This window comes from Neomonachus schauinslandi, chromosome 3 (genome assembly GCF_002201575.2).
Source record: "Neomonachus schauinslandi chromosome 3, ASM220157v2, whole genome shotgun sequence".
NCBI classification, from domain to species: Eukaryota; Metazoa; Chordata; class Mammalia; order Carnivora; family Phocidae; genus Neomonachus; species Neomonachus schauinslandi.
The window spans coordinates 132,533,243-132,605,331 of NC_058405.1; the positions used below are offsets into that span (position 1 = coordinate 132,533,243).

The 72,089-nt window shown below is 40.9% G+C and overlaps 2 protein-coding genes across 6 annotated transcripts in view; one reads left to right on the forward strand and one right to left on the reverse strand.

The window, feature by feature from the left end:
* Nucleotides 1-3,435: 3,435 nt before the first annotated feature.
* On the forward strand, nt 3,436-40,536 carry GORASP2 (golgi reassembly stacking protein 2). The gene is made up of 10 exons (XM_021703239.1): nt 3,436-3,607; nt 23,892-23,972; nt 25,240-25,443; nt 26,159-26,245; nt 27,410-27,540; nt 30,514-30,646; nt 32,562-32,685; nt 36,333-36,419; nt 37,508-37,618; nt 39,206-40,536. The coding sequence occupies exons 1-10, from the start codon at nt 3,545-3,547 to the stop codon at nt 39,544-39,546; spliced, it is 1,362 nt and encodes a 453-aa protein (XP_021558914.1). The 5' UTR covers nt 3,436-3,544; the 3' UTR covers nt 39,547-40,536.
* Nucleotides 40,537-63,828: 23,292 nt separating this feature from the next.
* The window catches only part of TLK1 (tousled like kinase 1), a 203,894-nt gene continuing 195,633 nt past the window's right edge, over nt 63,829-72,089 (reverse strand). For 4 of the 5 annotated variants that reach the window (XM_044913672.1, XM_044913671.1, XM_021702848.1 and 1 more), the window contains 2 exons: nt 71,659-71,766; nt 63,829-65,592 (listed from right to left, as the gene is read on the reverse strand). In XM_044913672.1, the coding sequence (XP_044769607.1) occupies nt 65,416-65,592; nt 71,659-71,766 (285 nt within the window). In that variant the 3' untranslated portion in view covers nt 63,829-65,415. The remainder of the gene's footprint in view (nt 65,593-71,658; nt 71,767-72,089) is intronic. The other variant, XM_021702849.1, reaches the window with a different exon arrangement.

The following is a 72,089-nucleotide window of genomic DNA, read 5'->3' on the forward strand; positions in this document are numbered from 1 at the left end:
TCCCCGCAGAGCAGGGAGCCCGATGCGGGACTCGATCCCAGCACCCTGGGATCACGACCTGAGCCGAAGGCAGTCGCTCAACCGACTGAGCCACCCAGGCGCCCCTAGCACTTTTCTACTAACAGGACCATTCATTCATTCAATAACTATTTATTGAGCAACTATTCTATGCCAGCCCATTCTTAGTATTAAGTATACAGTGGTAGACACACAGGCAAAGCCTCATGGAGTTTACATTCTAATACACGGATAAACCTACACTGAGTCTCTTGTATTTCCCAGTTCCAAGTCCCCAAAGAGAAAATCTGATTGACCTAGCTAATCATTACCATCTGTTGTTTGTTTTTTTTTTGTGGGGAGGGGCCACAGAGCTTTTCTTAACAGGCTACTTTATAGGTTATTAGTTAGTGTAGGTGCTGGTTTCCAGTAAGTCGGGGGTTCCCCTCTACTCCAGTCAGCTATGACTGGGGTTCCATGGCCCGAAATATGACCCCTCCTGAGGTTTGCTCCTTCAGCAAAACTAACTAGGTCAGGAAGGGGCCATGGGTTACGGAGGCCCTGGTGTCTGACTATGAAGCATGGTTGTTATCCAAATGCAGCAGGAGCCAAACTTTCCCAGGGTAGTCTGGAGGCAAAAGTATTAGGCTGCACTAGTCAATATGATACAGAGATCCTTCCATCACGAACTGTTTCTTTATGGGCTTTCACTTTTCTGCTGCTTGTGATGTTTCAAAATATCAACTTGCCTGCCGCAGATTCCTTCTTCAGTTGAGACTGTCTTGGACAATAATCTCCCATGTATTCCCCTCCATCATGTTATATTTATTTATATTAGCTTTGGCCACATACTTAGGATTTTATTCGTCGCCTTCTGAGCATATTCCCTAACTACAAGAGGGAAAGAACTGGCACCAGGAAAATTGGAGCAATGGTTAGCACGTATTTTTCGTCCCAAATTAGGTGAGGCTTGCACCTCACCCACTACCAATTGCCACTAAAAAATAACACAGACTTTGGGGCATCTGGGTGGCTCAATCGGTTAAGCGTCTGCCTTCGGCTCAGGTCATGATCTCAGGGTCTTGGGATCAAGCCCTGCATTGGGCTCCCTGCTCAGCAGGGAGTCTGCTTCTTCCTCTCCCTCTGCCTGCATCTCTCTCTCTCTCTGTCAAATAAATAAATAGAATCTTTTTTAAAAAAGTAACACAGATTTTGATGAGGCACAAATAGGAGCAGCAGGGGTAACTTATTAACTGATCCTGAAAAAGAAAAGGCTTTGAGGCTATTTCACACATTGAGTTCAAATTAACAAACTTTACTACCATGTTCCCAAGACTCAACCAGGAACTGGGGATCTGAAAATGAAAAAACCTGACTGTCACCCTGAATGAATGGACCATAAATAGTGGAAGACAAGCCTATGACAAAGATGATGTTTCCAGAAATGAAGGAACTAACTATTCTAGGAACTAAGAGTGAGGAGAGGCATTCCTCTGAATTTAGGGATCTATAAGTAAAATTTGAGATGGACCTAACAGGATAGTTAGAATTTTTCTACGTATAAAGGTAAGAAGGAGCACTCCAGATGTATGGATCAGCATGAATAAGGTAAAGAAGGGAAGAAAATAAATGGCCTGTATGGGGAATAGCAGATAGTCACTCATACGACTGAAATAAAATATAGCTCTAAGGAAGGGCCAGAGTTGCTGATGGACTACCAAAGGTCCACATCCTGGGTTCTGCAAACCATGGCTAGTGCCAAACGTCTGGGAAACAAAAATCTGACAATTTCAACAAAAATTGAACATAGCAACAGCTTATGACACCACCATGAAGAAGATTATAATTGTCAAGCAGAACAAGAACATCATCAAATCTAGTTCTTATATGTATTCCTTTACATTAAATTCGTTAATGACTTAGCTGCCAGGCGCCCTGCTAAGTATTAGGAACATAGAGCTGACTCCACTGCAGTCCCTGCCCTTGAGGAACCTAATAACTGCAGATTTCATTTGTGTATTCATGTGTTGATTAGGCCTCCTAAAAACCTGGTATTGGTTTATTGACAGCAAAGAAAGATAAATGACTTTTTATTTTAAAATTTTAAATACTTTTATTGTTACAGAAGCAGTCCATAAGCATTAGAAAATATAGAACCAGCAAAAACAAAAAGTAAAACATTTCTGGCACACCCAGAAATCATCACTGTAACACTTGGTTCATATCCTCTCACATCTTCTTATTTATACATATGTATTTTGCTCACAAAAATGTTTTCATATTGTTCACAGACATACTGTGTCTTGTAACCTGCTTTTTTTCAGTCAATAATTTCCACTTTTCCATGTCAGTAAATGCTTCGAATACTCAGTACATATTCAAATTTTCCCATTTCAGCCAAAAATGTCCTTTACAGCTAATTTCTCCAAATCAGCCTTCCACTCAAGACCTTACATCGCATCTCCTGATTACATCCTTCCTGTCTCTTTTAATCCAGTATAGTCCCTTTCTTATACTTCTGATTTGATGAAAAGACCTGGCCAGCTGTTCTGAAGGACAGTCCACCTCTTTTATTTGCCTGGTTATTTCCTTGTGATGTCATTTTACTGACATTTCCCTCTATCCTCTGTATACAACTGGAAGATCTAACTATAGTAGAAGCGAGTTAAACATTTTGGGCTAGAATACTTCACCAGTGGTAATATGTACTTTACGTTCCTTCACATCAGAATATACATTGTCCGAAAACCTGGTTGACCCACCATTAGTGATGATCAAATTGACTCCTGGACAATGGCCATAATTGAGGATTTTAGAGGGAAAGGGCAAAAGGAGAAACGGAATAGGAAAAGTGTGAATACAACTTGGCTACCTAAAGGAAGTAGGAAACCCAGCAGCAGGAGGTAGGACACTGAGGACATCCAACTGTGCTTCCCACTCTGACATCGCTCCGATTGTGACCAATCCTCTGATCTTGTTCTCATAATTAGGAAGGCAAAAACAGAAACAGAACGTTTTCCTTTATAAAACTGAGATGAGCTGAGCGGATGCGGGATTCAGCCCACAGAGAGGCACCATCAACCTCTTTACAATCTGGGACAAGACCTATGAACATGGAGAACAGAGAGCTGTTTGTACCCACCCTGCTCTTTTCAGTAGCAGCCCTTTCCCTGCCTCTGGCCACCAGGGGGAGCTACGACAAAGCAACGGTTCCTTCGGGCGAGTGGGAAAGCGTCTGGATAAAGCTTGTCCAACTCAGGGATCCGTAGCAAGATGCCGAGACTGGAGGAACTGTATTTCTGCAGTCTCGCGAGCACCAGTAAGCCCCTCCCCGCCCGCGCGTGTTCAGGCCCCTTCCGGTGATTTGCGGCAGGTGGCGCTGTCTGCGGCGTCACAGCGGCCGTGGGTGCCGCGGTGACGCTCTCCCGGCGGGCAGTGCGGCCCGGCTCTCCGGCGGCAGCGAGTGCCACGTCCCAAGTGCTACGCGGAGGAGCGGAGCGCGCGGGGGGCGGGGAGCAGCGCGGATCCACACTAATCGCCCGCCGCCATGGGGTCCTCGCAGAGCGTCGAGATCCCTGGCGGGGGCACGGAAGGCTACCACGTCCTTCGGGTAAGGGCTCCGACGACGGCTCGGGAAAGGCAGGCTGGAGGCGGGGTCCGGCCGCGGGAGGCAGAGGCCCCGACGGGCCCCTTCCCGGGACAGCTAGGCCCGACCCCGAAGAAGAGCGGCGACCGCGGGCGCTGCCTTAACCGAGGCCGGTTCAGGAGGCCGCTCGCATGCCGCCTCCCCAGAGCGCTCCGGACGCGGGGTCCGCTGCCCTGGGAGGACGGGGTGGAGCCTGGGCGGTAGCCGGCCACTTGATCGGGAGGCGGCCCAGCCGGGGGGTGGGGGGCGGAGGGACAGTCTTTTTCTCGTTACGGCCTTCTCTGTCCCTTCTCTCTTAATTCTTAGCTTACAAAGTTAGGAAAGGTTTGGGGGCAAAGTCTGCAGAAAAGGTGATGGTGAAGGTAGCATTTGAGTTTTCTGAGAAAATGAAGCCTGGAGCTCGCAAGCTAGACGCGGGGGATGCGACGGCAAGTGTTAATTCACCTCGGCGCTTTCTGGATGTCCGGAAAAACCAGTTAGGCAAACAAAATGAAATGGCCCAGAAGTAGGTTTGACGGACTTAAATTTACTTGATTTTGTAGGAGTTTTTCCTCTCCCGGGTCGCTCCCGACCTTTCCAACCCTCTTTTTCCACATTTCCTGGTGGGGGGGATCTTCCGTTCTGTTCTAAGGGTGTGGTGGAGATTGAGGTTTAAGGTAAAAGGTAATGGAGAGGAACTTCTAAAAAAAAAAAAAAAATCTAGGTAAACAAAGGAAAGCAGCCTCAATCACCAGGATGGAGAAGCATAGTATCTCAAAAAACATTAGGTAAGCCCTTGCTTATGAGCAACCTAAGTTGTTGCAAAGCATGTGGGTTTTATAGAACTGGAAGTCTTTAAAAGTAGCATTGACGGTTATGTGCTGTGACACCTGCGTGAGTGGTTAACATGATGGATTGTCAGAAAAGTGGCCCCAATCTGTAGCACCATTTCAGGACGTAATAGAGTGTCACTAAATGTTAGCTGCTCACAGGTAAGAACATTTTCACTGAAAGTGAGAAACTGTACTTTCTGGTGCTTACAGTCATTTTCTGCCTTAGATCCCATGTTTTGGGGGAGACAACATTCTTTTTTTTTTTTTTTTTAAGATTTTATTTATTTGACAGAGAGAGACACAGCGAGAGAGGGAACACAAGCAGGGGGAGTGGGAGAGGGAGAAGCAGACTTCCTGCCAGGCAGGGAGCCCGATGCCGGCCGATCCCAGGACCCTGGGATCATGACCTGAGCCGAAGGCAGACTCTTAAGGACTGAGCCACCCAGGTGCCCCTTGAGACAACATTCTTAAAGTGAATTACCCAGATACGGGTGTGATAGCACTGTGATTGATGACCTTTCTGATCTTTAGGATTATCATGTCTTGTTGCCTCTCCACTCTACTAAAAATCTCTTGAAGCCTCACTATTGGTGGGAAAGGATGATTTTCCTAGAAAATAAGCAAAGCATATTTCCTTCAGCTAAGCCAACCCCAAGAGCCACACCGATGGGAGAAATTGAAGGAGAAATGTCAGATCCAAATGTAAAGTGAAAGTTTAGTGGCAGTACTTTTCTATTATCCGGTTTGATTTTGAGTATTCTACCCTGGGGTGTGATATCTGGTATTACCAGCTGATTCTCACAGTGGCTGATTGTGGCCAGGAATCTTTGGGAATTCATGATATTTTATTATTTTTTTTTTAAAGATTTTTTTTTTTTAATTCATGAGAGACAGCGAGAGAGAAAGGCAGAGGGAGAAACAGGCTCCCAAGGAGCAGGGAGCCCGATGCGGGACTCGATCCCAGGACCCTGAGATCATGACCTGAGCCGAAGGCAGACGCTTAACCATCTGAGCCACCCAGGCGCCCGGATTCATGATATTTTAATGATACATGCACTCAGTAAAACAGCATACTTGAGTTTTTAAAAGTCTGTTAGAAAGATGTACACATCAAAAGGATTGCAATTGAATGGCTTCTATTAATGTCTGTGTTCCATGCAAAATAAGTTGAAGTATGTTTTCTTTACATACGTGCATCTTAGTATATCAGCTCTCCTATATATTCAGTAGTGCAGATGTGTTATTAATCTATAAATCTGATTTTCAGAAGCACTAGGGACAACCTTCGTTTCCAGTCTGCATCTGGAGCATAAATGTTGCAAAAGATGAAATCTTACTCAGGTTTTATTAGAGGGCGCTTTAAAATAGTAATGACCATCTGACTTAGGAGAATTTTTTAAATGTTTTAGAGTTCCTAACCCACACTGTCCTGGTTTCCAGCTATCTTTGTTTTTAGAGGGGAAAGTACTATGTTAAATCTGAACATAATAGAAAAATCTTCCTTTCATTTATTATGGCCTAAATATACAGTGATGTATTTCACCGCTGGATTACTGAGCTTGTAAACTAGAATAAATATTGTAAGATAACCTTGGAAGAAAATCACTCATGTTAACACGTTCTAGAATGATTTCATTAGAAGTTTGTTTTCTTTAATAATCGATTCCCTGGTAATAAAAACTTGTTAGTAATAGTAATAAAAACTTGTTAGTAATAAAAACTTGTTTGGGTTTTGAAATAATAATTATAGTGACACCCATGTCCACTGCTGTTTTATTATTATTTCCAAGTCCTTACAATTCACATAGATTGAAATTTACATTTTTTTCTATTTTCCATATCCATTGGTAGATTCTGCTTTTACAGTTTTTTAGGGGACAGCCTTGAAATAGTTTCAGATTCTCTGCTGTGAGCGGTGTACTTTCCTTTTTATGTATTATGCATTTATATATTGATGAACATTTTCAGGTTGTGATCATACTGTATATCCAATTCCCCATTCCTACCCTAGAAGTAACTACTGTAGTTTAAGTATCTTTTCAGAAATGTTTTATGCCTGTAAAAGAATTCTGCCCCCCTTCACTCTTTCTGTTTCCTTTTGTAACTGTTGGAATCATAAGATACATACTGTTACTCCCCTCGGGTCTTCTTCTTTGATAATCATCTTGGCAGTCTTTCCATAACAGCACATAGAGATCTGCCTCTTGGTTTCACTTAGCTCCGCAGTAGTTTGTTGTACCACAGTTTAAACAGCACCTCCTGGTGATGGACATTTAGTTTTTCTAGTCTTTGCTGTCACCAGTACATGTTCACCTTAAATCCTACCTTTGTTTTCACTTAAAATGTACATTTTCCCAAATTATTGAATCTTAATGTTTATTTATACAAACGTTTATCTTCATTTTAGTAGATTATTACATTGTTTTCTGATAACACGTGTTCATTACAGATCTTTTAGATAAGTTAAGAAAGTATAACAAAGAATCTAAATTATAATTCTATCATCTAAAAGTAAATACTTCTGAAGTATTTTCCTGTGCTTAACCGTGCCGCTTAGCCATCTTTCACAAATATTTTGAATGATAAGACATATTCGAGTACAGTGTGGTCTGAAATTATCGTAAGATGTTGGTTACTACCTAAATATCCAATAGCTGAGGAACTGGTAAATAAATCAGGCCCTAACTGCAGATTGAAATGCCATACGTTCATGAAAATGGTATTTCACGGCACTGTGGCCATAGGTCTGCCTCTCTGTGTGGGTGCATGTACAGTCGTGTACATGACTGGAACATAAAGTGGAGAGGTAATAAGCCAGGATATTAAAAAGGATTATTGGTGAATGGTGACATTTTTATATTCCTTCTAAACTTCAGTATATTTTCTAAAATTTCCACAGTGGTCATGAAATATTTGTATATTCACAAAATAATTAAAAGATATTTATAAAAGGTGGACTCTTACTGGAAATTTTTAAATTTGTTCAGAAGCCTTCTTTTATTTGTTTTAATTTATTTGTTTATTTGAGAGAGAAAGAGCATGAGCAGGGGGATCGGCAGAGGGAGAGGGAAAAGCGGACTCCCCACTGAGCAGGGAACCCGATGTGGGGCTCGGTCCCAGGACACTGAGATCATGACCTGATCCAAAGGCATACACTTAACCATCTGAACCACCCAGGTGCCCCCAGAAGCCTTCTTTTAAAAATAGCATTATAGTTCAGATTCCCTTATGCAATAAGTCCAATTCCATGTTCATCATGAGTACCACTTTTATTCCCACTCTCCAATCTTAACATCAGGCAGGAAAAATGTTAGCCAGGGCTTCTTAGTTTTGTTAGAAGTTACTAAAGTTGAAGTATGTTGAATACAGAATTCTTGCCTAGATTCTCTTTTAATGACCGTAAACCATATAAGGCCGTTTTCAAAATTACATTTTTGGAGTTGCCTCATTGATGCCCATTATAAGATTTGTTTCGAAATTTGAATATTCAGATTAATTGCATTCTACACTTAATATTCTTTGAGATGTGGGTTATCTGAGGACATTCTGGAACCAATGTTCACACCACTTTGGGGACATGGAAAATGTCATGTTCACTATTCCTTGTCATTTCCTTCAAGAGAGATTCTGAGATGATGGATGTTTTGAAGGAAAGGCCATTGAGATAAAGTATGTCTCCAGTGTAATAATAGGCCTTTATCTCCAGAGCTGTTTGCTATAGACTGGGCAGCATTAAATACTCATCTTAGAGGAGAAAGTGACAGTAGAATTATTTCCATAGAAAATGGAGGGTGCCTTGGGTAGCTCAGTCGGTTGGGCATTTGCCTTGGGCTCAGGTCATGATTCCAGCGTCCTGGGGTGACTCCCATGTTGGGCTCCCTGCTCAGCAGGGTTTCTGCTTCCCTCTCTCCCTGTGCCCCTCCCCGATTCATGCTCTCGCTCTCAAATAAAATCTTAAAAAAAAAAAGAAAAGAAAATGAAATACCTAGACATAGCTACTATTACATGGATCTGTCCTTTTTTTAATGGTGTCTCACTAATCTACATGAAATCCTGCAGGATTTCAACTTGGTACTTATTTTGAGAAAGGGAATTCCTAACATTTGATAGTCATAATTTTATCCACTAACACAGTGTTTCTTGAACTTTTTAAATTCATGCCCCATTTGAAAAACAAAAACCTCACTACTACCGTCTTCTCTCCTCACTCACTCTGAAAACAGTGGATATAAAAGGAAAACTTGGGTTATTTGGTGTTTTTCAAATATAAAGTTGTAATTGAAAAGCTTTATAAACACCCACCTAAAGATTATGATCTCCCAAAATTGATCTCTCCTACTAAAAGACTATGAATACGGGTGCTTGGCTGGCTCTGTCTACAGCATGTGACTCTCGATGTCAGGGTTGTGAGTTTGAGCCCCATGTTGGGCATTTGGGGCACCTGGCTGGCTCAGTTGGTAGAGCATGTAACTCTTGATTCTGGGTTGTGGGTTTGAGCCCCACATTGGGTGTAGAGATTAGTTAAAGATAAAATCTTAAAGACTATGAAGTTGTTTAATAAACATTGTTTGGAATTCCTTTCAAGTGTAGGAATCCGATTATTTCAGTTCATAAATGCCATAGAATACAGTGAATGTATGTGAACCTTACACACTTTCAGGAATTGTAATTATCATTGAACATAAACTTTTCCTGATATTGATAAACCTTGAACAAATCAGTGTTACACTGTTTATGTACACTTTCATATTTTGTGATGAAGAGTGTTTCAGTGTATGGACTGTCATCCTCAGGATCCTTATTTGGGGAAACCTACTGTTGGTGTATAATTACAGTTTCTGTTCTGGTCAGTAAGTAGTAGAGTGCACAGCACTGGCTGTAGTGTTTTCTGGGTCAGATACTGACAGGGCTTTTTTAAATAATACCGCTGAAATTTTCATAAGAATAGAACTTAGGGAAAAAAAGAATTGACCTTAGAATAGCCATTAGTTTCAGTACATTTTGCTGGCTTTAATACTGTGCTAAAAGGATTATGTTATTTTGATTGATTTCCTTAATACTAATCTGAACTACAAAATATTTATCTGTAAAGGTTTGATACGTATTTCAGTATATAACTGTAGATTGCCTTCAGAGGTGTGATTAAGTAAGATGGTTTTTTTTTTTTTTTCCTCCAAACAGCATGCAGAACCAAAATAGTTACTCTGAGAGACTAGACATTGTCCCTCTTGGCATTGCAAATAAATTTACTGCAGCATGAAGAGAATGATGCTAAGGGTTGTTTTTGTTTTAAGCACCGATGAGAGAACATTCCAGCACATAATCAGCAATAAGGAACCTTGTCACCTGGTAGACGTGAATATATTGAGAGACTTCAGAGTAGACCACCAGAGACCACTCTTGGGAATCACCGGATCCTAGTGTCAGCTCCATTGTTGTGTTTTCTTGGGCAAACCTTTGAACTTCTTTGAGCTCTATTATTTTTATCTGAAAAGTGAGGATAATAGTAGTGTCCCCTCTACCTTTTGTACTAAAAACCATATTAAATATTGTATATGAAATATTTTGAAAAGAATTGAGCACATTATTTTTTTTCTGGCCTGCTGCCACCTTACAGAAGGCCTCGCCCTTAAACTTCTTTATTAAAACAGTGTTGTCACTGGGTATTCTATAAGACTGATGAATCATAGACCCGTACCTCTGAAACCAATAATACATTATATGTTAATTAGAAAAATAAAAAAGTAAAAAAAAATAAAAATAATTTAAAAATTAAGGGCGCCTGGGTGGCTCAGATGGTTAAGCGTCTGCCTTCGGCTCAGGTCATGATCTCAGGGTCCTGGGATCGAGTCCCGCATCGGGCTCCCTGCTCCTTGGGAGCCTGTTTCTCCCTCTGCCTTTCTCTCTCGCTCTGTCTCTCATGAATAAAAAAAAAAAAAAAAAAAAAAAATTTTTAAAAAAAAAAAAAAAAATAATTTAAAAATTAAAATTGGGAAATATGAAAAAAAAATAAAATAAAACAGTGCGGTCTACCTCATTGGTTATCCCAAGGATTAAATGAGATATTCCATAATAAAGCATTTAGCTTAGCATAGGGTCTGGAATATGATAAAGACTCAATAAATGTTAGCAGATGCTTTTATTACTAGCATCTGCATTATTGTATCACCCATTGAGAACCACTATTGTAGTGGCAGTACTGGTTAAAATAGACCTCTGAGCATATTGGGTAGCATTTACATTTACTTGATAATTCAGTAGCTACTTTTTGTCTATGTACTTAACCCTATACTTTACTGCTTAAGTTTTGGGGCACCTGGCTGGCTCAGTTGGAAGAGCATGTGACTCTTGATCTCGGGGCTGTGAGTTCAAGCCCCACATGGGGTGTAGGGATTACTTAAATAAATTTTTAAAAAACCTAAAGCATGAGTTTGGGATCAGATCTGACCCATTAATTTTATTTATGTGCCTGCTAATTTTTAAGGATCCTCATTTTTAAGGAAATTTTGTTTTTTTTAAAAGTTAGGTGGGTTCCAGTGTCCTTTTCATTGCTTAGCATCACAGTGATACTAAACACATTAATTAAAAATTCTTAAAATACTGTTGTTGGGTTTGCTCTACACTGTAGAAGCTATAGGTAGCTTAGCGGCAGTTAGACTTATTTCATGGGGAGTCATTCAGTTTTAGAAACTGTCTTCTCAACCTCCTCACTTTACAGCTAAAGAAAAGGAGCACAGAAGGATTATTGCCTAAGGTCACGCAGCAAGTTTTCTTTCCCTAAGAAACAAATACCTAAGTTGGTATTTGAAGATTATAAAATTTGGTGACAGGTTGTCAGAATTTTTGCTTCTTTTAGAGTAGACTTCAGTTTCTTTCAACATCATTTTCCTGATACACAGACCTTTTCTAAGAAGTTACTGTATGCTGATAGGTTTTAATTTCCTTTTAGTTACCATTAGAATTTTATTTCAAATTGCTTCATATGTTATAAATTACATCATAGGGTCAGTCAGAAAAAACATGCTCTTTGAGTTATTTTGGTAGAACATGTGAGAATGTTTTAGCAAGTAAAACTTTGAACTCTTCTGGTCAAAATAATTTCCACATATTTATGTCAAGAAAACTGGTCCTTTTCAGACATAGAAGAGCTCCCCCGCCCCACTCCAAAAGTGCCTTTTTTATAACTGAAGGATTTAGGGTTTATTTTTATCATATCACATTCCCAAGTCTTTTCCCATCATTTTGATCACCCAGGCATATACGTATAACATGAGGCTTTGTGTGTATAGTTGGAATGAGTCATCATTGATACTTGGATTGAACTTAATTTTTAGTCTTACTTAACATCCCTGCTGTTTTTAAAAATAGTACAAAAGTGAGAGTGTTAACATTAAATTGAGAGTTAGAGGAGATGATGGTGTAGACAAAAAGTCATTCAGAGGAACTTAACTACCTTTTATATGTGAAGGAATTGGTGGTGCAGTAATAAAGAGGAGACAGTTACATATTCCATTGAGCCCATTTTATGGAAACATCTTCATTGTTAGAAAACTTAAGAAAAATAATTCACATACTAGCCAGAAATGTGAGTAAGTGTACCTTTGTGTATCACCTTATAAAATGCCTATTTGATGATATCCTGCGTTCTGAAAGTAGCTTCGCAGTTTCTTTTCTGTGTTACATTAAGGTGGCAGTTCTGTACTCCTCAGCTGGAAGTATATAAATGACCGATGGAGTTGAGAGAACGTCTTCCCCTGACTCCACCCAAACTTTTCTCCCCTTCTACTGTGCTGTCCCTCTGTCCCCAAGCCAAGATTTAAAAGAGAGAGTGGTTCATGTGAAATGACCCAAACCTAGTATAAAGTACTATTGCACTTTTAATCCCAGAAGAAGAGATGGGTGCTTCATTGGAAAGCAACCAGTATAGAACAATTAGGTCTGTACACAAAGAAAAATCCATGCTAAATCTTGTAAAACTTTCCGGTGATCCAGGATCAGAAGGTGAGAGAAAAGCCAAAAGTTCAATTGCATTTATTACCTGGAGGTTGTTTGGACAAAACAGTTAATGGTATCTCTTAGGGCTGTTTTTCAAACTTTATTACAGATCAAAGTAAGAAACTTATTTTCCATTGCAACTGGTGTATCCTACTACATTTCATGCAAAATAATGACTGTTATTAAGTCATGAGTTTTTTATATTTTATCTATTCTGATGTTTTCTTATTTTGATGTTTGTTCTATAATGACCCACTAAATTAATTTCAGAGCCCTGAAACTCCCTGGAGTAGTTGAATGACACCACTTTAAGAAGAATTTATATATAGTTGGTGATTCTAAGTCCAGCTTCTAATCATGGATGCTAATTTCTTTTTTTATGCTAATTTCTTTTTATGTAATGGGGATGGATACCCCTTCACTGTGCAGTTTCTGTCATAGGTTCTCATTTTTTGCTTCTTGAGTAAAAGGTTTTGTCTTGCTTATTGTACCTGTTTTTTCTAGAGTGTTTATGAAGGAAGTATTTCTTTCATGTTGTGATTTTTATATTGGTAAGATAACCTCCAAATTTAAAGTTCAACTCCTGTAAGTGCCAGTAATTGTGTTCATAATTTATTCTACCTGTCCATGTTTTGGTAACATTTATTTTTGTCATTCATTTGTAAGCATAACTACTCTTTAGTACTTTCACCTGCTGTATGATATTTCTTAATTGTTCAAAGTAAACCATGAGGCCTGAGAAGAATTGGAAAAAGTGGAACTTCAGCATGCTTGTTAGAACTCTCAGGGAATGGATTTGTGTAGAGTCAATTTCTTACTTAAAATGGATTATTTACTGCTTTTAGTATCAAGAATGTTATATGCGAGTCTGTAAAATGTATTTCATGCTTCCCATCATCATTGACAGATGCTAAATATATTTTAGCCGCTTCATATCTTAATTGTTGTGATGACATCCATATGCTGTATTATATTTGTATTGGAATACAAATCATGTCCTTAGCACCTAGACTGTTGGTGTCCAGTACGGTAGACTCTAGCCACATATGGCTGTTTAAACTTAGATGTAAATTATTTAAGTTAAATGAAGTTAAAAATTCAGTTCCACGGTCACAAAGCCACATTTCATGTGTGGCTAGTGGCTACTGTATTTGGACAGCACACGTACAGATTTCTATAATTGCAAAAACTTCTAAAAACGGCTTCAAGGCAGAGATTTTTTTTTTAATCTGCATTCCCTACAACAAGACACAATCACAACTTTTTTTTTTTTAAGATTTATTTATGAGAAAGAGAGAGAGTGTGCCCATGGGATGGGATGGGGAGAGGGAGAGAGAGAATCTCAAGCAGATTCCACACAGGGCATGGAGCCTGACACAGGGCTTGATCTCACAACCCTGAGATTATGAACTGAGCCGATTCAAGAGCCAAACCTTAACCAACTGAGCCACCCAGGCACCGCACAATTAAACCTTTTTCATAAGTGCATAGTACATACTCACTATGTAGATTTTGGTAAGTGGCTTAACACTGGTGCTTTTTCTTCCTTTTGGTTTTTGATTTTTGAAATTTTTATTCTCATTTTCTGCCAGCTATAATTTTTTGCTAAAATCAAGTGGCAGTAGCATCTCTTTCAGTTCTTTTGGCTATTCTCAGTCTATTGGTGGCTTGGAAATCAAGTAGCCAAACGATGTAAATGTAAATAGACTATAAAGAGTGGTCCTGAAACTAAGAGCATCCTACTAAAGAATGAATGGATCAACCAGGAGATTAAAGAAGAATTTAAAAAATTCATGGAAACCAATGAAAATGAAAACACAACTGTTCAAAACCTTTGGGTTGCAGCAAAGACAGTCCTAAGAGGGAAGTATATAGCAATACAAGCCTTTCTCAAGAAACAAGAAAGGTTTCAAATACACAACTTAACCTTCTACCTAAAGGAGCTGGAGAAAGAACAACAAATAAAGCCTAAACGCAGCAGGAGAAGAGAATTGATAAAGATTAGAGCAGAAATCAAGGAAATAAAAACCAAAAGAACAGTAGAACAGATCAATGAAACTAGGAGCTGGTTCTTTGAAAGAGTAAGATTGATAAACCCCTGGCCAGACTTACCAAAAAGAAAAGAGAAAGGACCCAAATAAATAAAAATCGTGAATGAAAGAGGAGAGATCACAACCAACACCAAAGAAATACAATTATAAGAGCATATTATGAGAAACTATATGCCAACAAATTAGGCAATCTGGAAGAAATGGATGCATTCCCAGAGATGTATCAACTACCAAAACTGAACCAGGAAGAAATAGAAAACCTGAACAGACCCATAACCAGCAAGGAAATTGAAGCAGTAATCAAAAATCTCACAACAGGGGCGCCTGGGTGGCTCAGATGGTTAAGCGTCTGCCTTCGGCTCAGGTCATGATCTCAGGGTCCTGGGATCGAGTCCCGCATCGGGTTCCCTGCTCAGTGCAGAGCCTGCTTCTCCCTCTCCCTCTGCCACTCCCTCTGCTTGTGCTCTTCTATCTCTCTGTCAAATAAATAAATAAAATCTTTAAAAAAAAAAAATCTCACAACAAACAAGAGCACAGGACCAGATGGCTTCCCAGGGGAGTTCTACCAAATATTTAAAGCAGAACTAATACCTATTCTTCTGAAGCTATTTCAAAAAACAGAAATGGAAGGAAAACTTCCAAACTCTTCCTATGAGGCCAGCATTACCTTGATCCCAAAACCAGACAAAGACCCCACCAAAAAGGAGAATTACAGACCAATATCCCTGATGAACATGGATGCAAAAATTCTCATCAAGATACTAGCCAATTGGATCCAGCAGTACATTAAAATGATTATTCACCACAACCAAGTGGGATTTATTCCTGGGCTGCAGGGGTGGTTCGACATCTGCAAATCAATGTGATACACTACATAAATAAAAGAATGTTGCAGAAAAAGCATTTGACAAAGGACAGCATCCTTTTTTGACTAAAACTCTTCACAGTGTAGGGATAGAGGGAACATACCTAAATATCATAAAAGCCATATGTGAAAAGCCCACATGAATATCATTTTCAGTGGGGAAAAACAGAACTTTTCCCCTAAGGTTAGGAACAAGGCAGGGATGTCCACTCTCACCACTGCTGTTCAACATAGTACTAGAAGTCCTAGCCTCAGCAATCAGACAACAAAAAGAAATAAAAGGCTTCCAAATCAGCAAAGAAGAAGTCAAACTCTCACTCTTTGCAGATGATATACTCTATGTGGAAAACCCAAAGACTCCACCCCAGAATTGCTAGAACTCATACACGAATTCAGCAAGTGGAGGACATAAAAATCAATGCACAGAAATCAGTTGCATTTCTATACACTAACAATGAGACAGAAGAAAGATAAGGAGTCGATCCCATTTACAATTGCACCCAAAACCATGTGATATCTAGGAATAAACCTAACCCAAGAGGCAGAGGATCTGTACTTAGAAAACTATAGAACACTCACGAAAGAAATTGAGGAAGACACAAAGAAATGGAAAAATGTTCCATGCTCATGGATTGGAAGAACAAATATTGTTAAAATGTCTGTGTTACCTAAAGCAATCTACACATTCAGTGCAGTCCCTATCAAAATACCATCAACTTTTTTCAGCTGGAAAAAATAATCCTAAAATTTGTGTGGAACCAGAAAAGATCCTAATAGCCAAAGGAATGTTGAAAAAGAAAAGCAAAGCTGGCGGCATCACAATTCCAGACTTCCAGCTCTATTACAAAGCTGTCATCATCAAGACAGTATGGTACTGGCACAAAAACAGACACATAGATCAATGGAACAGAATAGAGAGCCCAGAAATGTACCCTCAACTCTATGGTCAACTAATCTTTGACAAGGCAGGAAAGAATATCCAATGGAAAAAAGCCCCTTCAACAAATGGTGTTGGGAAAATTGGACAGCCACATGCAGAAGACTGAAACGACCATTTTCTTACACCGTACACAAAAATAGACTTAAAATGGATGAAAGACCTCAATGTGAGACAGGAATCCATCAAAATCCTAGAGGATAACAAAGGCAGCAACCTCTTCGACCTTGGCTGCAACAACATCTTGCTATCAGGTCTCCAAAAGGCCAGGGTAACAAAGGCAAAAATGAACTATTGGGACTTCATCAAGATAAAAAGCTTTTGCACAGCATAGGAAACAGTCAACAAAACCAAAAGACAACTGACAGAATGGGAGAAGACACTCGCAAATACCTTAGCAGATAAAGGGCTAGTATCCAATATCTATAAAGAACTTATCAAACTCAACACCCAGAGAACAAATAATCCAATCAAGAAATGGGCAGAAGACATGAAGAGACATTTCTCCAAAGAAGACATCCAAATGGCCGACAGACACATGAAAAAGTGCTCAACATCACTCATCAGGGAAATGCAAATCAAAACCACAATGAGAGAGGGGCGCCTAGGTGGCTCAGTCATTAAGCATCTGCCTTCGGCTCAGGTCATGATCCCAGGATCCTGGGATCGAGCCCCGCATCGGGCTCCTCCCACTCCACGGGAAGCCTGTTCTCCCTCTCCCACTCCCCCGGCTTGTGTTCCCTCTCTCACTGTGTCTTTCTCTGTCAAAAAACAAAAAACACAATGAGATGCCACCTCACATGGTCAGAATGACTAAAATTAACAAGTCAGGAAATTTCAAGGGAACCCTCTTACACTGTTGGTAGGAATGCAAGCTGGTGCAGCCACTCTGGAAAACAGTATGGAGGTGCCTCCAAAAGTTGAAAATAGAGCTACCCTATACCCAGCAATTACACTACTGGGTATCTACCCCAAAGATAGAAATGTAGTGATCCGAAGGGGTACCTGCACCCCAATGTTTATAGCAGCAATGTCCATAGATAGATGAATGGATAAAGAAGATGGACTATTACTCAGCCATCAAGGAAAAAAGATAAAATCTTGCCATTCAGCAATGTGGATGGAACTAGAGGGTATTATGCTAAGCAAAATAAGTCAATCAGAGAAGGAATTATCATATGATCTCACTGATATGTGGAATCTTAAGAAACAAAACAGGATCATAGGGGAAGAGAGGAAAAAATAAAACAAGACAAAACCAGAGAGGGAGACAAACCATTAAGAGACATTGGGGAGGGTATGTGCTATGGTGAGCGCTGTGAAGCATGCAAGACTGTTGAATCACAGATCTGTACCTCTGAAGCAAATAATACATTATATGTTAAAAAAAAAAAAAAAAAAGAAGGAGGGGGGGGAAGAATGAAGGGGGGGGAAATCAGAGGGGGAGACAAACCATGAGTGACTATGGACCCTGAAAAACAAACAGGGTTCTAGAGGGGAGGGAGGTGGGAGGATGGGTTAGCCTGGTGATGGGTATTAAAGAGAGCACATTCTGCATGGAGCACTGGGTGTTATGTGCAAACAGTGAATCAGGGAACACTACATCAAAAACTAATGATGTATGGTGATTAACATCATAAAAAATATATATAAAAAAAGAGACTCTTAAGCATAGGAAACAAACAGGGTTGCTGGAGGGGAGGGGGGGATGGGGTAACTGGGTGATGGACTGTAAGGAGGGCATGTGATGTAATGAGCACTGGGTATTATATAAGACTGATGAATCACTGGACTTTATATGTGAAACTAATAATACATTATATGTTAATTGAGTTTAAATTTAAAAAAAAAGTGATCCTGAAATACTCTGAAGAAGAATGAGCATTAGAGTAAGTTAATTTGTGGCCTTTGCACTAACTACTCAGAGTTCTTTTAGATTCAGTTGCTGGCTTTCAAACTGTGTTCTTTGTAGGTGAAATATTGGGTATGTTCTTAGGTTGTAATAATTTCATTTCTGCTTTTTGGATAGAGGGAATATATGTTAAAGCTTTTTAAAGTGCATGTAAGTGTACAGCCTGATGAATTTTCATAAACAACATTCTCTTGTAACCAACATCCATCCCTTTCCAGGCACACTGACTACCGACCAACCCCCCAGAGTGTATACTGTCCTGATTTCTAACAGCGTAGATTAATTTGACCTGTTCTTAGCCTTATATAAATGGAATCATATGTACTCATTTGTGTCTGGCCTCTTTTGCCCCAGTACTGCTTATGAAATGTGTATTGTTGTAGGTCTCTCATTTTATTAATATATTTTATGCCATTGAGAGAATATACCAGGATTTATTTATGTATTCTGTTGTTCGTGGGCATTGTGTAGTTTTTAGTTCAGGGCTAGTACAAATAGTGCTGCTGTGAACATTAACTGTGTTGGAGAACATATATGTACCCATGTATTTTTCTTGGGTATACTGAAGAGTGCAGTATTCGGTCAAATATTTCAATATTAACAGATATTGCCAAATAGTTTGCTCATTATAGTCTCACCAGCAGTAATTGAGGTTTCTGATTGTTCTTTATCATCACTAACAGTATTTTCCATCTTTTTCATTTTGGCCATTCTGGTAGGTGTGTAGTGGTATCACATTGTGGTTTTGATTTGCATTTTTTTGATGACTGTTGAAGTTGAGCATATTTTCATATTTATTGGCCACATCAGTATCCTTTTTCCTTAGGATCAACTAAAATCTTTCTACATTTCCCCATTAGATTATGTGTTGGTTTTTTTTTTTTTTTTGGTAGCTTCATTGAGATAAGATTTACCTACCATTAAATTCAACCTTTTAAAGTATATAGTTCAGTTTTTTTAGTATATTCACAGTTACACAATCATCATCAATAGCTAATTCCAGAACCTTTTTATTACCCCCAGAAAGAAACACTGTACCCATTAGCAGCTATTTCCCATTGCTCCTACCCCTAGCCCCTGGCAACCACTAGTCTACTTTCTGTTTCTGTGGATTTGCCTTTTCTGGACATTTCATATAAATGGAATCATACAATCTGTGGTCTTCATGATTTAGCATAATGTTTTCAAGGTTCATTCATGTTGTAACATGAATACTTCATTCCTTTGTATTGCCAAATAATATTTCATTCTTTGAGTGTACCACATTTTGTTTATTCATTCATCAGTTAAGGGACATTTGGGTTGTTTCTACTTTCTGGCTCCTATGAATAACGCAACTGTGAAATTTGTGTACAGGTTTTTATGTGAACATGCTTTCATTTCTCTTGTTTATATATCTAGGAGTAGAATTGCTGGGTCATACGATAACTCGTTAACATTTGAGGATCTGCCAAACTGTTTTCACAGTGACTGCACCATTTTACATTCCCACCATTAATGTATGAGGGTTTGTTTCCAACCCTTGTTGTTGTCTTTATTTTAGCCAGCCTTGTGGATGTGAAGTCCTATCTCATTGTGGTTTTACTGTCTCTTTCTTAATGATTTGTAGTAGTTCTAAATCTGTTCTGAATACAGTTCCTTTGTTGGATGTGTATTTTATCTTTTCAGTGTCTTAATTGTGTCTTTTGATGAGAAGTTTGTAATTTTAGTATAGTTTAGTTTATAATTTTTTTTAGTTTATGGTTAGTGCTTTTTGTATCCAGTTTAAGAAGTCTTTTCATATTTGAAAATCTCAAAGATAGTCTCTTATGTATTTCTCTAAAGGCTTTGTCATTTTACCTTTATGGTTTTATTTTTTTTATTGTTCTTTTTTGTTTTATTATTTGATCTTCAAATCTGTTCATCTGGAATTGATTTTTAAGAGACACATTTTAAAAGATGGTTTCTCTCCTCTTACTAGTTAACATTTTATGTCTTTTTTTTCCTTTTTTTTTTAAAGGGATGAAAGACAATACATGGTTAGAAGAATAATGTGGGTCCAGGAATTCGTTGGTTATAAAGATTTGCCCTCAGGTGGTGATTACGGAGTTAGGAAGAGGATTTTAAGATTTGTAGGACTCCTGGGGTGCCTGCCTGGTTCAGTCAAAAGAGTATGCGACTCTTGATCTTGGGATCCTGAGTTCCAGCCCCATGTTGGTGTAGAGATTACTTAAATAAATAAACTTTAAAAAAAAAAAGATTTCTTCCAAGCATCAAACATGCCAGGTACACCATAAAAAAAAAAAAAAAAAAGATTTGTAACACTCCTATCATATGTCAGAGTCTTATTAGCTCAGTGTTTTATAATGTCAGCTCAGCGTTTCATGATCTCATTCAATCTCTGTGGTATTCTTGTAAAGTAGATGACATTATCCTTTACTTGAAAATGAAAAATCTGAGGCCCAGAAAGATAAATATACTTTCCCACGCTCACACAGCTAATAAGTAGGTAAAATCATGCCTCAAAACCAGAGTTTGAGGCTCTAGAATTCTATTATCTTTTCATTGTGTATTTTTTCAAAATCTTGTAAAATCTTAACTATTAAACTTTCCAATTTAACCTGTTCATCTTAAATTGCTGTAATATTTGGCCCAATAATAAATGCTAAATGACCAGGTAGGTAGGTAGGTAGATAGATGGGTTGTTTTGTTTTTTTTTTTTAATTTAAGGTGGTTTGAAGGAAGCTGGCAATGAATCAACAATTGAAAGATACTAGATATTAGAGTGGACAGAAAGAATTGAAGTAATAATATGATGCTTGAAAGATTGGGTGCCTAAGAGATTCTTGTCAGTGGATATTATTGCCAGAGAAACTTACCTGTGTGGATGTTTAATTTGCTGTGTTGTAGATATTATTTTCCATGCTATGAAATGTAGGAAGTTTCCTTTAAGTATATTAGGGTCAAAGAGAACATTTTCTATGGCTCCCTCTGCTGGCTTTCTATTGGTAATTAAGATACAGAGTTGCCAGCATAATGCTGGTACAAATGATGTAAATAATTTAGGAAAGAAATTAATTTCAAGGTCCATTAGAGGAGATCCATGTTTGTAGCAAATGCAAATAGAAAAATAAAGTTAGAGAAAGGATTATTTAAGCTTATTATTTTTAGAATTCATATTTGGCTATTGAATCTCTTTTGAGTTATGGGGAAGAATACTTCTAATGGTATTGGAAACTTTCCATTTTAAACAAATAGTGGTAAAACTTTATACTCTGAGGGTGGTGGCATGATAAGCGTCAGTGTGTGGGATCAGCTTTCTCAGTTGGTGGTAACATTACAAAAGTACTATCTTTGGCCCTTATTAACTAAAAGATAAACTTTTGGCAGCCTCAGTGGAAAATTCTGAAACTGATCAAATGGACTGGTTGGTTTCTAGAAAAAATGGTCATTTGGAAATATTCAGAGAGTTAGATGATTAGATAAGGACCTTACTAAATGAGAAACTCCACCGTGAGGGGGCTCCATGGATCTATGGTAATTATCCTCTTTTCATGCCCAAGGCATTTCACACCTACTTGCTAGGCACCTAATAGGCATTTCACACCCCAGCTAGCAGTGACTTGACCTCACTTTTCTTCTCATAATAGCTCCAGCCAGCCACCGTTTCCCTTTCAGAGTTGCCTTTTGAGGAGAAATCTGCCTGCCACTTTGAGTTCTAGACGTTTTGCTTGGTAATACGTAGAATATAAAATATCCCCCATTTAAGAAAACTGAATATAAAGAAACTAAACAAGCATGTGCTGATTATTTTCATTAGAGCTAAATAATAAATCCCTTTGATATTTAACTTAATTTACAAAAGTGATGTAGTCCCAAATTTGCAGGAAAATTTATGTAAAGCAAGATTAAACAGTTTTAGTAAGTTAAGCATTGAACCATCTTTATGATGGACAACTATTTCTTACTGTAACAAATGAAGAAGACCTAGTTTTGCTTCTTTAGAAGCAATGATACTGTAATTTGGTTTTAAATAAATAAAAGGTAGCCTTAGTCCAAGAAATAATGAATGTATTATTATTCCAAGCTTAAGTATCATTAGTCCAAGAAGTTGGGTATTAGAAGGACAGATTCTGGGAACAGTATGGGTTTCATTTTGAAAGCATTAAAATGATTTGTTACTGTGTAGATAGCTACAGATTTATGTATGGATGAATGTGTATATCATTTGTGTAACTTCAGAACTGACTCTTAGAACTGTTAGGACTGTTATAGATCATTAGCCTGCAAATATCAAGGCAAACCTGGTTTTCATAGGATATTTTTGACAGTATAAAATAATGTCAGTCAGAACAAAAAGTCCTTAAAACATGAAAATATTTCAGAGAAAATGCAAAGTGTGTTGTATAAACTTTTTGCTGTTCTGTTCTGTCATATTACTACTCTTAATAGCTCCTAATATTTTTATTACTGTAAATTTAGAAAATTTAATAGTTAATTTTAGTCCATTTCAAATTTGGGATGCTAAACATTTGAGTTGTTGAGAATCTAAGTAATCTTAGTCTTCCATTTAAAGTCCCCTCTAAGTCTGGCTCCATGCTTTCTTTCCAGCCTTCTTGCTGGACTAATAGATGTAAGATACACTTCCGAGTTTAACCTCTACCATGAGCCAGCAGGACCACAGGCAAGTCATGGGATGGTTTCTTCACCTGTACATAAAAGAACTACACAAAATCTGGTTTTAGCACTTTATTTGGAGAAACCCTTTGAGAATCTAATGAAAGCTGTCGATCTTTATACCCAGAAAACTGCTGATTCATACAAAATGTTGCATATAATTTCAGGAGCTGCAGTGTTCCCCTGAAGCCATCCACACAGACTTCAGTTTAAAGATCCCCTGGATTGTAGGTTTTCTGATTTTCAAAATCTGTAATTCTGTATTTCTATCCCACACCATCCTCTTGTCTAGCTATACTGTATTAACCTCATGTTTTCAGACTCCTGGATTTTTACTCATTATTTCAACTTTCAAATGTCCTTTCTTATCCCCTTATCCATCCTCACCTTTAAAACCCTCGACTTAAAACACAGTTCAGATGTCCTTTTTTTTTTTTCTGTGAAGCTTCTTCAGTCAGAATTAATTTTCTCCTTAGAACTTTGTACCTCCATCATAGCCCTTAAACTCGTTGGTCTTGTATTACAGTTTATTAGAGGGCTGTGTGTCCTCTGTCTTCCCTTCCTCTTCTTATCTTGTCCTTAATAGATGATGAATATCTTGACATAAGCAGCTATGCTCCTATTAGTTTTGTAATTGAATGGTGCCTTACTAGTAGTAGTAGTGGAATAAATGCTTGCTAAATTAATTTGACTTTTTCACTCAGTTGTGATGACTGTCTGTTATGTCATGTGCTATATCCTGGGAAGGTTGCCCCTGCCCCCCAAAAGTAGGTGGTGTGAAATAGAACCATAGAGGACCTCCTATATTGGATGAATTTAAAGAATGGGTAGAATTTAGGGAGGTGCAAGGGCATTATCTGGGAGAGATGAAGAGAAATGAGAGAACTCGTGTGTTTTACCTATATTTCCTTATTAGTGAAATTAATCTATTTTTGCTGAAAATAGATAGGTATTAAAGTTTAGCTTACAATTATTAATTAAGCTTTGTATTTTACATTTTTGGCACTTTTGTTTTCACAGGTACAAGAAAATTCCCCAGGACATAGAGCTGGACTGGAGCCATTCTTTGATTTTATTGTTTCTATTAATGGTTCGAGATTAGTAAGTTAAACTTTTTGTAGTTTCGACTATAATATTTTGTAATCTTTTAAAAATGGAATTTTTCAGGGGCACCTGGGTGGCTCAGATGGTTAAGCGTCTGCCTTCGGCTCAGGTCATGATCCCAGGGTTCTGGGATCAAGTCCCGCATGGGGTTCCCTGCTAGGCGGGAAGCCTGCTTCTCCCTCTGCCTCTCTCTCTCTCTCACTCTCATGAATAAATAAATAAAACATTTTTAAAAAAATGGAATTTTTCAGATTATCTGGGGTGGATATTTATTAGTTATAAACATTATATGGCATATGATACCAGTTTATAAAAACTATGTAAGGAAACATGAAAATGTCAAATATAGAATACTATACCTCACCCTTCAGTGATTATCTTAGGAGAATGAAATAGCTCCTAATATTTTTATTAGGAGACTTTTTATATGTTGAATATTTAGTTTTTTTTAAGTAGAAATAAGATGGAAAAGTTTGCTTTTTCAATGATTTCAGACCTTTGTATGCTTGGATTAGTAAAGACTCCTCAAATAACATATCAGTTTGCTTGGAGCTTAATTTCATGATATATAAATAATGCTTTTAGAACCAAATAGGTATGTTCCAAAAGTACAGACTTAAAACCACCTTTTATAAGTTGCTTCAGTTTACTTGTAGTAAAGTCTTGAAGGAAAAGAATTATAATTTCAGCAAAGGAAATTCTTATGACAGTGGCTACTTGGTTTTGTTTTGTTTTTTTTACAGCAGTTTTAAGTCTTCATTATTTATCAGCATCTCCTGCATAATGGCCTTTATTCATTTATGTAATGAAATATTTAATGTGCTACTTCCATTTTTCTTTCCTGCCAGTTCCTAATAAATGAATAAGGTGTATATTTAGGAGTGCTGTCCAAAATTAAACCACAACTTCAGCAGATGTTTTAGATTTTAAAATCAAAGTCATACCAACTCTCTTAGTAATATGACTTCTTGTGGAGTATTTTGGTTTTTTAGCACTAAAGCCCTAGATCACTTCAAATAATGTTGGGTTGCAAAATCCATAATCCATAGTCAGCTATTAGAAAAAGTCTGAAGTTGGTAACATAGAGGAGTTGTTCCTAGTTTTCAACATTCTTCAAGGAACATTTGAATGTCAATGGCAGCTTTACCTGTTGGATGTTTTATTTATGTTATTAATATTACTCCCATAGGGCCATAGGATGCTTAAGCTAATTAACATTAATTTTTTTCATTTATTAAGAAAAATTATTTCTATGTATTCACAGAATAAAGACAATGACACTCTTAAGGATCTACTGAAAGCAAATGTTGAAAAGCCTGTAAAAATGCTGATCTACAGTAGTAAAACACTGGAGCTGCGAGAGACGTCTGTCACACCCAGCAACATGTGGGGCGGCCAGGGCTTGCTGGGAGTGAGCATTCGTTTCTGCAGCTTTGATGGGGCAAATGAAAATGTTTGGCATGTATTGGTAGGTATTAACTGTGAGCTGTTACTTATAGTTTACGAAACGAAGTAGAAGGGTGCTGTCTTCATCTAAGTTGGATTGTAGAGGTATTATTATTATTATTAGGCTATTTTTGGTTTCTGAAAATTAGAATTCATTGCTGTGGGTTAACAGATTTTAAAAATTTAGGAAGAAGCAAATATAGATGCCTAAGAACTATTTTCCTAGTGATTCATCCATTAGAAGGAGAAATGTCAAAGCAGATAGCTACAGATAGCTAAAATAGTATTTTATATTTTTATTAAGTATGTGATTTTTATGTTTGTGATTTAGATATATATTTTCTATAGTTTCTGATATCTGACATGTCTAACAAGATAGAAATACAAGGGTTTTATGGGGTACCTGGGTGGCTCAGTCAGTTAAGCGCCTGCCTTCGGCTCAGGTCATGATCCTGGAGTCCCAAGATCGAGCCCCGCATCGGGCTCCCTGCTCAGTGGAGAGTCTGCTTCTCCCTCTGCCTCTGCCCCTCACTGCTCAAGTGTGCTGCTCCCTTTGCTCCTCACCCTGCTTGTGCTCTCTCAAATGAACAAAAGAAAATCTTTAAAAAAAGAAAGAAAGAAAGGAAAAGAAATACAAGGGTTTTTTTTAAATCACTAAAATTAAGGACTGTGAACTGTAAATTTGGAAGATTATTTTATATACATTAATTTTGGGGTGTGTTTTTGTGTTATTCTAGGAAGTAGAATCAAATTCTCCTGCGGCACTGGCGGGTCTTAGACCTCACAGTGATTATATCATTGGAGCAGACACAGTCATGAATGAGGTAATTGGTGTGTTTATTAATAATGGAAGTTCTATAACATTTTCTCATTAATGTATAGGTTCAGAAGTATAATTTACATTTCACATTTAGAGTTGAAATTTAGGTCTTTGCTAATCAAGATAACTTACACATCAGGGTGTAAACAGAACACATGGGAGGAGGTGTCTTATAAGGTATAGCTGTAAGGAAAAATACATACCGTGTGGCAATTGCACATATTTTGTGTATGATATACAGAAATCTCTTTTAACAGGAGCACCTGGGTGGCCCAGTCAGTCAAGCGTCTAGCTCTTGATTTTGGCTCAGGTCATGATCTTGGAATCATGGGATGGAGCCCCGAGTGGGGCTCTGTGCTCAGTGGGGAGTCTGCTTGAAGATTCTCTCCCTCTCCTGCTCCTTCCACTCTTGGGTGTACACTGTCTCTCTCAAATAAATCTTTAAAAATAAACCAATCTCTTAACATACCTCAAGACTAAAGCAGATGCTCATTTTGGTTATTGATTTCATTTTCTCTACCCCTTTTTAAGGGAACAAAATTGGCTTAGCTATATTAGATCCTTTTCCTTGTCTGTTAGCTAGTGGAAGTATATATTGCTAAATCGAAAATGAAAGAAAAATAAGAGGCCCAGATAACCACGTCTTAATAATGAAGAGTAGGGGCACCTGGGTGGCTCAGTCAGTTGAAGATCCAAGTCTTGATTTTGGTTCAGGTCATGATCTCAAGGTTGTGAGATCGAGCCCTGTATCAGTCTCCATGGGGAGTCTGCTTGAGATTCTCTCCCTCCCCCTCCCTCTGCCAATCCCACCCCATGTGCACGCTGGCTTGTGCTCTCTCTCAAATGAAGAAATAAATGTTTAAAAGAAGATAATGAGGAGTAAAAGCAGAATATATAGAATTTGGGTGTAGAAGAGTTTTATTAAAATTGCTGACTAGGTCTTAGGGAACTGGAGATAAGGCATTGCACATAGGAAATAGGTAAAATATTTGAAATCTTGTTTGGAGTATTGGTTTTAAGGAATGAGTTTTATGTCTAGCAGCAGGGCCTACAATCTGTACTTTTTATAAAAAGTTTTCCAGGTGATTCTGATATTAGCCAGGTTTGGGACCCACTGTTCTAAAGTTTAGTAACATAAAAATGTTTTTCTCCTGTGATGCTTTTGCAGTCTGAAGATCTGTTCAGCCTTATTGAAACACATGAAGCAAAACCATTGAAACTTTATGTGTATAATACAGACACTGATAACTGCCGAGAAGTGATTATTACACCAAATTCTGCGTGGGGTGGAGAAGGCAGGTAAGGTCATTGTTCAGACTAAGTTATGATTGCTTAAGCTTACCAGTAAATATTGTAAACATCATTGCTTTTATTTTGAAACAAGTTACTAGTTTATTATAAGTCTTCTGTTGAGAAAAGGAAAGAGCTAACCTAGAATACTGAAACCAGTAATCCATTTTTTTTAAAGCACATATTTAGGTAGTGTGGTATAGACCTACGGTCCTTTTCTTTACAGATCAGTGATCTAAGAGCAAACAGTCTTGTTTCATTTTGTTATTTTAATAAAATAGTTTCAGTTTTATTTTCCCGGTTCCCTTCCCCAACAGTGGGACAATACAAGTGTAACTTTCTCTAGCTGTTGGGGAAATTTCTTAGCATTTTGTGAAAACTCTTGGCTTTCAAAAATGGACAGATTGATTTCAACCAAAAATTAGACAAAATTGCAACAAAAATAAAAAGCAACTTAGAGGAATGCCTAGGTGACTCAGTCGGTTAAGCATCTGCCTTCGGCTCAGGTCATGGTCCTGGGGTCCTGGGATCTAGTCCCGCATCAGGCTCCTTGCTCAGTGGGGAGCCTGCTTCTCCCTCTGCCTGCCACTCCCCCTGCTTGTGCTCTCTTTCTCTCTGACAAATAAATAAAATCTTAAAAAAAAAAAAAAAAAGGGCAACTTAGAAGGATTATCAAGCCAAGCAGAGAAGCAAACTGTAGAAAATCAATTTTCCAGGACCGTTCATCAAGTCAGTTCCCTAATTTCAAAAAGCCAAAGCAAAGCATGCAGACTTAACGTTGCTTCTTTAAAAGGTCTTTCAGCTTTTGTTTAAATTGTACAAGTTTTTCATTATTTTGAAAGCCTTATTTAATTGAGGAATTCTTGAGCATAAGCCATAATTACAGGAAAGCCTAAGGTTTGGAAACTTTTCTAAACATTTTGTAAAAGTTCCAGCATTTGTTGGGAAGAGGATGACTTAGTTGAGGCAGGCAGAGAAAGACCCTATTTGTTCATAATATCTTTCCCCACACTACCTGAGATTCTGTAGCTGACTATATGTTGCAACCAGAATGCTAACTTGTTGCAATTTGAGAAAATAGAGGTATCACATCTTAAGAATCTGAACTGTCTAGAGGGGAGAGGGGTGGGGGGATGGGTTAGCCTGGTGATGGGTATTAAAGAGGGCACGTACTGCATGGAGCACTGGCTGTTATACGTAAACAGTCATGGAACACTAATCAAAAACTAATGATGTAATGTATGGTGATTAACGTAATAATTTAAAAAAAAGAATCTGGACTGTCTGGGGCAATTCTTGATCAAGTTACTGTCCATTGTCCAGGTTTGTAAACACACAGAAATATGATCTCCTCAAGGCATTCAGAATTGACTCACTTCCGAGGGACTGCCTCATATAAACTAAATTTGTAGAGAAACTACTGTATTTATTGGAATGGCGAATTTTTAGTTCATAATAGAAACATTTCCCCTCTCCCGTTAGAAGATAACTCAGGTCAGATTAGCATCACAAGAGTACTTGGTAAACACAGAATCAAAGTGCAAGGAAGAGATTCTGCTGATGGTGAAGTCCAACTGCAAAGAACATCACTAATTCTAATAAGAACATTGTTGGCTATCATTGATCAATTTAAATTATTTTATCTTTCTTCCTCTCCATCTGAGATCTAGTTCAGTGAGGATTGCAGATTTGATGGTAGAAGGGACGAAAAGTGAGCCAAGGAATAAGTAATTTTGTAATATGAAGTATCTGTAAAATCAGATTTGGATTAGGAAGAGCTGGAGTTGGCCACTGCTTGCTCTCCCAGCTTTTGGTGGTGGTAGTATCCACAGAAATAACAGATGCCTTGGCAGGAGAGAGGCATAGAGATAACTGTGTGTGGCCTTCTCAGAAAGTATCAAATAGTTTGGGAGATAAAAGCAATCATGATGGAAACCTAAAGTGGAATCTGATTGTGAAGGGCCTTACCATGGTCGGAAATTTGGAAACACCTCGGGCAGTGAGACTCTGAAACACTGTACCCGTGGTGGTGGGGGAGGGGGTGGGGTCATTGGTTCCAAACAGTAGAAACCAACTGTTGCTGTCATAAGCAAACATGGATTTATTGCTGTGGAGTTGCTCCTATAATCAGAGAAACAGCTAAAGAATCAGACATGGGAAGAGACAGGACTCAACACTGCTAGGGAGTTAGGGAGGAAGGAAATTAGCAGTTTTCATTAGGGTTCTACTGAAGGGATCAAGCCATTTCTGTTTTTTCTGTCACTCCCAAGATTTGCAGTCATGGGCAAGAGAGGTGGATTGGCCTTTTTGGGTTATGAACCATTCATTTCTTGGTTTGGACAAGGTCCCCCCGATGGACAGTCCCACCAGCACTGCACACAACATAGAGAAGTAATTCTCCAAAGGGAGAAAGGGAAAAGGAATATTGGGAGGCCAGCAGACTATGAAAAGAAGCAGTGTGATTATGTCTTATTAAAAACATGCCTCTGGTGGCAGTGGGAGGATGAAGTAGAAAGAATCTGGATGAATTTGGATTGATTTGTGTCAGGTTCTGAACTAGAACTAGGGGCTGTGTAAATGACATCATCGTACAGAAGTACTTAAAGCTCTTCAGTGAAAAGGCTGTATGTCATTCGTTCAGCAAATAATTATTAAGTGTCTTCCATGTGCCAGGAACTGTTACGGCAGTAAACAAAGTGAGGTCTCTGCCCTCAAGGACCTTAACATTTTATTGGGGGAGACAGAAAATAAATAAATGTGCAGTGTGCTAGATGATGATAAATGCTTGAAGAAAATAAAGGAGAGTAAGGGTAGTGTCTGTGATGGAGGGACAGACACTGTTTTATAAAGGGTGGTCAGAAGAGTCCTCTGATAGGATGACATTATTTAAAAGAATGGAAATTGGTTTTGTATTTCAAAACCTCAGAGAAATGCAAGCTGTGATTGATAACAATAAATTTAAGAAAAAAAATATTTTCATAGCCTAGGATGTGGCATTGGATACGGTTATTTGCATCGAATACCAACACGCCCGTTTGAAGAAGGGAAGAAAATTTCTCTTCCAGGACAGATGACTGGTACACCTATTACTCCTCTTAAAGATGGGTTTACAGAGGTAAGATAACTTTACTACCGATGACATCACACAGTTTCCAGTGAAACAAATCAAGTGTCCGTGTGTGTGGTGGTAGCACTCATGGAGATGGGGCAGGTGAGGAGTTAAGTGCTCACCATGTTGAATTTGAAGTTCCTCTAGGATATCCAGATGGGTAGCCTGTGGATCTGGATTTCAGGAACAAGGACAAGGCTAGAGACAGAGATTTGGGAATCATCAGCAAAGGGAGGGTAATTTAACCCAATGAACAGTGATAAAAATTGTCAAGGGATTGGGCCCGGGTGGGTCAGAGGACTGAGGCTGGAATCTTGAACATTCCTAATATTTAAATGGATGGGCAGAAAGGGGATCCAGCAAAGGGAGCTTGGAAGAAGTCCTAAGGGAGGACAGAGCTTCAAGAAAAAAAAGGCATGTCGACTCTGTGAAGTGTTGAGAGGAGTGAAAAACACATGTCCTGGACGAGAGCCTTTCAGAGACTGGCGGGGTGCACGTGTCCGATGACAGGGGACAGAGGGCAAACAGTTGGTGATAAGGTGATGATGAGAGCTGGTGCTGACTATTTCAAGAAACTTAACTGGGAAAGCAGAGCAAGATGCTGTGTGGGGACTCTTACAGGATCAAAGTGAGGCTTTTTAAAGAATAAGATATTTGCACAGGCTTATAGGCTTTTAAAATGTTTTCTCTGCAAGCCTCACAGGACAGTTAACTCTTGTCTGCATGAATAAGTAAAAACCAAACATCCAGAAGAAAAATGCTACCATTGTAAAGAAAGGTCTGCCACCACAATCATTTTATGGTACACAGTTTGGCCATCCCCAATTCTAGAGACAGTGAAGAGGAGCTAGAGAAGTGGAGCCTTTCCTCACTGCTCACCGCTGCCATTGGCCGATGGCCAGAGCCCATGTCGTTCCATGTTTAGAGCCCTACCGCCGTGTCTGCTGCTCCTCATCAGTGGTCTCTGCCCCAGTTAAGCCTCTGTGGGCAGTCTGAGAAGACCAGGGGGTGAAATGGCAGCTAAGGAAAAGGCCCAGAATGCGAGTAGTGTTGGAATGTGCCAGAGGGCACTGGAGCTGGCAGAAGTTGGAGTATCCAGAGGTGAAACCACCCATAGAATCCATGTAGACTTACTTATCCCTCCGCCACCCCGGAAGGTAGAGGTCTGGCTGCCATGGCTGCCATGTTCAGTCATTGATGAGAAAAGATAAGATGGACTCACGAGGTTAGACATCTTGAGAAACTTCCAAGACTTTATCATGGTATTAAGACTTCGAGCTGATTTCTTCCATGAACAATGAAAGTTAGAAACTGGCTGAGAAGTCAGAGAAGAGGAAAGGTGGAGTAAAATGATTTGGGGACAGCTACGAAGGAGGAAAGAGTAGAATCTCCTCCTAGAACGGTGTGTGTAATGGGGGAGATGCCACGTGTCAAGAGACTGGAAGTGACAGGATGGGCAGATGTTTAGTGCTTGGTCCTTGACATGTAACAAAAATAGGAAAGAGTGTCTGAAGGCAGAAGTGCCAGTTGAAAACTTTTGATAGCTAGTATGATCAAAAAAGGTACCTGTTAAGAAATAAAACAAATGAGCAAACAAAAAAAAGAGAAAGAGGCAATCTCAGAAACAGACTCTTAACTATAGAGAACAAACAGATGGTCACCAGAGGGGAGGTGAGTGGGGGGATGGGTGAAATAGGTGATGGGGATTAAGGAGGGCACGTGTGATGAACACTGGGTGATGTATGGAAGTTTTAAATCACTATTTTTTTCAACGGAAGCTAATATTACACTATATGTTAACTAACTGGAATTTAAATAAAAACGTTTTTTAAAAAAAGGTATCTGTAGGACCAGTGAGAGACAATATCTATATGTTCTTTCAAGTAAACTTGAGTATTTTCTTTCCTTCTTTTTTTGGCAGGTCCAGCTGTCCTCAGTTAATCCCCCATCTTTGTCACCACCAGGAACTACAGAAATTGAACAGGGTCTGTCTGGACTTTCTATTAGCTCAACTCCACCAGCTGTCAGTAATGTTCTCAGTACAGGTGTGCAGAAAAACCTATTCTCTTTTCAACCTACTTTGTTTTACATGATACTCTTTTCTGTCTCAAGCTATAGAAGTTTAAAAAGTAATGCCGGTGTACTTTGAAAACTATAAATATGCTTTGCATTTAAACCTCTTCTCGGTGTATTTTAGAGTCTGGGCTTCTCTTAGCTTGGACAAGTAGTAGAGTCAGGACTGTACCTTTAAATTCTGTTCATTTGCTCTATTTACTCAATGAATGTTTGCAGTATCCCCTAGGTAGTAAACACTGGAGATACAAAATTGAGCAAGACACCGTTCTCTTTCTGGGGGTTCAGTCTTGCTCAGGGGACATGTGCATGTCTTCCTCCCTTTTCTTATTTCTTGTTCTACCCAGTACAGTCCTTTTTTGTTTTAGTTTTTTTCCAACAGCTTTATTGATATATAATTCACATACCATGCAAGTCACCCATTTAAAATAGATAATTCAGTGGGATTTTTTTCCGTGTATTTGTAGAGTTGTGCAACCATCACGTCAAGTCAATTTCAGAACATTTCATTACCCCAAAAGAAACCCTATGCCCTGTCGCTCACTGTTTTTCCCCAACCCCTCAGGCCTAGATCATTCCTAATCTTCTTTCTTTTCTGTGGATTTGCCTAATCTAGACATTTCATGCAATATGCATGGTTTCTGTGACTGACTTCTTTCACTTAGAATAATGTTTTCAAGGTTTCATTCATTTGGTAGCATATAGTAATACTTCCTTTCTATGGCTAAATAATGTTCCATCATATGGACATGCCACATTTTATTTATCCATTTATCAGTTGGACATTTAGGTTGTGTCTACTTTTTGGCTGTTAGGAATAATGCTGCTATGAACGTTTGTGTACAAGTTTTTGCATGAACCCGTGTCTTCATTTTTTTGGTTATATTCCTAGGCCTGGGATTGCTTGGTCACATGATATAGATCTTAACTTGGTATGTTGGTAGAGTTTATTTTTCCATTGCCTTTTTAAAAACCACCTTTTTTCTGATTTTGTTTCTTCATAATACCAAGAATATATTATTACTCAATAAATGTTGAGTAAGTGAAAGAAATACATAGTTTAGTTTTATTTCATTAAAACCTTTTATTCTTGAGCTCCTTTTAGTATTTGTGTTTACAATTTGTTCACATTTCACTTTGCCCTGGAATGGACTTAAAATAGATGGATTCACCAAGATGCAGTTAAGGTCAACAGTATGATTTTTGCACTTGGTCTCCTCAGTTCAAATCCCAGCCCTTTTCAGAGTCTTCATTTTCATTCCCAAAGATGTTGTTTTCTAGATAAAATTTAAAACTTCAATTTTTTAGAATTAAAAATTTCAAACATAGCCTAAAGTAGACGGCATGATATTATGAACCCCCCCCCACACACACACACACCCAGCCCCACCAGTTTGCACTATGGTGACCTGCTTCTCTATCCCCTACTCTTTGCTGGGTTTTTTTTCCTGACTTTTTTTTTTTTTAAGATTTTATTTATTTATTTGAGAGAGAGAGAATGAGAGACAGAGAGCAGGAGAGGGGAGGGTCAGAGGGAGAAGCAGACTCCCTGCTGAGCAGGGAGCCCGATGCGGGACTCAATCCCGGGACTCCAGGATCATGACCTGAGCTGAAGGCAGTCGCTTAACCAACAGAGCCACCCAGGTGCCCCTTTTCCTGACTTTTTTAAAATACAGTTTGCATACCATAAAATTTACTCACTTGTATGTATACGACTCCATGATGTCTAGTGAATTTATGGGGTTGTGCGGTCATCACCACAATCCAGGTTTTTCCTAGATGAAATGAAATACTAATATCATCAGTATTAAGTCATAGATACAGTTGGGAGGGCATTTAAAGTTTATTTCATTTGAGCGGAATCCTTTTTTATATTGTGATTTTTTTCTTAGATTCCGTCAGATGGTCTTCTAGTTTATTCCTGGCTAGGCTTAGTACAGGTCGGCTGGTGTAACACTCACGGCAGCAGACCGCTCAGTGTCTGAGTAGCTCTCTCCTCTTTGAGAGTAAGTGTTCCAGTGCCGTATCAGAGCTCTTCTGACCGCTGTCTTCAAATCTCAGTTTCTTTTTGACATTTTAAATCTTCCCTCATTACATTATAGTTACACTTGTCTTAGAAGCACATGAAGTGAGATCCCTGGCCTTGTTATACAGGAGAAATGGCTTCTTGAATATTAAAAGACAGAAATGCTCAGAAGAGAGTGAAATCAACATTTTCACTTTGAGAAAATCAGTTTAAAAATTGAATATTCTAGCAACATGACATGTGAGAACCCACTTTTTTTTTGTTATTTACCTATCTTTATTTTCAATTAAGTTGCTGCAAAGTAGCCCAGTCGGTAACTGTAGAAACGTTAAAAGTGTCTTAAAAATGTATATATGTATGGATTTGAAAATTTGGGGATTATAAAATTTTAGAAAATGAATATATCCTTTTGAAATGACATTAATCAGTATGACCTTTTCGATACACTCCCTTATGCTTCCTGTCCTCTTCCCTGCTTGATTTTTCTGCAGAGAACTGACACCATTTTACAGGCTGTGTATTTTACTTGTTCGATATCAGTCTCCCTTTTCCTGCCCCTCATTAGAATATATCCTACAGGTAGTGATTTGTCATTTCTTTATGCTGTAGAGTGCATCAGTGCCTAGAATAGTGTCCAGCATATAGTAGGTGCCCCCGAAAACCTTGAGTGAATGAACATATCAGTTACCCAACTTTTTTGAGAATCTGATGAAAGCGATGGCCCCTCTTCTACTTTTACATGCCTCTAATTTCTGCAGAAAAGTAAATACATGAAAAAAATAAGTAACTATCTGAAAAGGGTTGTTTCATGCTTTTTAGGCACAATTCATTCCTGCTACCATATTTAAGCAGATTTCTGTAAGACAGTCTGGAATCCATGTACATTGTTACTACTGTTTGGACAGCAAAACCTCTCGCACGAGTAGGTGGTAAACATTAATAGAAAACCTTTATTATGTAGTATCCTAAGAGTTACTTGCATTTGAAGTACATAACCTCCTCAAGCTAGCATCAGTAAAAACAGTTCAGAGGAGAGTCACAGAACCTACCCATTTCCTATCAAAAGGAAATGGAAATTTGGGAAGCCAGGTCATTCTCTCCATCCCTGGAGGCCCAGGTACTCTTGTCTCTTTCATGCCGTCTGCCTCCCTCTCCCCTCTCACAGATCAGCACTCATGGTTTCACAGGGCATCTGCCCCCACTGCCCCCAGCAGTTCTAGGTTTATGTGGTGTCTAGTTCAGGAGCCCAGTAGAGATTGACTGGAATCCTTGAGTCCCATTTCTGAATTTCTAAAACAGTTTTCTAATCTAGCCCTGCTTAGGTCAGATGTAAAACTCTTGTCCAGAGAACTTAGCTGGGGTGGGTTTGCAGAGCCTCCTACCCTGTTAGGCCAGACTCTGCTAACAGTCCTCATTAAAGGCCACAGGCAGAGTGTGTAGATGAGCTAAGGCGGTGAGGCAGCCAGAAACCAGGACGGGGTGAAGGCCTTACCATGGTGGGGAGGGAAGGGGGCTAAAGACTCCTAATAAAGTCTGTCCATTCTTTGTCAAGAATTCGGTAGAAGTTTCTTTAAAGATCGTGTTTTGTTTCAGGTGTCCCAACAGTACCATTATTGCCACCACAAGTAAACCAGTCCCTCACTTCTGTGGCACCACTGAACCCAGCTCCTACCTTACCAGGTAAGCGGCAGGCGGCAGGGGAGGAGAGATGTGTGGAGTTAGTAATAATAGCATGACTAATGTTGTGCGTCTTAAAAAAAAAGAAAAGAAAAAGATCTTACACCTCTGTGGTGACTTATTAGGTCTTTTAATCTCCTTTTATCTTTGCTATAACTTTGTGATAAATGAGAGCAAATGTCAAAGAGCTGTCAGTTACCAGCTGTTAGGTGCTGAGCCTCAGGCTCCTTATCCTCAGCCGGCCACCCCTGCGATGCAGCGTGAGGCAGGAAGCAGCAGTGTGTAAAAGTTCTGTCCTTCGGGGCTTCCTTCGTCAGGGCTTTCTAGTAGCGGTTTCTGTGAAGAGACGTTGTGTCCTGACAGCATTCCACAGCAGGTTCTTCAGAAGCTCTAACATTAAGTTAGATGTTTGTTTATTTCTCTTACTGTTCCTCGTGAAGACCAAATGTCTTTATCCATCAGATAACAATCAAATATTATTTCAGGGATCAAATGCACTTGCATTGTGAGAACCTTTAATTGCATGACTCCAGAGGTCATGCACAGACATACTAAGCCATTAACCAAATTTGTATGTACATACACACACACAATGGTGAAGAAGTGTGGTAAAACGTTGACGTGTGGGGAATTTGAGTGAAAGGGATATATGGGGTTTCTTTATATAAACTACTTTTGCAACTGTAAGTCTGAAGTTATTTCAGGAAAAAAAAATTCAAAAGCGGGAGGGACTGTAAACCTCAGCCATCAAAGAGAAGTTGAGTTTCATTTACTCCTGCACTTGCTGAGCCACATCAGCCCTTTCCCGGCAGCACTCAGGCCGTTGTCATTCTGGCTCGCAGGTCTGGAAGTACTCGGATGGGTTTTAACCCTTATCTGCTCAGCCACCTAATCGCGTAGGTACAGAAAGACGGTTCGCTGAAGTGAGCTGTTTCGCTCTTGTTGTTAATGTTAGGACACAGAGCTGCCACCCAGTACGTGGACTTCTGGTGTTCTCGCTTTGAAGCTGGTAGTAGTTGTTTCAGAACACAAAGATGGAATGTTTTCCCCAGAGGAAGTGGTTTACCTTTTGTTCTCTGCCTTCTCTCTAGGTCTGATGCCTTTACCAGCGGGACTACCTAACCTGCCTGCCCTCCCCAACCTCAACCTCCCCGCACCGCATGTCATGGCAGGCGTCAGCTTACCGGAACTCGTGAACCCGGGTATGTTGCCCATCCTCCCTTCCTAGGACTCTGGCTAATAAAAAGCTTTTATCCAGGAAAGCAGATCCTCTATTGCAGTTTTTTCCAGAAAGGGCAGATCAGTTGAACAAATTCCAGCTGCTTCAAATAAATATTAATCTTTTTTACTTAAAAAGCTTAAAAACGAAGAGAAAGAAGAAGATTTTTGTGATTCTTCTCTGCTTGGCCACCTCTCCTCCATTTTCCTCTCCTTGCACGCCGACAGCCCGAGTACCATAAGGGCCAGTTGCAGAAATAGAGAACAGTGTCGTGGCGCTGCCGTAACGGACTTGGATGGAAGGGGTACAGGCCCCCCGGTGGAGGTGAATGGACTCCCCGCCGTTCTCCTGGTGCGGGCGACTGCCGCCGGCGGTGCTTGTTTTGAGTAGCCAGGCCCAGGACCTTGGGCTGTGAAACCCTCATCCTTGCTCAGCTGGCCGCGTTTGTTATTTGATAAATATTCTGTTATTAACAGATGTTTTTATAATAAAAACTGTTGGGATTTTAGCTACAGATAGTTAAGCTAGCCGATATTCAAAGCACTTCGCTCCGATTTTATGTGCTGATGGGAATGAAGCAGCAGAGTGTCCCACAAACCTGCTCTTCTAGTTAATGATTACCCACATCACCTTTAACTCTGAGATGGCCACAGGTCAGGGCTATTAATTTCTGATTTCCGTACCGAGGCGCATGAGTGTACGCTGTCATGTTTCTGTCTAGGTCCTAACGGCCCGGCTGTACACGCCCCTCTGGATGTATTCATCACCTGTCCTCATTAACCCATTTGCTTTTCAGCACGGTGGTTTGAAAAACAAAGGAAGACTGTAAACTCTAACGGTTTACCTATCTTAGCGCTTCCTTTGTTTTTTCTTTGCCCTGTATTTCTTGGCTGCTTCCGCCCTTTTCCCAAGTTAACAGACTCAAAGAGCATTGAGGGTTTCACCAGCCCAGTGGTTGCTCTGAACATGTTGTACATTCTACCTTTCCTTGTTTCTTGAAGAAGTAATACTCTTTCTTCAGTCTGCATTTTGAAATCACCACCATAAACCCGCCAAGTGTAATGGTTACCTGTCACAGGGCTTGAACAGAGGCTGGGTACTTACGGTGAGGCTAATGCGGGGCGGGGGCGACACGACAAGCCCCTCCCTTCCTCGGCCTTCACCAGAGGGCTGGCGCCCTCTCCTCTTTCTCTTGTCTGTCCGGAGGGCAGCTCTGACTCGGGCTTGCAGCTTGTTGGGGGAAAGGGAGCACCCCCCCTTTCAATACCCCACAGAAATACAGTGCTGGTTTAGCTGCGTGTCCTGAGCGGGAGAATCCTTTCTTCCCTGAACTGGCTGAGTCACACGGAGGTTTTGGAGTCTAGAAGCCCAGGACCTTTCCCCTGGCCAGCTGGTCTGGCGTGGGTACTTAACTCCGTCCTGCTTCCACCTGAGGGTCAGCGGGGCTTGTGCTGTGTGTTGCCCTTCCTCAGCTTCACTGCCCTAGTGAAATGCAAATACGGGCACGTGAGGATGACCGCTGCCTTTCTAGTGCTGGGAGGATGTGTGATCTCTGCCATTTTTGTCCTAGGTCTGCCACCTCTTCCTTCTTTGCCCCCCCGAAACTTACCTGGCATTGCACCTCTCCCCATGCCATCCGAGTTCCTCCCGTCATTCCCGCTGGTGCCAGAGGTGTCGTCTGCAGCAAGCCCCGGGGAGCTGCTCTCCTCCCTCACGCCCGCCGGCAGCCCACCCTCCGACCCTGTCACCACCACTGCAAGGGCCGACGCTGCCTCCGCCCCCGCTGTGGATGTGACGCCCCCCACTCCCAAGGCCCCCAGCACTGTTGAGGACAGAGCCTGCGAATCCACCCCAGCCAACGAGAAGCCTGTCTCTGCGGTTACGGATGCAAGTGCCTCCGAGTCACCCTAGCTTTGAAGCTGTCTTCGGAGTCAGCGTGGTGGGCTTATTTACCCACGGAAGCGTGTCTGGAAATGCAAACTATCGTTAATTTCATACTAGTTTGTACTGTATCTGTAGGCATCCTGTAAATAATTCTAAGGGGAAAACTAAGGAAGAGGACGTGGGCTTGTATCCTGCCAAGTCGGGGTGGGGCTCACAGGCTGGGGAGGGAAATGTCGGAGAGTGCTTGTATTTTAAAGCAACCAAAAAGAATTGTAAGAGTGGCTTGCTGCCAGGTTTCCACTGCCATTCTTGGGGGGTATACGTCTTCGGGAAAGGTGGTGACAGGGCATCCACTAGGCTCCCTGTCGCCCTGCTGCTCCTTCTGTAAGTAAATGAAATATTTTATGCCTGGTACTCACACGCAACATTTCTTGTATTTTGTAAATCGGTTTTGAGAATGCAGACCACCTCACCAAATCGTGAAAGGAAAAGCTGTTTTACTTTTGGTGTCTGTGAGTCACAGCTCTCTAAAGGTTTACACGAAAATTCCAACTAAAGATGTTTGGTGAAGTTACAGTGTGCGCTATTAATTGAACATCTTTTTACTCAGCCTACACCCAGATCTTCGTTCAGAGCGCTCAGCATTACTGAGACAGCATTTTGTAGCTGCTGCCGTTGCTTTATACACCCACCATAAAATGGCATTTAGAAAGAGGGAAAGGAGGTGTTGCACAGTTTTAAGCTGGAAGGTGGCACTTTGTGGCTACTTCTTATAGCTCTACTGGAAAAGCATAGATACAGCAATAAATTACAGTAATTTTATTTTTCTTCTTGTGGTGCGTTTAAATGGGAACTAATTACCATGTATGCACTCATTCCCCTCCAGTATGTCGCACATCTTTAATGTAATTTTTCATGTCTTATGTTTGCTTTTTCTTAAGTTTTCTAAGAGATGGTAAGTTAAGTGGAATTGATTTATTGAATGAAATTAAATGCATATTATATCTGTTTTTTAAATAAGGCAAAAGAGGTTCATTGATTCTTGACCTGGTAGTAGCATGACTGTTACTAAGGGAGCAGCACGTGTGCTTGACCTTCACCTCCTCAGCCAGAAACTAGACTTAGCAGCACCGACCTAGTGCCTCTGATAGAGGGCCCCGCACCAGCCGATGTTCAGGTCATATCCATTTCTGGAGCCAGGTTTGTACTTAAAGCCAAATGGTAAAAGAAGGCTCCAGCTCTGAGCCTCGCTTCTTCTGTTTGCATTGTAGACACTTCTAGAATATTTCTCTCAGCTAACAATCCTATTTTTTTGAAAAAGAGCTAATAACAGGTAGGGAGAATATTCACAAGCATATTTACATGTTATAATTTTTTACTTTCCAGGATGGGAGGGGGTTGAGCAAGTTGTTATTGCATTCTAAAAGATGCTCATATTTTTTAAAAAATGTCAAGGAGATACCTTAGTGGAAAGCAAGTAAATATGTTTTAAGCTTTAAAAATGATTTGAAAACAAAAACAGTTCTTCCAATGCAGTGATTATTTAACTCTTGTGAGGTCACAGTTCTCATTTGAGAATGATGACAGTCCTGGGCCATCTTCCCAGGAAAATGTCCATAAGCGTATCTAAAACACTAAGCTCTGGGGAGGGAGGGATTCTTGGCACTCATTTGGAAGATGGGCACACATGTGGCCTGTGTTGGCTCACTGGATCTTCCTGAGGCGCAAAACACTTACTTTAGATACTCTCTGCTTCCTTCAGGAAAACCAGTCTCAGTGTTATATAGACAGGAGTAGATCCTGCCCTGGGGCCAGAAACACGGATGTAAAAGATAGTGTCCCTGCCAGGAGGCCACTTACTCTGGCCGTGTCAGGGAGGGAGCCTGGGGCGATCAGTTCTCAGGGCCCTCCAGAAAAGTGCTCTAACCACCGTGAGGGCTTTCTGGCCAGCCCCGTGCGGGGAGGATCACGTGCAGTCAGAATGACCTTTGAACCCCCTCTCTCACTCTGTCCCAAAGTGCACACATGGGAGACATGAGGCAGTGATAGGGGAGGACATTAGTTTGGAATAAACTCCATTATCACAAATATTGCAAAAATAATGGTAATTTAAATAGAGTTTATTTCTCCCATGTTCAGACAGCCCGTTGGAGGTAGTCGGGCAGAGGCAGGACTGGTCCGTGGCAGCGTCCGAGACCAGCTCCTGTCTGGAGTTCTACAGGGTCCGCTTTCCATTTCCATGGTCATCCCACAGACCAAGGTGGCAGCTGCAGTCCCAGCCAGGCCATCTGGTTCCAGCCAGAAGAAGAGCAAGGTATATTCCCCTTCCCTTTGGGGACAGTTCAGAGCAGTTTCGTGTCACACCCAGTACCGTGGCTTACATCCTTCTGGCCAGTGCGGAGCTACGTGGCCACTTCCAGCTAGAGCGAGGCGGAGAAGTGAAGTCTTCATCCGGCCGCGTGCTCCGCCATCACTGAGGAGGAGGGAGAGCAACCAGTGAGGCCCAGTGAGCAGCCCTGCCGCAAGCCATGCGCGGGACTGAGCCCTCGGCCCGGCCCACGTGCGGCACCACTGTTTGCACCAAGATTTGGTGGAGCCAGAAGAGGCAATGTGGTGAGGGTGCTGGAGAGTTGGACGGGAAGGTTTCAGAGAGACAACATCTGACATGAAGAATTACTTAGGCAAAGCGGGAGAGGGGGCAGAGACCTTCTAGGTTAGGAATGGCGAGGAGTAGAATGCATAGGGCCCTGAGGGCCAGGCCGGGGAGTGGGGGCTTTGTCCTAAAAACGGGAGTCACTGAAGGAACTCTGTGGGGGACGGGCTCAGATCTGCATGTGAGAAAGCCTGTCTAGCAGCGGGGAGGCTGGAAGGGGCTGCACAGTCCCAACAGGGGTCACAGACCCAGAAATGAGCGAAAAGAAGGGAAGAGCTTCAGGGCAGACAAAAGAAATAGACTTGCAGCTGTCATCCAGAGGTCACTTTTTTTTAAGGATCTTTTTAAAGATTGATTTTTTGAGAGAGAAAGAGCCAGGGGGTTGAAGGGAATAGAGGTGGGGGGAGAGAGAGAGAGAGGGTCTTAATTCTCTGCGCTCAGCCCGGAGCCCAACGTGGGACTCCATCTCATGACCCTGAGATCATGACCTGAGCTGAAACCAGGAGTCTTAACGCTTAACTGACTGAGCCACCCAGAGGCCCCTTCGGCAGCTAAGATTGAGTGTGATGATGATTCACCCTTCCCCTTTGGTGTTTGTTCCTGTTTTATCCTTAGTCCATTATTAAGCACACTTACCAAGAACAGCGAAGTTTAGCTTATTTCCTGACAATTGAAAAAGGAAAGGAAATGAAAAAGGCCTTCCTTATTTGTGAGACACCAGCTAATGTTCAGGGATGGGCTCTGCCTTGGCCTGAAGGTGAAGGCCTTCCCTTTAATTATCTAACCACTCCTGCTGCAACTGCAGTCACCTCAATTAGAACATGATTCCTGGGACCTTGGAGTTTTAAGAAGCTTCGTAGGGGATGGGAACCACTAAACACTGACCTTTCTCTTCCACACTGAACATGTCCCCTCCTTGGCTTCCATTAGCAGCACCTACCCATACCTCCTCCTAGGTGGTCATTGAATCAGACTGTTCCAGAATTTGGGGAGGTAAGAAAACAACACAAAGGTCATTGTCTACTAAGACATTTTACCACTTAGCAAAGACTACATGTTAAGAGACTATTTATTGCTTTTATTTATTTTATTGCTGACATTTTGCATGAGATCTAGGAAGGACAGCTTCCCATATTGCTCACCAACATGTTCCTTTATAGCCTTCTTGCATATGAGCCAGTTTGATTAAATAGAAGAATGGGGGATTAACGCCAAGGCCAGTTACTCAAGCAGCAGAACCACAGGCTAGTGGAAGAGCAGGTGGGCCCGCTCTCAGGCTGGTAGCATCCTGGGTACTGGAAACCATCCACTGGTGGAGGTGGGCCCCCAGGGACTTTCAGTGTTCTCAGAGTTGAGGTTGCACAGTATTTTCTGGCAATAGATAAAAACAGGCCCCTGTTCCACAAAGGCCACTGGGACTCAAGATAACAGTATGTGCTCACTGCTGGTGGGGTGAATAAAGAAGCAAAGATGGGTGCTTGGCCGGCTCAATGGGTAAAGTATGCAACTCTTGATCTTGGGGTCTTGAGATCGAATTCCACATTGGGTGTAGAGATTACTTAAAAAAATGAACTCTTGGTTTTCTTGAAAAAACAAATGGGGCACCTGGGTGGCTCAGTTGGTGGGGCGTCTGCCTTCAGCTCAGGTCATGATCCCAGGGTCCTGGGATTGAGCACCACATGAGGCTCCCTGCTCAGTGGGGAACCTGCTTCTCCCTCTCCCTCTGCCACTCCCCCTGCTTGTGCTTTCTCTGTGTCAAATAAAATATCTTAAAAAATTAAAATAAAAAAAAAAAAGCAAGTTGCTGAGTCAGCCAGGACAATCTGTTAGGTGAACAAGAGGTAGCAAACTGGTTTCCCTCCCAGACATGGTTCCTTTGAACCGGCCTATATATATTTTAAAATGTGAATTAATTGCCAACATTAAAAATAACATTTCACATAAATCCAGATTTCTGGTTTCTCAAGTCCCAAGATCTGGGAACACTGAGTAAATCCTCAGTCCCACAAGGAAACGGGCCCCCATGAGACTAAACCCTTCAGTTGGCCATGGTCCTCACCAGCCCACTGGTTTCTGCCACCTGCCTGACCCACAGGTGTCTGAATTTTGCAGTGTCTCAAGTATTATCTTGGAAGGGATGGGTAAAAAACTGGAGGCTTCAAAAAGTTAGATGGTTCAGAGCCCAGGGGATCCAGGACCAGAAAACAAGATGCTTTTGGGGCACCTGGGTGGCTTAGTTGGTTGAGCCTCTGACTCTTGATTTTGGCTCAGGTCATGACCTTAGGTTTGTGAGATCGAGTCCCATGTCAGGCTCGCGCTGGTGTGGAATCTGCTTGAGATTCTTTTCCTTTGCCCCTTCCTGCCCTCTCTCTCTCCCTCGCTGTCAAAAAAAGAAAGAACAAGATTCTTCATGGACTTCATTATTTTGGGTCCATGAGTCCTGGTGGAATGGACACTAAGGTTTAGGAAATTTGAAGCAGTCCTGTAAACTATAATAAACTTGAGGGAGAAATGGGCCTGGACAGTGACTGGGACAGTGACAGGAATTTGGGTTTCACCAGCCTCTTCCTGAAGCTAATTTTGGAACCCCAAGCCTATTATTTACCTTAACAACCAACTCTTGGAATTCATGGTCGGTTCTCTTAAAAAAAAAAATTTTTTTTATTTATTTGAGATAGAGTGAGAGTGAGCGAGCGAGAGAGCACAAGCAGTGGGGAGTGGCAGAGGGAGAGGGAGAAGTAGGCTCTCCACTGAGCTGGGAGCCCGACACAGGGCTCCATCCCAGGACCCTGGGATCATGACCCAAGTGGAAGGCAGACCCTCAACCGGCTGAGCCACCTAGGCGCCCCTCAGTTCTCTTTTTTAGGTACCAAAGAGTAGCTTCTAAGAGGTCCTGAGTTCCTGAATGGCTTTCTTAACGTCTACTCTCTATGGCCTCAAATCCTGGTGCGAAGAAAGTGGCTCACATCTGCCCAGCTCTGACCAGGCTGGCCTGGCTTGAGACAAACTAGTAAGTCTGCCTGAGGTTGTGGGGGAAGCATCTTGGAGAAGCATTTGAATTAGGGTGTCTGGTGGTGGGGTTATGGGAACTTTTCATTTCTTCTCTTACACGTGAGTATTGCCAGAATCTTTAAAAACATATTTGAATTACTTTTTAGTCAACAAAAACAATAGGATCATTTCCAGGTAGGGGAGAAATGGAAGACTTATGGAACCTGGGCTGCCTATTCTGGACGGTGAGGGGCTGGTGATCTCCAGCAGCATTTAAAAGGACTGTATGGCTGGTCATATACACAGGGGGCTCTCTATTAAGAAATCTCTAACACTGGTCCTAGGTTAGAATTATCAGCTACATTGGCCTTAATAGACTTGCACTGTGACTGATGTACAATGTTGTGTTTGTAAATCAGTTTGGCAAGAAATGTTCCTATATTCTAAATGTTCAGACAGCTGTGTTGAGCAGAGAGTCCCAAAGACTGGGTAAGAGTCCACATTATTTTGGCATTTAGATCTCTGAAAATAATGTTAGCTGTCAGATACATGAAGCATACACCCTTCTAACATTGTTTCATTTGAGATCAGCAGCTGAACAACCTGTGTGCCTGCGGGCAGTGGAGATCATAAATGTGAGAGCATGCTCTGTTTTGTTAGGGAGCTGAAACAGGCTTCTGTTGCATGAGTCCAGGGGCTCAGAGTTCATTTAGTAAACAAGGCATTTACCCACCTTGATCTCTGACAAGTTTTTGTCTTTGTTTTCCTGGGATGACCAGAAATAAGGGCATGAAAACTCAATAGGCAATGAAATTCATTTTTCCAAATTCAGATCTCTACTAGGCAAATAGTATATATAACCTAAGGGGAAAAACACAACGCACAGGGGTCTTTGGCACCCTGATGTTGCTGTGTTCCAGGAGAGGATAAGTGAGGGTTGATTGTACTCGGAACATGGAAACTGGCAGAAGAGAGGGAAAAGAGGAGGGGCCCTTGGGCAAGCACAGATTCTGGACTTGATCACATGGACCCGTGTTGCAGAGTGTGACACATGAAGGAAATTTTTATTTTCTAATTTTAATACCTATATATCTAACATATTGAAAAAATAGAGTTGCTTTGGATAAGGCTAAAGTAGCTTCCTTTACAAATAAACTTTAGGTAGACAAAGGAATCAATTTATTTTTTTTTATTTTTTTTATTTATTTATTTTTTTTTTTAAAGATTTTATTTATTTATTTGACAGAGACAGAGACAGCGAGAGCAGGAACACAAGCAGGGGGGGTGGGAGAGCGAGAAGCAGGCTTCCTCCCGAGCAGGGAGCCCGATGTGGGACTCGATCCCAGGACCCTGGGATCATGATCTGAGCCGAAGGCAGTCGCTTAACCAACTGAGCCACCCAGGCGCCCGACAAAGGAATCAATTTAAAGAGAAGTATTGACAGCAGGTGCCAGGCGCCACGTTGGGCGAGTTTCCTTATTCTTCCCGGGCATCCCAGCAAGTGGCACTGATATCTCCACTTAACAGTACAGAAGCCTCCTCCAGTTCGCACAGACGGAAAGCTATGGGATAGGCGCTGACTCCCGGTAGGTCTGTCCGCTCCCAAGCCTGTTTTGTCCCCACACGACAGGAGACCGCGGTGCCCACCATCGACTTTGGCCCTGGGACTCTTGTTCGCTCCACCACCCACGTGGAGACGGAGCCCGGCCCGCAGTGCGCGCCGCGGCCACCAGGTGGCGCCGCGAGCCTGGGAGAGCCGCGCAGCGTCGGAGGCCGCGGGGTCTCCGGGCCGGCCTCGCAGGGCTCCTGGGCGGGGCTGGGGCATGGTGGAGCGGCCCCAAGGGTGGGGGCGCTTGTTACTCGTTGGAAAAGGGTTCTGGGACATAGTCCTCCGCTTCCCTTACAGCGCAGACGTTTATCTGGGTGGAGTTGCAGAAAAGCCTGGGTGCATTCTCCAAAAGGAGCCTTCAAAACAATTTTAAAGTAAAAACTGTCAACCTCAGGATTGTTAGGAGAAAAATGAAAAGCCCTTCAGATGTCTGTGAACCCCTCAGATACTTCAAGAAACATCGGGAGTCTTGAGTACCTGGTGCGGGAGGAGGGTGCGGGGGGCCTTGCTTCCCACCATTCCCACCTCCACTCGCCCTACACCCCTTCCCCTTAGCTCCCCAAGCCCAGGTTGATAGAGCCTGGCTGCGGCAGGCCCACCTGCGCCTCGGTGGGCAGCCCGGGCTCGAGGCCTCGCCCCGGGCCGGGTGCTTCCACCCCGGCCTGATCACCCCCACAGCTGCGCGAGGCGAACAGTCCCGCTTCACAGGCAGGCCCCAGCGCAGCTAGGTGGGGCAGCTGGGTTTGGACCCAGGTGTCTCCGGGGCCGAAGGCATTCCACCACAGCGCTTGTAAGTTAGCAATTTAGTATCGAGTGTGATGTGTATAAGGGACGGAGAGCGCGGAAGCAGGAACGTTCCATCTGGGGAGGTCAGGGCAGGCTCTGAGAGACGGCTGGAGCTCCCCGGAGCGGCCCTGCGGGCCGGGGCGCCGGCATCCGCAGCGACAGGAGGTACGTAGCGCCCGGCGTGTTCTGAACTACGGATTGCTCCGGGCGGCTGGAATGTGCAGGGCGCAGCCGTGGCAGCAGCTGCAGCCGGGGGCGTTCAGGGCCAGATCATGAACGGCCTTGGATGCCATGCCAAGGAGCTTAGACCGTACCGTAATGGCGAGTTGATAAAGGGTCTTTTGTTTTATTTTGGTTTTGGCAGGGAAGTAAAGAGCTTGCCCTTTATAGAGATCAGTGGTTTTGAAAATCGTTTTTAGCAAGCAGATAGCCTTTTGAAAATGAAATATCCTATGGAACATAGACTTAAAAACCAGATCAAGGTGTAGCTGCCGGCTACCTCTGAGCAGGAGGAAGAGGCCTGGCACCCCTGGGGAAGGCGGCCACAGTCACCCCAGAACAGGGGATGCGCCAGGGAAACTTTAGGATCTCATCTTATCCCCAAAGAAACTTAAGCCCGGAGAAGGGCAGTGATGCCCCTCCCGATCCACTCCATTTCGTACCCCTAGGACCCTGCTTTTAGCTGTGGCTGGGGAGCAGCTTCAGCTTCTCCTGGTCTTGGAGAGGCCTGGAAAGAGCCAGAAGCCCATGGGCTGAGCCCTTCTCCTTTTCTCCAGCCAAGGTGTCCTTTCTGCCTGGACTGAGAAAAGCAACTCACCCTCCAATGCTTCTCAACTCTGGTTGCTTTAAAAAACAAAAACAAACAAAAAACCCGATGCCTCTAGATCAGGTAAAGCAGCTTGGGGGACCTTGGAGGTCTTCTCCCTCAATTCCTCATTTTATAGCTGAAGATGGTGAAATCCAGAGAGGTTGAGTGACTCTCCTTCAGGCTCCCTGCTCCGGGCCTGGCGTCCAGGTGGAAATAGGAACCACTCATTTGTTCTTTCAGCGGGACCACAACTTGGGCCACTGGAGAATGGGGGGGCAGCTCCCAGCCTGGTGGAGACACACACACGACACAGCATGACGCCGCTGGAGGGACGGGGCTGGGGAGCTCGGTGTGGGGTTCTGTGCACGCTCATGTTCTTTTTTTTTTTTTAATTTTATTTGACAGAGCCACAGCGAGAGAGGGAACACAAGCAGGGGGAGTGGGAGAGGGAGACATAGGGGATGTTCTTAAGGCAAACCAGAGCTAACTACCCTCCTCCTTTACCAGAACTTAAAATGCCAGTGATTTTCCTTTTTTTCAACAATAAGACCCTGCAGTCACCGGGATGCTTAGTTGTGAGAAGAACCCAAACCAGCCTAGTCAAACAGGGACCATTCAAAGGCAGGCTCCTGGGGGGAATCTCTGCAGTTGGAGGGGAGCCATGTGCCTGGGCTGCAGCTCTCTTTGGGTACTGGTGGCTTTCTGTCCCCACAAACTGGCAGGGAAGTGAATGAAGAGACGATGCAGGTGAGAATGTGCTACCCTGCGACCCTCGAGGGGAGGCCCCTGGGGTTACACCCATCTGTCTTCTTACCTTGGTAGCAGGGACTATGTCTGGTTTAACTGGCATCTAGAGCATCCCTGACCCAGCAAGCACCTCATGTCTACTGAATGAGTGACCATCAGGATCTGTCCTCATCCAGGTCAGAGTCTGGTGGTGGGACCGAGATGAGAGTGAGTCTGTGTGGTAAATGCACAGCTCCTGCCCCCACCGCACTGTGTCCAGCGCTGGGCCAGAGACTCTCAACAGTGAGGAGGGAGGAGCATGCCTTCCTAGGGGGAGTACCCAGAGGGGTGAGCACATCCTCCCTCCCAAGGGGAGAGCTATCTGCGGGGTGACTGCTGTGTCCAGCAGGAGGTGTGCTGGGCGTGGGAGCCAGGGTGACCAAAGGCGTGGACTCTTCACACCCACCACTCTGCTTCTAACAGAGGCTCTAGGCTCACTACATCCTGTCTAAGGGGGTGGGGGGATAGAAAAAATGGGATTTTGTTTGTTTCAGGATTGGGGCTTAGCTGTCCTGCTCAAAGGTAAACAGTAAGTTATGGGCAGGTATTGAAGAGTCCTTTATTTGACGGGATATTCACTTTCATTTTCAGAGCTTTATTTTTTTACTTACAAGTTTGGAGAAATATAAAAATTCTCAACACTGAAGGGGAAAAATAAGATACTTGTAATATCTGAGCATATCAGAAACTAGCAACTCTTTGCTTTATCTTAGAACAGAGCGGGGTCTGGAGAGCACTGCGTTTGATAAAATATTGACAAAAGTGTTAAAAGAATACTATGGTACTGTCAATCTAGAAATTTAAGAAGTTCATATGTGTAATAAAAATGACACAATTTATTTGAGAACCTTGTTACAGAATTACCAAAGAAAGATTTTTAGCTTAAGTGATTTCCTATTTTTCAAGGCTAACATTTTGTCCAGAAGTCTCTCTTTTGAAGAGTCAAGGAGAATGGACAGGATTAAAGTGTCTCTATCAGCTTCTTCAGATGAGAATGCCCTAAATACCTGGAGTGTTGCCAGCTTCTAGTGCAGATGTTCTCAGTCTGCAGCAGAGGGTGTACTTTTGTGCTTCTGAAAAGTTGACTAGTCCTATTATTTCCTCTCCAAAGTGAAGGGTTTTTATAGCGAAATGATCTTAGTTATTTTATGCTAGAGTCGCATACACCTTTGGCTTTTTCTATGGACCTCTGTTTATTTTTAGTTTTTTAGTAGCACTTAGCAGGTTATGGTCTTACCACAATGTAATTTCACATTCATTTGTGTATGAGGTGATATCTCATTGTGGTTTTGATTTTCATTTCCTGATGAGTGATGTTGACCACCTTTTTGTGGATCTGTTAGCCATCTGAATGTCTTCCTTGGAAAAATGTCTATTCAGATCCTCTGCTCACTTTAAAATTAGATCATTTGTGTTTTTTTTTGCTATCGAGTTGTTTTGATTTCTTGATACGTTTTGGATATTAACCTCTCATCAGATATGATTTGCAAGTATTTTCTCCTAGGTGATAAGATGCCTTTGAATTTTGCTGATTGTTTCCTTTGCTGTGCAGGTTTTTCATTTGAGGTAGTCCCACTTGTCTGTATTTTTTTTTTTTAAGATTTTATTTATTTATTTGACCGAGCACAAGCAGGGGGAGCAGCAGAGGGAGCGAGAGAAGCAGGCTTTCCGCTAAGTAGGGAGCCCAACGTGGGGCTCATGACCTGAGCCGAAGGCAGACCTTTAACTGACTGAGCCACCCAGGCGCCCCATATATATTTGCTTTTATTGCCTTTGTTTTTGGGGTCAGATCCACAAAAATCCTCTTCTAGACCTGTATTGGGGATTACCAGCTATGTTTCCTACTACGAGTTTTCTGGTATTAGGTCTTATGTTCAAGACTTTTGTCCAGTTTATTTTTCTCTATGGTATAACAGTGGTCCAGTTTCATTCTTTGGCATGTGGCTGTCTAGTTTTCCCAGCACCATTTATTGAAGAGACTGTCCTTTCCCCATTGTATATATGGCTCTTTGTCGTAAATGAACTGACCATCTATGTGTGAGTCTATTTCTGGGCTCTCTCTTCTGTTCTATTGACCTATGTGTCTGTATTTATGCCAATACCATAAGGCGTTGATTTCTATAGTTGGTAATGGAGTTTGACATCAGGAAGTGTGGTGCCACCAGCTCTTTTTCACTCAAGATTGTTTTGGCAATTCAGGGTCTTCAGTTCCATACAAATTTTAGGATTGTGTGGTCTATTTTTGTGAAAAATGCCACTGGAATTTTGATAAGGATTGCACTGAATCTGTACACTACTTTGGGTGGTATGGACAATTTGATGATATTCTTCCAATCTGTGAGCATAGAATATGCTTCTATTATTCGTGTCTTCATCAATTTCTTACATCAAAGTCTTCTAGTTCTCACTGGACAAGTCTTTCACTTCCTTGACTAAATTTATTTCTAGATATTTTATTCTTTTTATTGTCATTATAAATGGGATTTTTTTCCCCTGATAGTTCATTATTACTGAATAGGAATGCAACAGGGTTTTTTGTATATTGATTTTGAATCTTGCAACTTTATTGAATTTGTTGATTAGTTCTGACTTCACTAGTTATTAGTGACGTCTTTAGGGTTTTAACATATAATATCATGTCATCTGCAAATAGTGACAGTTTTACTTCCTCCTTTCTGATATAGATGCTTTTTATTTTTCCTGCCTAATTGCTCTAGATAAAACTTCTGTTTGGTACTTTCTTGTTTTGTCTCTTTGTCGAGGCTTTTCACTGTGTTCGTCTATTCTTCTCCCAAGTTCAGTGAGCTTCTCTATACTCTTATTTTGAACTCTTTGTCAGGTAAATCACTTATCTCCATTTCATTAAGATTTTTCTTGTTCTGTAGTCCTCGGTTTCTTCACTTTTCTTGACATGCTGTGTCCAGTTCTTTCTTTTTTTTTTTTAGATTTTATTTATATTTATTTGAGAAAGAAAGAACGAGTCCAGGCAGGGGGAGGAGCAGAGTGGGGAGGTAGAAAGAATCTCAGGCAGACTCGGTGCTGAGTGTGGAGCCTGACATGGGGTTCTGTCTCAGGCCCCTGAGGTCATGACCCGAACCAAAACCAAGAGTCAGATGCTTCACCAACTGAGCCACGCAAATGCCCCACTGCTGGGTCAGTTTCTATGCATTGGATAAAACAGCCACCTCTCCCAGTTTTGAAGGAGTGGCTTCGTGTCGTTGATGAGCCGCATTCCACTCTGCCCTCGCTCATCGTTGTCTCAAACCCTTCTGATTTTCCAAGCAGCCTATTTTATTTTTAATGGCTCGGAGCAGGTGAGGGTATGCCAGGACCAGTCAGTGTCCCAAAAGGGGAGGATCTCAGCACCCAGATTCGGGCTGATTGGAAGCCACAATCTGAGGCAGGAGCCATTAAATTATGCAAATATATACAGTCCTGTAGGACCACAGGCAGAGGTCCCACTGGTCACCAGTCACCCAAATGTGGGCTCCTTTTTGGGAGGTCCCTGGAAAGGATTACGGTCAGCCCTTCGATGTGTGTTTAATGAGAAACCCGCTCCAGACTGCAGCTGGGATCCTAGACTAATCAGCCTCTTTCACAGAAAGATTGGGCTCCCGGATGTATCGCCTCTCGTTGTGCCCTAGCGGGAGTGCCCACTTAAGAACCCTTTCTCTGTGGGACCAACAAGTGCAAGCCCCACTGGCCACCAGGGCCGGGTGGTTTCGAGGGGTCCCCTAGCTGCAACAATTGGGGTGCCGGAGAAGGGTATGAGCTCCTTTTAGGGAGCTACCAGGAAGCTGGAGCAAGGCAGAGGGCGAGCACGGGGATTACTCGCTCCGGCCTCCCCCTGTGGGCCAGACCTCAGGCCCAGCGTCCCACTGAAGCTCTTGGGAGAGCAAACAGACCTTTTTCACAGGAGGCCTGGGGTGTGTTTCAGTTGGCTGTCTGCGCGGTGCCCTGACGGTGCTAGCCCGCCGAGAACGGTCTCTCCAAATGTTAGAGTCCCGTGGGGCCTACGAACGCAGCCCTCCTGGCCCCCGAAGCCAGGGGATCAAGTGTTCTCCCCTGGGTAGCAGCCACAAAAACTGGGTCACAGACAAGTATGAACTCCTCCCCAGGAGACAGTGGCACTCTACAGTGTGGCAGAGGGCGACATCCTGGCGCTCCCCCTCCCAGGTCTCTAGAAGGGACTGCAGCCCTTAGATGTCTGCTGAACTAGAAGCCTGTCCCGCAGCCTGCAGCGGGGGCTGTGAGCTAATGGCCTGTTCACAGCAAGACTGGGATCCCTGGACTCTTGCCTCTTGCTCTGTGCCCTCAGGGTGACAGCCATTTAAGAGCTCTCTCTCCATTGGTTACAGTCCTGCAGGACCCCGGCCACTGGAGGCAGGGGCTCTGGGGACGTTTCCTGGACAACCACAGGTGGGCACGGTATGGTACGTTCCTTATTCCTTTGGCCCAGAAAGCGTTGTTGATCTGGGTGTCCGTGCACGTGTGTGGAGTTCCCGGCTCTTTCATGGCAAATTTTGCGATTTCTTTGAGCGCCCGAGGGGCACGCTTTTTGAAATCCACCCCATGGATGCGCTTGTCACTGCTGATGGCGTGTTCTCCGGTTACTACCTCGTTGATGGCAGACTGGCCCTTCTTTTCTTTTTTTTTTTAAAGATTTTATTTATTTATTTGACAGAGACACAGTGAGAGAGGGAATACAAGCAAGGGGAGTGGGAGAGGGAGAAGCAGGCTTCCCGCTGAGCAGGGCGCCTGATGCGGGGCTCGATCCCAGGATCCTGGGATCATGACCTGAGCCGAAGGCAGACGCTTAACGACTGAGCCACCCAGGCGCCCCCAGACTGGCCCTTCTTCTCGCCACCCTCCTTTGCAGGAGCCACGCTGCCAGGTCCTGAAAGGAAGAACAATGTTTTTTTGGGTTTTTTTGTTTTTAAACATTTATTTATTCATTAATTCCTTCATTAATTCAAATAAGTAGTAACACCCACTGTGGGGCTTGAATCAGGACCCCAAGATCAAGAGTCCCATGCTCTAACAACTGAGCCAGCCAGCGACCCCAGAACAATGTTGTTTTAAACTGGAATTTGATACACAATAAAGAAATAGGGATTTCCAATGGCATTTAACAGCCTCCATTCAGAACTGGAGAGCACTACCTGTATTTTTACTCAAGTGGGTCATGGATCCCTAGTGGTAAAGCAAAACCTTTCAAATACCCCAATATAATACAATTGCTTTTCTGTTACGGTAATTAAGTATCTCACTAAATAACTTTATAAATCTGAAAAGGTTATAGCAAAACCTGTGGAAGTCAAATGTAATTTTTCTTAGCTATTCCACTAAATTAATTGAAGACTTTGCCTTGCTATTACTTTTGTCACTTGAAAGGTTAGTGAATAGTGTGCTGGGGATTTTAAAGTCTCTTGAACACAAAAGTGTAAGAAGGATAAATGTTTTTCTCCAGTTTTATTTTTTTGTTTTATTTATTTAAGAGAGAGAGCGAGCTAGCGAGAGAGAGCAAGAGCGGGGGGGGGGGGGAGGTGCAGAGAGGGAGAAGCAGACTCCCCGCTGAGCAGGGAGCCCGACATGGGGCTCGATCCCAGGACCCTGGGATCATGACCTGAGCCAAAGGCAGACGCTTAACTCACTGAGCCACCCAGGCGCCCCTCTCCAGCTTTACTGAGGTATAACTGACAAATAAAATTGTATATATTTCAAGTGTATAGTGTGGTGATTTGATGTACATATATTTTGTGAAATGATTACTATCATGATAACATTCATCACCTCCGCAGTCAGCACAGAGTCTGCTTGAGATTCTCTCCCTCTCCCCTTCTCTCTGCCCCTCCCCCTGCTCACGCCCTCTCTAAAATAAAATCTTCTAAAAAAATTTTAAAAATAAAAATTATTTCTTCTTTTTGTTCTTCAGCTTGGAGGCTTTCCATTACCCCGTTTTCCAGATCACTGATGGTTCTTCTGCATCCACTAATCTGTTGATTCCTTATAGTGTGTTCCTTTCAGTTATTATATTCCTTAATTCTGATTGGTTCTTTTTATATTTTCTATCTCTTTGTTGAAGTTCTGAGTTTTTCCATTCTTCTCTCCAGTCCACTGAGCATCTTTATGATTTCTTTTAAGATTTTATTTATTTGACACAGTGAGAGAGGGAGAAGCAGGCTTCCCGCGGAGCAGGGAGCCCGATGCGGGGCTCGATCCCAGGACCCTGGGATCATGACCCGAGCCAAAGGCAGACGCTTAACGACTGAGCCACCCAGGTGCCCCCTTTATAATCATTTCTTTAAATTTGCTATCAGACCTATTGCTTATCTTAATTTCATTTTGTTATTTTCTGAAGTTTTGTCTTTTTTCACTTGGAGCTCATTCCTCTGTCTCCCGGTTTTGCTTCACTTTGTGTTTGTCTCCTTGAATCATGTAGAACAGCTACTTCTCCTAAACTTGAAGGAATGGTCTTGCGTATGGTTGTGCCCTGTGTAAGCTGTGTGCCTGGTGACATTTTAGGCTGGCTGGTTGGAGCTCTGGCTGGCAGGGGTCGGGGTCCTGGGGTGCTCTACACTGGGGTTGCCCTGATGGGATGGCTGGAGCTGACATGGCTGTGGGCCAGGGGAGTCCTGGGCTCTCTGCACAGAGGGTGCCTAGTAGGATAGCCATACCTGAGGTGGGCATGGGTCAGGAGGGTTCCAGGATACTGTGCACAGAGGGTGTCCTGGCAGGGGGGCTCGAGCCAAAGCAGCTGTGAGTCAGGAGTGCCCCCAGGGCTCTGAATAGGGGGTGCCTAGCAAGGCCTCTGAGGCCAACGTGGTGCAAGCTAGGAGTATTTCAGAGTGCCTCGCTCCTGCGTCACCTCGGCACAGTGGGTGGGAGCGTGGTGAGCACTGACCAGGGGTGGCCTGCCGTGTGCTGCGCTGGGCCGCCTTGGTGTGATGGCTGGTACTGGTGTGGGCTCGGGGCCCAGGGCTCACTGAAGCATTAGGATGGTTGGGCACCAGGAACCTGCTCTTGTCCATGTTATCAAGGTGACAGTGTAAACAGTGGTGCTCACCAGCCCGAGACCCAGAGAGTGCTCCGGCAGATCCCCTGCCATTTGGCAGTGTCCTAGGGTTAGTTCCTATCTACCCTATTTCCTGTTTTAAGCCATGGGTTTTTTTCTGAGCCCCAAGGCCATCTGGCGCTGTGTGGGCTAGGGGCCCGGCTATGGTGTGGACCCTGCTCCCCTCTGTGCTAGCAAGTTGGGGGGGTATGTAAACCGTGGCACTTGCCAGTGTCTCTGGCCTGGAGAAAGTCCCAGTGGCTCTTGCACTATTTTGTGGAGTTTCGGGCTGGATCTTTTCTATACTAGTTGCTCTTTTAAACCACTGCCTTTTTTTTTTTTTTCGGTGCCCTGGAGTGAATCTGCTTAGTCCCTCAGTACCGTCCCTCCCGACTAGAGCTGGCAGCACGGGATGCGGGGGTTCTCTTTGCTACCAAGTCTCCATCTCTCCTGCTCTTCTCCATGCTGTCTTTTGTTGTGCAGCTGTGGCCCAGTCAGCCCCCAGTTCTGATCCAGGAGAAACTGCTTGTAAATACATACAGATTTGGTGTATCCATGGAGGAGGTAAATTCAGAGTCTTCCTACATTGCCTTCTTGGACCATAATTCCAGGTCTTTAATCCATCTTGAGACTTTTTTAAAGATTATTTTTCAGAGAGAGAGAGAGAGCACAAGTGGGGTGGGGGCGGCAGGCAGAGGGAGAAGCAGGCCTCCCGCGGAGCAGGGAGCCCAATGCGGGGCTCGATCCCAGGATCCCGGGATCGTGACCTGAGCCGAAGGCAGACGCTTAATCGACTGAGCCACCTGGGCACCCCTGAAAATGAAACTCTTTAAATAAATGGGTTTCCCTGGCACTAATAAAATTCCTTTTTAAAATTAAAAAAAAATTTCAAAAACCATTTTATTTATTTATTTGAGAGAGAGCAAGAGAGAGGGAACACAAGCAGGGGGAGTGGCAGGCAGAGGGAGAAGCAGGCTCCCCGCCGAGCAGGGAGCCCGATGCGGGGCTCGATCCCAGGACCCCAGGATCGTGACCTGAGCCGAAGGCAGACGCTCAACCGACTGAGCCACCCAGGCGTCCCGAGATTATTTTTACATATGGTGTGAGAAAGTGGTAGAGTTTCATTCTTTTGCATGTAGCTAGCCAGTTTTCCCAATACCATTCATTGGAGAGAGTATCTTTTCCCCGTTTTATATTCTTGCCTCTTCTGTTGTCGATGAATCAAGCATATAAGTGTGGCTTTATTTCTGGGCTCTCTACTCTGTCCCTCTGATTTGTGTGCTATTTGGGGGCCAGTACCACACTGTTTTGATTTGAATTGCTTTGTAGTAGAGTTTGGAATCTGGGAATGTGATATCTTCAGCTTTTTTTCTTTTTTTTTCCCCTCAAGATTGCTTTGGTTATTTGGGATCTTTTGTGGTTCTTTACAAATTTTAGGATTGTTTGTTCTAGTCCTGTTAAAAAAGCTATTTGTATTTTGATAGGGATTGCACTGAATCTGTGGGTTGCTTTGTGTAGTGTGGACATTTTAACAATATTAAATCTTCCAATCCCTGGGCAAGGGCTATTTTTCCATTTGTGTTATCAGTGTGTGTTAGTTTTCAGAGTACGTTTCCCTTCCTTGGTTAAATTTATTCCTATGCATTTTATTATTTTTGGTGAAATTTTTTTCTTAATTTCTTTTTGCTAGTTTAGTGTATAGAAACACAAGCAATTTCTGTGTATTAATTTTGTATCCTGCAACTTTACTGAATTCATTTATTAGTTCTAGTAGTTTTTGGTGGAGTATTGAGAGTTTTGTATATATACTATCATGTCATCTGCAAATAGTGACAGTTTAACTTCTTCCTTACCAATTTGGATGTCTTATTTTTCTTGTCTGATTGTTTTGAGTAGGACTTTCAATACTATGTTGAATGAATGTGGTGAGAGTGGGCTTCCTTGTCTTCTTCCTGGTCTTCCCACTTTTCACTATTGTGTATGATGTTAGCTATGGGTTTTTATATATATGGCCTTTATTATATTAAGATATGTTCCACCTGTACCCACTTTGCTGAGAGGTTTTATCACGAATGGATGTTGAATTTTGTCAAATGCTTTTCCTGCATCTATTGAGATAATCAAATGATTTTTATCCTTCACTTTGTTAATGTGGTGTATCACACTGATTGATTGGCAGACATTGAATCATCCTTGCATCCATGGAATAAATGCCACTTGATTGTGGTGAATGATCCTTTTAATTTTTTGTTGAGTCTAATTTACTAGTATTTTGTTGAGAATTTTGCAATTGTGTTTATCAGGAATACTGGTCTATAATTTTCTTTTTTGTAGTTTGTCTTCTTTTGATATCATGGTAATGCTTGGCTCATAGAATCTGTTTTCTTCCTCTTCTAATTTTTGGAATAGTTTGAGGATAGGTATTAACTGTTTCTCAAATGTTTGGTAGAATTCACCTCTGAAGCTGTCTGGTCCCGGACTTTTGTTTGTTGGGAGGTTTTTGACTGCTGATTCAATATCCTAGTAATTAGCCTGTTCACTCATTTTGTCTTCCTGATTTCAGTCTTGGAAGATGGTATGTTTCTAGGAATTTATCCGTGTCTTCTAGGTTGTAAAACTGTCGGCCTATAATTGTTTATAGTAGTCTCTTATAATCCTTTCTGTGGAGTTGGTTATAACTGCTCTTTCATCTGATTTTGAATCCATTTTCTTGATAAATCTGCCTAAACATTTATGTCCTATTTTTTTAAGAACTCTTAGTTTCATCTTTTATATTGTCCTTTTCTTCTCTATTTCACTTATTTCCACATTGATTTTTATTTTATTTTTAATTTTTTAACATTACACAGTTGTTATTTATTCAACTATAAAGACTGGCAATTTCTTGATGGGTAACACCTTACTTTAACACTAATTATATTGCTGTAAATGTGGTTGAGGATCAGAATAGGATTCAGGAACAAGGGAGAATAACAACAAAAATCTTCCAACACTGAAACAAAGAAATACTTTCCCCCCCTTTATTTAAATGCTACTCTCCCATAGGCTTTTCTAGAATGGTCTGCAGTCTAAGGTGATAGGAAACAAGGCTTTGGGCATTCTGAAGAGACCACAGGTTAAGCTACGGTGCCAAGCAGGAGACTGAAACCCTGATTGATCTGAGTTTCAATCTCAGGCATGTTCTGGGAGCAAAAGGAGATTCTCAAACTCTTTCTGGTTTTTATTACTTCCTGCCTTCAACTATAGGCTTGTTTTGTTTTCTGTTCCTTTTGGGATAAGGTTAGATCATTTGAGAATCTTGTTTCTTGAGATAGGTCTATCACTATAAACTTCCCTCCTAGAACAGCATTTATTGTGTCCCAAATATTTTGGAATTTGTATTTTGTCTCAGTTTTTTTAAATTTACTCTTTGGTATCTTCATTGACCCACTGGTTGTTTAGTAGCATTTTTAGCCTCCATGAGGTTGTGTTTTGTTTTTTTTCCCCCCGTTTTTCTTTGATTTCTATTTTCATACCATTATGGTTGGAGAAGATGCTTGATATGATTTCAACTTCTTACATTTATTGAGACTTGTTTTGTAACCTAACATGTGATCTATCCTGGAGAATGTTTCATATGCACTTGAAAAGAATGTAGTCTGCTGTTTTCAAATTGAATGTTCTGTAATGTCTGTAAAGTCCATCTGATCTAATTTATCATTTACTCTTTCCTTATTGATTTGTCTGTCTGGATGATCTATCCATTGATGTGAGGGGGGTGTCAGAGTCCCTTACTATTATATTACTATCAGTTTCTCCTTTTATGTCTTTTCATATTTGTCTACTTCATGTAGTGTAAGTTTTGCTATCCTGGCCTTTTTTTTTTTTTTTTTTTGCTTCCATTTGCATGAAATATCTTTCTCCACCCCTTTACTTTTGGTTTCTGCCTTTAGGATTTGAAGTACATCTCTTGTAGGCAGCATATAAATGGGTCTTGTTTTTTTTTTTCTTTTTTTAATCCATGCAGTCTCATGTCTTTGGAGCATTTAGTCCATTTACATTTAAAGTAATTATTGGTAGTTATGTACTTATTACCATTTTTGCTAATTGCTTTCTGGTTTTTGTAGTTCTCTGTTCTTCTCTTGTTATTTGCTGATTTTTTCTTATGCTTGGATTTTTTTTTTTTTTAAATCTATCAGATTTTGGTTTGTGGTACCATGGGGTTCCTATATAGCACCCTATGTATATAGCAGTCTATTTAAAGTTGATAGATGTTCAAGATTGGACACATTTTAGAAGTGTCTTTTTTACTCCCCCCACCCCCATAATTTGACATTTTACATCCTTTGTCTCTTAACTGTTTTAGATATAGTTGATTTTACTTTTAAGCTTTATCCTAGGTTTATAAGTGATCTACTACCTTTACTAGGAGTTTGCTTTTACTAGTGAAATTTTTCATAATTTTCTTCTTATTGCATTTTCTTTCCATTTAGCATTTCTTTGAAGGCCAATTAGTGGTGTTAAACTCTTTTGAGTCTTGTCTCAAGACTCAAATTCACCTCAATTCTGAATGATAACCTTGCCAGGTTATTGTTATTGTTATTGTTGATTGCCCCTAGTGTTTTTCATTTCAGTTATTGTATTCTTCAGCTCATTCTTTTAAAGTATTTTTTACCCCTTTGTTGAAATTCTGAGTTCATCTACTCTTCCAAGTTCTGTGAGCGCCTTTATGACCATTACTTTATCAGGTAGATTGCTTATCTCCATTTTAACTTTTTGAGGTTTTTGTCTTGTTCTTACATTTGGACCGTACCTGTCGGTTTCCTTTTGTCTGGCTGTGTTTGTTTCTATGTACTACCATAGGTCTGCTCCATGTTCTGGTTTGGGAGGTATCCACATGTTGGTGTCCCGTCAGCTCCGGAAACACAATTCCCCATGGTTACCAGAATGAGTGGCTTTAGAGGTCTCCCCTGTGGGAGGGGCTGCATGTACCCTTCAGGTGTGACTACACTGACTTCTGTGGGCATGCTGAGGGGTGAGGCTAACTCCCAGTGAGGGTGGTTGCAAGGCCCTGCAGTGATTTTTGTAGATGTGCTGATAGGCAGGGCTGCCTCCATCTCTGGGGCCAGAGGTACTTTAAAAGGGAGCCAGTCCTGACCAAGGCTTACTACCAGCTGTGGTGAGGTGATAGCTACTTTGGAGGGGCGCCTACTGAGAGGTGGGCTGGGTGGGTCAGATCTACAGGGGAATGACGATTGGGCAAGAAAAACTGTGCCCATCAGTGCTGCCCTTTCAGGAGAAAGTTCCTACGGATCTGTGTCCGTCACTTGCCTTAAAATTAGTCAATAAATCTCCTTCATGTATAATAACCTAGGTGCTTTTCAGAGTCCATACTACTAGCCATTAGACCACAGAACCCCTCCTAACCCAGGCGCTTTCAATATGCTGCTTCTGTGCTGGGTCTTGGACTGTTACAGCGCACTGGCCCTTTAAGAGCAGGGACTTGGTTTCCTCTCTCCCCCCCAGTTAAATCCAGCTGATTTGCAAAGCCAGATGTTATGGGGGATTATCTTCCTGGTGCAGATTCCAAGGACAGGGAGGGCATGCCCAGTGGGCTTGAACCACTTGTTCCTCAGGGAAGACCTCTGCACCTGCGATATCCTTTTCTGCTTGTGGGTTACTGCTAAGTGCTTTTCAAGCTGCTCTTTTTTCACTGGGTTTCAGGGCGAGCCAAATTACATGCAAGCCCTCTAAGCAGTGATTTTGTTTCCTGTAGCACTTTGGCATCTCCTACAGGTCAGCCCTGTTGGTTTTCCGGGCCAAATGTTCTGGTGGCTTGTCTCTCAGATGCAGACCCCAGGGTCTGGAGTGCCCAATGTAGGACACCAAGCCTTTGCTCCTCCTGAAGAAGCACCACTCTAGTGCGATCTCTCCCTAAAATGTTGCCACACTGGGTTTGTTTTATTTTGAGACTGTCTCTGCCTCTCCTACCCGTCACAATGTGGTCCTTTATATCTTTTGTTGTAGAGAGCAGTTCATCTAGTTTTCAGACCTTTTTCAGAGGGAAATGGTCCATATGTAGCAGTAGACTTGGAATGCTCATGGGAGGGGATGAATTCAGGATCTTTGTATAACACCATCTTCCCAGCTGAATCTTAAAAATTAGCTGCTAAAGCACTTTTTGAATTATATTAAGCCTTCAGAACATTAAGTTCAGTTGTACTTAATGATCAGATAACATGTCAAAATTTAAAGTGGGATTGGAGAAAGACCTGTCGGTATCAAGGTATAAGGCTAAATTTTTCACATTTCAAACAGCAACGTAATTAAATTCTTAAGCTAAAAGGACTGCTGTCTACAATTAGCACTAAAACATAGCTAATAACATCTCATGCCAATCAACATTGTATTTAATAAGTTAATGAACAGCAAAACAAACAATATAGTCTTTAAATGTTTCGCTGAAACTCTCCATCATTTTGGCTTCATGTTATAAGGTATTGTAGAATATGTGTTCACATTTTATGTACCATTTAAACTGAAAGAGTTTTGTTAGCAGAAGAGGATGACAGAAAATAAACCTGACTCTACTTTTGAAAAACAAAACCCAAAAATCTACTCAACTCCCGACTTATAAATTACTAGAGTGGTTTCTACACGTCCTCTCAACATGCATACACTACAGCTAAATCACCTTAAAGAAAGATGTTTAAATTATATGCAAAAACTGTATATTTTACCTTGCATCCGTGCTGATTCCTAAAGGGAGACCGTTGGCTCATGTCTTAGTGAAAGAAGACATGCTTTAATTCTGAGGACAGAATTCAGGAGACCAAAACCAATGTAAGCTTCAGAAGATATTAGAGCCAAAGATAGCCAGTGACTGAAATTATTCAGCAATAGACCCCCATTTCCCATGTGAAGGGAGCAGTAAATAATTCAGTTTGGCTCCGTTAGTCATCTTGTACCTGTTGGGTTAGTGGCCTATGACCCAAAGTCTATAGCATTTACTGGGGAAAACGTAGGTGTCTAAGTTGATTTACCTCGTATACATCTTTGGAAACCAGGGAAGCAGTTTCCTGCTGTGGCTTGTTTTCCGGCATTTCCACACTAGCAGTCATTTTCATTCATTTGAAAAGAGTATGGTAACGCAGTGACTTAGTCTACACCACTTATTCCACCTAGTGTTAGATGTACATGTCCACTGTGTATCTCACTGAAATTTTTAAAAACTGAGCATTTTCTTTTAATGCAGGACTTTAAATGACAAGTACTATATGAACACAGTACTTAATGATTTGTAAAGATGAAAACTCAAACAAAACTGAAAAATTTGTAGGCAGCACCTAAAGCACTCAATTAATGCTAACATTTCATTACCATATCAATATTGTTGAAAAACAGGATTTCTATCTTAATCTACAGAAGAGCAGGTATAGCCCTGAGGCCACTCCTCACAGCGCTGTGTGTTACTTACCCAGTGATAATGACTATTAGAGGTTTACTTTAACAGCTTGAAGCACTTGATACCTGTCTTGAAGTATACTTACAGAATTTATGGAGCTGATTCTTAAGGAGCCTAGTCAGTCAATATCCTAAATCTTCAAAGCTCCCTTGAAATGTAATTTTCATAGTCCTTAAATTTTAATTGTCATTGTTTATTACTGTTTTGGCTACATTCTCTACAATTTCAGCAGCATCTTAAAGAGACAATGTGTCTATATGTACAATGAAACAAAATGGCTTGCAACATGAGAAATAAGAGCCACAGTTTAACTGTACAATATTAAGGAGAATCTGTGGTTATCACCTCCTTTTTCGGCAACATGGACAACTTACATGTAAGTATCAGCATTATGAATGTGACAAATAATTCTTACAGGAGTAAAATATAACATCCTGAAAAATAATGGTTTCTACCATACAAGGCAGTTAGAAAATGTTCACATTTTAACAAATCTGTACAAACCACAAGAAACTTATTTATGGGGACCGTCTCACCTTTCTGGCAAGAACCTTCTAGAAATGTAGGATAAACATGAACAATTTATAAATCTAGTTATCTATGTGCTCCCCAGCCCTAGAACCCAAGAATCTGATTTAGTGAACCCTATATGTCCAAGATGGATCATTTTTACATGCCTTGATTGTTAATTAATGCCAGCCTTTAATATCTCTCTATGACATATGTACAGTCAACTTGCACCTTTAAGGAGGTCATTAGATTTTTTTAGCAAAGAAGCAACATCATTTAGCAGCAATTAAAGCGCCTTCAAGAAGACTTAAAAAAAATACAATATCCAATTAGAAAAGCCATATTTTTAAACATTTGTACAAGAATAAGCTGCTGAAACTGGTAACTGTAATACAACATCTGTACAACAATTTACAATAGAGCTAGAAGGGAATTTATCATTATCCTGCATAGAACTGGTCTGATCTGCATTTGGTTACATACTGTCACTTGTTTATGAACAAGGCCTGGTAACAAAGGGAAAATATCTTAATTCAAACATGTTGAAAACACCAGAGATATTTAGTGAATTCAACTGATTTTTAAAACAAGCAGCTCATTTGTCAAAGGTGTAAAGTATCTAGAAATAACAGCTCTCCTGTTAATATGACTAGTGGGAAAAAAAAAAAAACAAACGGACACGCAGTTTTGAGGTACAACTTGGTAAAAGCCAGAATAGGCAAGTGACAAAATCTAACTGTCCAAAAGTCCAAAGATTCTAACTCTCACATTCTATAAAACACAAATGTCATTCAGTTCTTACTTTGGTTTCAGCAGATTAACTGCTGAATGCTGAAGAATGTATCCAGGCACTATAGTTCTTGTGTTAGAAATATTTTTTCCATGTGTTTTTAAATAATGAAAAACTACCCTTCATATTAGAACTCTCTAGTTAAACAACCAAATGTATTTAAGTATTATAAACGTTATTTACAGTGTTCCCCCAAACAATTTTTCTTAACATGGTATTCCTGTTTCTGTGCAACAGGCAGTCAGTCATCCTTCACTGTTCAAGGTCATAGTCAAAAGTGTACATTTTATTCATTGTCCATGATCCACTCTCATACAAATGACGCTATGAAGAACTTCAGTTCACAAATAGTTTTCAACCATGTCCTGTGTGAAAAAGGAAACAACAGAAAACAATCAAATGCTCTCAAACTCAAGTGTGTATCTGGAAGCAATTCAAAGATATCATGCCAATTTTGGAGGAAAATCAGTAAGTAATTATGCTTGAAGAAGGGGGTGTAGGGGATGCTGTAAGCCCAGCCATGTGTAAGTTTCCTGAAGAATTTGATCTTCTCATATGCGGGAGAAGGTATGGGTCATTTGCCAGTTGGTGCACATCAAACCGATCTTCTTTTCGGTAGGCCAGACAGCGTCTTATAAAGGCCTTAAAAAGGAAAAGTTCAGAAATTAAAATTTTTGCCCCTTCTAAACATCAGTCAGCTGACTCCCGTAGAAGGATGAATACATTTAAGATAATAAGTATATTTCATTTCATTAGCATTCAAATCTTTTAAAATTCTGTAGCAATAAAGTTCTTACTCCAAATTCAACTCAACTCACAGCCCTTAGTTTTTCACTTTATAGTCTAAATGATTACTGCTACCATTTAAGGTGCATTAAGGAAAGGTGCATCTCATTTTTAAAAAATTTTATTCCAAGAATAAAAATTAGCATTTTACTTCTTTTTGAGTGTACAATTCAGTGACATTTTAAGTACATTCACCTTGTTGTGAAACATCAAGATTATCCATCTCCACATCATTTTCATCATCCAAAGCTTATCCAATATCCAAAACAAAAGCTGAAATTCTGTACCCATTAAACAACTCCTCACTCATCCTTCAACCAGCACTTGGTAACCACTATTCTGTAAGTGGAATCATACAATATTTGTCCTTTTGTGTATAACTTATTTTACTTAGCATAATGTTTAATAGCCATCCATGTAGTCGCATGCATCAGAATTTCGTTTCTTTTTAAGGCTGAATAATACTCCATTTCATGTATATAACACATTTTGTTTATCCATTTATCTGTTGATGGACATTTGCATTGCTTCTACCTTTTGGCTACTATGAATAATGCTGCTGTGAGCAATGGCATATAAATACCTGTTTGATCCCTGGACTTGCTGGATGACATGGTAATTATTTTTAAAAAACTGAAGTATAACTGACATATAACATTGTTAGTTTTAGGTGTACAACTTAGATATTTGTACTGATATCTTATTATTTATAAGTTAATATCACCACTGTTACAAAAAATTTTTTCTTTTGATAAATTTTAAGATCTATTCATAGCAACTTTCAAATATATAGTATTACCAATTATAGTCACCATACTGTACATTACCTCCCTATGATTTATTTTATAACTGGAAGCTTGTACCTTTTACCCTCTTTGTCCATTTCGCTCATCTCCCACCCCCTGATGCCCACTAGTCTGTTCTCTGTATTCATGAACCTGGGTTTTTTTTTTTTTTCTTTTTTAATAAGATTCTACATACAGGTGAGATCATATGGTATCTTTCTCTGACTTATCTCACTTAGCGTAATGTGCTCAAGGTCTATCCATGTTGTTGCAACTGGCAAGATACCCTTCTTTCTCATGGCTGAATAATGTTCCATTGTATATATACACATTTTCTTGAGCCATTCATCCACTGATGGACACTTAGTTGTTGCCATGTCTTCGTTATTGTCTCCCATCCAGGTACTAACCAGGCCCAACCCTGCTTAGCTTCTGAGATCAGATGAGATCGGGCGTGTTCAGGGTGGTATGGCCGTAGACTTGGCTATTGTAAATAATGCTGCAATGAACCTGGTGTGTTCATTGCAGGTATGTTTTCCAATTAGTGTTTTCCTTTTCTTGGATAAATACACAGAAGCAGAATTACTGATCATAGGGTAGTTAAATTTTTAATTTTTTGAGGAACCTCCATATTGTTTTCCACTGTGGCCATACCAATTCACATTCCTACCAACAGTGCACAAGGGTTCCCTGTTCTCCACATCCTTGCCAACACTTATTTCTTATCTTTATTATTATTTTATTTTTTATTATTTTTTTTAAAGATTTTATTTATTTGACAGAGAGACACAGCGAGAGAGGGAACACAAGCAGGGAGAGTGGGAGAGGGAGAAGCAGGCTTCCAGTGGAGCAGGGAGCCCGATGCGGGGTTCGATCCCAATACCCCGGGATCATGACCTGAGCCGAAGGCAGATGCTTAACAACTGAGCCACCCAGGCGCCCCTATTATTATTTTAAATAGTCATTCTAACAGGTATGAAATGGTATCTCACTGTGGTTTTTATTTTTTTAAAGTAGGCTCCACACCTAACATGGGGCTTAAACTCGCAGCCCTGAGATTTAGAGTTGTGTGCTCTACCAACTGAGCCAGCCAGGTGCCCCCTCACTATGATTTTGATTTGCATTTCCCTAATTAGTGACGATGAGCACCTTTTCATGTACCTGTTGGCCATATTTGTCTTTGGAGAAGTGTCTATTCAGATACTCTGCTCATTTTTAAATCAGATTTTCTTTTCTTTCTTTTTTAAAGTAGGCTCCATGCCCAGTGTGGAGCCCAACGTGAGGCTTGAACCAATGACCCTGAGGATGAGGACCTGAGCTGAGATGAAGAGTCAGAAACTTAACCAACTGAGCCATCCAGGTGCCCCTTGATTGTTTTTCTGCGATGGAGTTGTACAAGCTCTTTATATATTTTAAATATTAACCCCTTATCAGCTATGATTTGCAAATATTTTCTCCCATTTGGTAGGTTGCCCTTTCATTTTTTTGATGGTTTCTTTTGCTGGGCAGGTGGTTTTTCATTTGATGTAGTCCCACTTGTCTATTTTTGCTTTTGGTGTCAGATCCACAAATCCTCACCAAGACTGATGTCAAAGAGCTTAATGGCTACATTTTCTTCCACTTTATTGGCTTCAGGTCTTACATTCAAGACTTTCATCCATTTTAGTTTATTTTCGTGTATGGTTTAAGACAGTGGTCCAGTTTTCCCAACATCATTTATTGAAGAGACTGTCCTTTTTCCACTCTATAATTTTGGCTCTTTTGTTGTAATCAACCATCTATGCATGGGTTTGTTTCTGGGCTCTCTATTCTGTTCTCAGTTGTCTGTTTTTATGCCAATATCATACTGTTTTGATTGCTACAGCTTTGAAATATAGTTCAAAATCAAGGAGTTTGATGCTTCCAGCTTTGTTGTTCTTTCTCAAGACTGCTTTTGCTATTCAGAGTCTTTTGTGGTTTCATACAAATTTTAGGATTGGGTGATCCATTTTTGTGAAAAATGCCACTGGAATTTTGATAGGGAGTGCACTCAATTTTTGGGTAGTATAGACTTTTTAATATTCTTCTAATTCATGAGCAAGGAATATCTTTCCATTTATTTGCATTATCTTCAATACCTTTCACAATGTTTTAATTTTCAGAGTACACATCTTTCACCTCCTTGGTTAATTTATTCCTAGGTATTTTTTTTTTTTTTGATGCAACTGTAAATAGGACTGTTTTAATTTCTGATAGTTTATTAGTGTATAGAAATGCAACAGATTTTTGTATCCTGCAACTTTACTCAATTTGTTGACTAGTTCTATCAGTTTTGGGCGCAGTCTTTAGGGTTTTCTATATATAATGTCATTTGCAAATAGTGACCTTTTTACTTCTTCCTTTCCAACTTGGATGCCTTTTATTTCTGTTTCTTGCCTAACTGCTCTGGCAAGAACTTCCAAATACTATGTTGACTACAGAAAGCTGCAGTTCTCCTTATATAATTCCAGACTCCTAGAATTTTTCTTCTGCTAAAACAACCCTCCCACACTCATTCCATTTTACTGTCTGTGTACTTTGGCTAGAGGGTATGATGCCATTTTTTTTTTGCCTTTTTAGCATAATGAATTTCTTAAGATGAAGGGAACACTGAAGTGCTACTTCTACTGAGGTTTTTTTAGGTTGATATTGTGTGTAACTACTGGAAAAACTAAATAATGGAATATAATCGGTATCTTTTTTCCTTCTCAAACATATTGTCCTTCACTCTATATTAAAAAATAAAAATCTAACAGATGGTATACAAATCGTAAGTGTACTTAACAGCACACAAAGCAACTCTATGTAGCTGGCAACCAGAATGAGAACCTCCTAAATCTCTTCATGCCCTGCCCCTGTCTAGGCTTTGGCTCTGCCCCCAACCTAGCCGGATCCTCACTACCCTGACATCTACTCTAGTTGAGTGAACTTTACTTAAGTGGAATTACAGCTTATGTTCTTTTGCCTGGCTTCTTTCACTCTATCTCTATATATAAATAATATATATAATATCGAATTTTTGCAAGGGCTAACTGATCATTTCCTTTATTTACAGTAGAAATAACTTTAGCTTGTCTTGAAATTCCTAACTTCCACATATATTCATCAATTAAAAGCACTGCAGGAAAACTACAACTAAGATACATAACTTTAAAATCAAAGCTTAATCACATTAAAAAGTATTTTACACCTTCTTCGTTTGAAATTCATTATAAGTAGTTTTTTCTCTAAAAACAAACCTAGCTCTTATCCTTCTCCTTGGTTAGCTTACTAATATTTATCAAAAATCTTTCTGAATCCTTAGGTCTTAATCATTTTCAGAGTGGTCTTTGAAATTTAAGATGGAGGGGAAAAAAAAATCAAGAGTGACTGATTTTGTTAAAGGCAGAGTCTGAGAAGATGAAAACCTGCTGACAGCGAGATGAGGAAGCCTACAAGGAGTAAATGTACTTAAGATGCCCACACCACCAGGTCAGTGGAGGTACTTGGTAAAGGTGTATTCTGTAAGGACGAGGTCTGGGGGAAAAAAAAACAACACACACAACACATACAAAACCCCACAAAAAACAATGTGCCCCTCTGCCTCCCAGATCTGTGATTGTGGTGCCTATGAAGAGTTTAAGGCTAGAGCCAGAGAGGCCTAAATGGGACTTCTTTTTGGCACTATATACTCATTCCTGGTCATATCTGTTAGTTAATTTACTTAGTTTCTGTTACCACTGATGCTGCAGATAGAAAAGGAAGACAAAATTTAGATGGTAGCATTGTCAAGTTCTTTTTAAGGAGCCATATTTACCTTACGAAAAATATGTGATGTTCTTATATCTTCTAAAAGTCATCCAAATAACTTGCTAAAGCCAATTAAGATATAACAGACAAAATGAAATACCAGACCATTTGCGATTCACAAAAACCAGTACATTTTCAATTCTGAAGGTCACTATGACCTCAATCACTGGCAATATCTTGCAGTGCTTATCTATATTCTAAAAATACAGAAACTATATAATGCCTGCTTATGAATTATTTTTATGGCCTAGGCTATTCATACCAGAAAAAAATGGGAACTTCATGTGTTTTTCTTAGGAATTTCATAGGGTTTAAAAAGGAGACGATTCCAACAGGGATCACAGAGAAATGAGCTTTGTGATGAGTGTAACAAAGGAGGAGTGAAAATACAAATGTAAAAGGCCAAGAGGATGAAAGTGGAAAGATAATAAGTACCATAAACATTTTGCTATTAATTACAAATGCTATTCCATGTTACTAGACAGATGGATTAGAACTACAGGAAGCCATTCGTCATTGATTCATAGACTGCTACATGGAAGCAGAGGGGATGAAGAGGTCAGGCTTTCTCAAGAGCTACTGTAGGGTAGCATAAGGTCAACAGTGAATTCTGGAGTCTACCAGAGTGAAAACTGGGCCACAGCTCTGCTGTTTACTAGCTCATATGATTAATTGGCTTCCTTATAAAATGGGAATAATGAAGATACTGATCTATACCTCATAAGGCTGTTAAAGTATCAACACAATGCTTGGCACATAATCACTAAATAGTAGTTATTACTACTTTCTTACTTCTTGTATACTTAAATATCTCAATATTAACATAAGCTGATATATAAAACATAAAGGTCTTGTGATTTTCCCCTAATTTTCAAAGCAAACTGATGTGTATTTGGGTCTTTAAAAGATGAAAACCAAAGACCTAATGGGCAGATTTTACTGTGGCAGCAATCCCTTTTACTTTACTTATTAATAAGTACAGCTGACCCTTGAACAATGTGGGGGGTTAAAGGCGCAGTTGAAAATCCAAATACAACTCTACAAATGGCCTAGTGTTGACTGGAAGACTTACCAATAACATAAACATTCGAGTAATACATATCTTTTATGTTATATGTATTATATGCTGTATTCTTTTAATAAAGTAAACTAGAGAAAGGAAAATGTTAAGAAAATCTTAAATACATTTACAGTATTGTACTGTTAAAAAAAAAAAATTCACAATAATGCCTGTACAGTTCAAACCCATGTGGTTCAAAAGTCAACTGTACTTACTTTAAGCACAATTTACGAAATTACTTCACAAAACCTATTTACATAAATGTAATACCTTTGCTTCACTGCTTACAACTGGTTTTACAGGGAACTGGACTTCTGTGGCTTTTAATATTGTATTTTCTTGAAGAATGTCTTGTTGTGATTGATTGTGACCAAATGGCTTAAAAAAAAAAAAAAGTTTAGAAAACAGAGTAATTATCAGTGAATCCAAAATATAAATGATTTGTGTTTAAAAAATCTTAGTTATTTGTAACTTGGGATGCATTCTCATGGAAACAAGGTTATAACTGATAGAAGGCTGAGTAAGCCCATCTAACCAATCCTCAACATAGCGAATAGCACAGAAAATAATGCTGTTGCAACATATTTAAGATAAAATAAAAAGACAAAAAAAATCTTAAAAATTTATTACGACTGTTTAAAAAATGGAAATATGATTAAAAAAGTAAGAAGCAGTGGAAACATCTGTGAAAATTCCAAAGA

Coding starts and splice junctions, on each gene's coding strand:
- GORASP2 (XM_021703239.1), top strand. CDS start 3,545: ATGGGGTCCTCGCAGAGCGTCGAGATCCCTGGCGGGGGCACGGAAGGC. Junction 3,608..23,891: donor AAGGCTACCACGTCCTTCGG/GTAAGGGCTCCG, acceptor TTGTTTTCACAG/GTACAAGAAAATTCCCCAGG. Junction 30,647..32,561: donor TTAAAGATGGGTTTACAGAG/GTAAGATAACTT, acceptor TTTTTTTGGCAG/GTCCAGCTGTCCTCAGTTAA.